Raw genomic sequence first — 62169 nt, 5'->3', positions numbered from 1 at the left:
CCAATATTTGCCACCACAAAGGAGTTACGTCACAGAGGAAATCACCAGAGGTTGCTATAATTAGACACTACAGCGTGGATCTACTTTTCAAATTAGTAACAACCGGCTCCAGTATTTTTCAGGGGAAAGCAAGATGGGATTCTCCCTCTCAAAGGTTGACTCCTGGCAGGAGAAGAAATCAGGAAAAAAGCAAGAGGTTGGGGCACATGACATTTCACAGGTGAAAAGTGGAACACATGTCGCCAAGGGACATCGGAGAGTGGTCTGAATGGCAAAAGTGATACATGTGGCAGGACACATAAGCAATTCATTTTACTTTATTTGTATGCTGCCTTTCTCCTAGGCCTAAACCCAAGGTGGCTTCCATATGAAAACACATAAAGGTTTATGCTGTCAGCCCTCCATAGCTGTAGATTTTTTATCCATGGATTCAAGCAGCCACAGCTTGAATATATATATATATAGTGTGATGCAGCAACTACAAAGGCCAATGCGATTTTAGGCTCCATCAATAGAAGTATAGTGTCTAGATCAAGGGAAGTAATAGTCCCACTCTCTTCTGCTCTGGAATACTGTGTCCAGTTCTGGGCAACACAATTAAAAAAGGACATTGAGAAACTGGAGCAGGTCCAAAGGAGGGTGACTAAAATGGTGAAGGGTCTGGAAACCATGTCCTATGAGGAATGACTTAGGAAGCTGGGGATGTTTAGCCTGGAGAAAAGACAATTAAGAGGTGATATGATAGCCCTGTTTAAGTAATTGAAGGGGTGTCACATTGAGGATCCTGGAACCAAACCCCAACAGATACCAAGAGCCCACTGTATATGATTCTGAAATATAACGAAAGGGTTCCATAGTTTAATATACCGAGGGCCCACTGTAAAAAGTTTAAAAACCAATTTTAAAAATGTCACCTTGAAAAGACTGTACAACTGATTAAACATCATACCAAAGTTGAAAACAGGTTAAACAAAGCAGCCTCTCCTAGCTTTATTTATTTTATATATATAAATAAAGCTAGGAGAGGCTGCAGCAGTTTGCTTTTGCCTTGAGCCTACTGGGAAGGACAATATGGTGCCCCCTCTTCTCCTCTCTCTCCTGCTTCCATTCAGATTTAACTCCTTTTGAGCATTTAACTCAGTTTGCAGTGATTGAAATAAACTTAGGGCAAAGAAGGGATATGGGAAGTGGAGAAAGAAACTGGGGCATTGTAAAAGGAACTGATAAAGTAGGAGGACAGAGGCTTAATCAGGACTCTGGCTGCAACTGCATGGTAAAAATAATGCTCCTTGACACTGCTTTAACTGCCATGGCTCAGGGCTATGGAATCCTTGGATTTGTAGTTTGCTTTGACATCAGAGCCCTCACAAAACTACAGAACCTAGAATTCCATGTCATTTGACCCATGGAAGTTAAAGTGGTGTCAAACTATATTATTTTTGCAATGCAGATGCAGCCTGTCTCTGCCAAATGGGGGAAGTTGGAGGATATATGATGTGTGATAGTATTTACATGTCTATATTGCTTAATAGTGAACTCAGTACTCTAAGCGGTTTACAATCTGTACGTCAGTTGCACCCAACAAGCTGGGTACTCATTTTACCGACATCAGAATTTATCACATGGAGATCGGGAGTTTTTCCCAGGAATATCCTGGAAAAATCACATAATTATCTGAAACGATTTCATTTGACATTGCACAAAACCCACCATTAAAGTGGTCACAAAGAAGCATTAACGTGCATCTTTTTACTTTCGGCATTTCAGCAGCAGTGCATTTCCAATATCACTTTATTTGTGCAATTGCATGTGATAATCATCTCTGCAATTACTTGCCATTTTCTCTTTATTTGTGCTTTAATCTCTCTTTAATGCCAAAATTAGCCCCAATGTGATAAACTCTTTACAAAAGGATGGAAGGCTGGCTCAACCTTGGAGCCCTGGGATTGAACTCGCAACCTCACAAAACTTTGGCTGACCCAAATGTTCCTTCCCTGTTGCGTTAGCCAAAATGTCAACCTTTCAAAATTCTCAGCAAGGCAAAGCCATTACTGCTTGCAGCTGTGCCAAAACATTAGTTAAATAGGGCACAAATGCATCTCTTCTAGCCTCCATGCATACACAAAGTGCTAAGCAGTTGCAGAGCCAGACTCACCATTCCATAAAATTGCTGTAAGGCAAACACAGGTCCTGTTACTTATGGTAATACCCTTCTTTTCCCCACCCCTTCTTCTCTCTCAGTTTTTCAACAAAGGGTTTATCTCTTTGTAATCACAGATGGGATTTTTTTGGTGCCCTTATTGCAGAAACAACCTAGTTTGACACCACTTGAACTGCCATGGCTCAATGCTGTGACACCAGGGCACTCTGATAGAGAATGTATGCCCTCACCAGACTACAGTTCCCAGAATTCCATAGCAATGCACCATGGCAGTTCAAGTGGTGTCAAACCAGATTATTTCTGTAGTGTCACCGCAGCTCTTGTCATGCTCAAACTGGAGGACATTTTGGAATGCCTCCAGGACAGAAGGTTGAAATATAGGACATGTCCTGGAAAAGCAGGACCTTTGGTCCTCCTGCCTGGCTGTAAAAGCAGTGTCAAACGGCATTAATTCTGCAGTGCAGATGCAGCCTAGGAGTTATGATCAAAGTGTGAAAGCATTTTAGCAATATTACACCGATATTAGGATCCTAAAGTCCTAATATTGGGATCATTTTCTTTTATTGCTACCAGTCCTCCTCCTCCCGCTTGATCTCACACAATAGCTGTGTTATTTGGGGGTAGCCATCGTGGCTAGTTATGGTATAACCCAGACCACCATGGAGAGGTACATTTCATTTTGGGGAAATAGTGGGTTAATTTAAGATGATCTAGGGATTGAGAGGGATCTGGCTCCCCCTCTCCATGTGACTCTGGAGATCAGGGTTCAATTCTCTGCTCAGCCATGGAAACCCAGTGGTGACCCTGGGCAAGTCACACACTCTCAGCCCTGGAAAACCCTATGACAGGTTCACCTTTGGGTTGCCGTAAATCAGAAATGACTTGAAAGTCCACAACCACAAGAGATTGGGAATGAAAAATCCTTAGCCAGGCGTTCCCTGGGATTCCTTATAGGTAGGGAAAACATCATAGAGATCACCAAAAAAATGACCAAAAAGGTTTGTACAGGAGTAAAACCTGGGGCTTTCAGAGCCTTTTTGATTCTCTGAAGAGGCTCAGAGAAAGAGAGAGAAAGAGAGATAGAAAATGTGATCCTTTGGCCTGCACTTTAAATGCATCTCCCCCATTTCCAAATAATGGATGAGTTGCATCATTTTCTGCTTGGGAACTATAAAACGAAAGATAAACAATCATGGCATTGTCTAGGCAAAGACTTTGGTCACGAACTTCCTCAAAATATTCCCTCAGATTTTTTTAAATGATGCCTTCTACATCCATTTCTTCCATTTTTAAAAAAGCATATGGCCCACTTAAATACTCTTTTGCTATCCCTCTCACATTTATTCACACGGGTCAGTGGAATTCCCCACCTTCTTGATCTTCAACAATAAAACTTCAACCTTTATAAATCCCAAAAAGCAAACTGTGATTTTGCCATTTTATAGAAGGGACACCTTTTTACTCTGCCACTGTATTTAATGGGACTTGAGCATCCATGGATCTTGGTATGCTTGGGGGGTCTGGGACTGGGAACCAAACCCCAAGGGCCCACTTGTATTTGTCCAGAGGAGAGTGACCAGTATAGTAAAAGCTCTGGAAACTACAGTTGGCCATCCACATTTGCAGCTTTGACTTTTGCGGATTTGATTATTCACAGATTTGATTATTCTCTAGAAATGTCTAGGTCCTCCAGTGCAACTCTTCTGGAAAGTGACCTTAGAGTCATGCGGAAGAACCTAGAGATTCCTAAAGAAAACGCTTCTCTGGGGATTTGTAAGTAGTGCCACTGATTCTGCTTTGGACAGGCCCCACCTGGAATATTGTGTCCAGTTCTGGGCACCACAATTCAAAAAGGACATTGAGAAACTGGAGCCATGTGTCCAAAGGAGGGCAACTAAAATGGTGAAGGCCCTCCAGCACGTTTCTATGGTCACCTTCTGCCAGATGTTGACCATAGAGTTGTGCTGGAAGATCTAGAAATTCCTAAGTCTCTCCTCATAAGGCATGGTTTACAGACTTTTCACCATTTTGGTCGCACATCTTGAAATACGCAAGAGGGAGCCAGCTTGTTTTCTGTGCCTTCAGACGGTAGAGTCTGTTAACTTCTGACAATAAAATCCAGTGTATTCAAATTACAGTTGTCGGTCCCTCCACATTTGCGGCTTTGACATTTGTGGCTTTGACTTTTGAGGCTTTGATTATTCATGGACTTGATTAATATCCATGGGCTGGCCCCTCCTTACTTATCAGACCTTCTTTCTCCTCACCTTCCCACTCGGGCCCTCCGTTCTGGTAGTCTAGGTCTGCTGTCCCAGCCCAGGATTTCCTCTGCCCCATCTCAGATTCACCCCTTCTCACTCGCTGCCCCTCACTCCTGGAACCTTCTTCCCCCACGAACAAGAGCCATCACTTCTTTAACCAGCTTCAAAACGGAGTTGAAGACTGTCCTGTTCAGAGAAGTGTTCCCAGGCCTTGCATAATTCTCGCTTGCCTCCCTGGATGAAGATTAACCATCCATTATGAAGCCAAGCCCTCCCTCCAGTCCACCTGCCTTGGTCCAGGCCTTGGAAGTAGAGAAGAACTGCTGGACCTCATCCCCTTCCCCACCACTACTCCCTTCTCCTTTTGTGTGGTGTCTTTTTAGATTGTAAGCCTGAGGGCAGGGATCCGTCTAATTAAAAAGACTGTATGTACAGCACTGTGTAAATTTACAGCGCTTTATAAATAAAGGTTAATAATAATAATAATAATAATAATAATAATGTTATCTCTAGGATTCTCTAGATCTTTTGGCATGATTCTGCCAGAGGTTAACCATAAAGTCACACCGGAGGACTTAGAGATTCCTAGAAATTCTTAGAGATTCCTATTTCTCTAGGTATTTGTATGTCCTTCAGCACAATTCTATGGTCAACCTCTACTGTTCAAATCTTTGCTCAGGTATGGACACCCACTGGGTGACCGTGGGCAAATCACACACCCTCAGCTTCAGAGGAAGGTGAAGGAAAACCCGGATAGATTTGCCTTAGGGTCACCATAAGCCGGAAACAACTTGAAGGCACACAACAACAAAACATTTTGACCATGCTCTCGTGTTACTTGGCCCCAGTTTTCAACTGTGAAATGTTGGGCAGCATGAAGAAGTGGGTTTATATCCACACAAGGTCATGCAAAAATAAAAATTGGTTAGTCCTAAAGGTGAGCCTTCGTGGTGTAGTGGTTTGAGCGTTGCACTAGGACTCTGGAGACCAGGATTCGAATACCGGCTTTGCCATGTAAACCCACTGGGTGAACTTGGGCAAGTCACACTCTCTCAGCCTCAGAGGATGGCAATGGCAAGCCCCCTCTGAAGAAACTTGACAAGAAATCCCCATGATAAGTCGGGAACAACTTGAATGCACACAACAACATCAACTTAAAGATGCTACTATGTTTCTCTCTTTTTCTCCTCTCCCTACCTTCCTCCTTTTTATGTTGCAAGAGGCTTAAGAAAGAGATAGACAGGAATAGTATCATATCTTATCTTGGTTTTTTCCAGCAGGGGTAGTGGTATTTAGACTTGGAAAGACACTTGGAAGAAAAAGCTTGCATCTTAACTTGTTGTCCTGCATCCCCGTCTTCAAAATGTTTCCATCTGGCTGTTAAACTAGTCAAATAAAATATGAGCCCCGTACCAGATTCTAATCTAGGGTCTCCTATGTCATTCCCTTTCCTTTGGCCCTTTCTCTTGAATAAACTTGTAGACTCAGTCAATTCATATTAGAAGAGGAGGGGGAAATGTCTGTGTTTTATTTCTTGCCCTTTGAAAAGGCTTAATTTTTCCAAGCTGATTATTTATCCTTTTTGAGCTCTTGCCCAAATAGCACTTCGTTGCTTATTTGCAAAGCATTTACATCTGGGAGACTTTTATTCCCTCCGCCCCCGGCTGTTCTGTTTGGAAAAAGTGATGCAAACCATGCTTCTTTTTTAAAAAATAAAACAAATAAAAACCTTTAAAATAGCTGTCAGTGTTGGGTTGGAGAAGTAGATTTGGGTGTTGGGTTGATTCAGATAATGGGAAACTCCCGAGGAAACCTTTTGCAGGTAAGTGTATGGATATCTGACATGACACTTGGCTGGTGCCATGCAAAGTTGGCAATGAAAGCCACAGCCATTGAAGGGGGCATTTTATGCTGGATGGTGAAAAGGGAGGCTCACGTGGGAGAAACAAATGGCTTGCATTTAGAGGGAGTCTAAACAACCCTATTGGGTTGATTGGTTCTTTTTTTCTAGGTTTTGCAGCCTGCAAGCTTCAAATGGGATTGGAAGAGAAAGCAGTTCAATGTGAAGTCGAAGGCTTTCATGGTCGGTATCAATAGTTTTTTGTGGATTTTTCGGGCTATGTGGTCATGTTCAGGAAGAGTTTATTCCTGATGTTTCACAGCATTTGTGGCTGACATCTTCTCTGGCAAAATGTTAGGAATAAACTCTTCCAGAACATGACCACATAGCCTGAAAAACTGACAAAAAACTAAGAAAGCAGTTCCTTTAATGGGGTGGCCATGTGTCCTTATTTTACAGAGGAAGGCCCTCTGTTTGGAGGGTTACCAGATGAGAGTTCATTTTGTGAAGGTCTCCCCTATTTGAAGAGCTCGTTTCCAGTTGTGATTGGAATTGATGTGAAAGTACCCCAAGGATGGAGATCAGAGACTGTGGGGTGAAATACACGGGCTGAATGAAACGGCTTCTGGCTGCTTTGGAGGCCTGGCGATCAGATGGCGCATACCCCAAAGTGTCCGAAAGCCACACTGAAGCCATGCTAGGACCAGAGCAAAAAAGGATCCAAGATAAACCAACTCCTGCATGCATGGCCTGCCTTGAGAGTGGGCCATGCGGTCAACAGGGTTCTGACCCACTTCCAGCCGGAATGGACTCAGGCTGCTCTTTTGTGCCTATCTGTTCTGGCTCTACAGGCCAAAACATACTGCAGAAATAATCCAGTTTGAGATTGCTTTAACTGCCCTGGCTCAGTGCTAAGGAATCCTGGAAACTATACTTTGTTGTGGCCACAGAACTTTCTGACAGAGAAGGCTGCATGTCTCACAAAACTAGCAGATCACATTTCAAACGGGCATCACTAGGAGGATGCAGGGAGTGACACCCTAAATGGGGGGGATTGACACCATTGCTCCCCAAACATCTGTCTTTTGCAGCATTGGAATGTAGGAGTATGACCGTCATTCCCATTTGAAACCAGTTCTGATCCTACTTTGATCAATTTCTGTCGTGATGAAGCAAGGCAAATGCAAAAAAACTCCACCATTTTTTCCAGACACTAGCCATTCTTTTGAAAAGAATAGATTCTGAAGCGTGTTCAACAAGTGGGAATGACAGATCTGAATCGCATCATTCTGGAGGGGAGGGACTAATGGCAGAAGGGTATTTACCATCCCTCCTCAGTTTTTGGTAGCTCCACATTTTCTCCCCCTCTCAGCGCTGCCTTTGTGCTTCTGGTGTGACCTACGGGTGTATGATCTTTTAAAAAAGATAAAATTGATAGAAGATTCGATTCATTGATTTTGCAACTATTTGCACTTACCAAGGTGATCTGACAGCAGCTCATAGTGAGGCAAGTAGTTTCAAAACCACTGAATCAAATCTTCTATCAATTTATTTTATATATATATATATATATATATATATATATATATATATATATGACTATATAGCTCCCAAGCTGGGCTGCCCAGGATGTTGCTTCCATCACTGATGACACACAGATTATTGACATGCATTTTGAAGCAGTGCAAACTAGTGGGGATGACAGTCGTGCCAAAAAAGAAGTGATTACAAGGGGATAATGAAAAGATCCGTTTTCATAGTAGGAATAACAGACCTTTTGGAATTGATTTACCAAGACAAAGCAAAGGCGAATCAGAAACCAGTTTAAATGTAAGTGGAAATGAGCCCTCAGTTTGATGGGACTTGTCCTTCTGGTTGAAGAATACAGTCAACATAGATTGTATAAATAGCTCCAGGAACCCAGCCATGATCATAAATCTGAAACCAAGAATAAATGTGACTTCATGGCTTCAAAACGGATGGCAAACATCACCCTAGGAAGCTGAATTCCTGTTCCGATGTCTTGTTTCCCAGGCTTATTGTGTTTATTTTGAGAAATGTTTGCTTTGCTCAGATCTTGCATTTCCAAAAGGGAAGATTTCCTCCTGCTTTTCCACACATACAAATATATACTGGATACAATCCATGCCGTTTTTGAAATGATAACTCTTGCTTAATCTTTTCAAGAAGGTGTCAAGATAGTACCATCCCAGGCCCTGAGATTTCAGCAGCAAAGCCTGAGACCAAGGGACGTTCCCTGTTGAGTTTCCAGATTTCAGTGCCTCAGGATGAGGGGAGGAATCTCAGGGTGAGAGCACTGCCTTGGGAAGTGGAAATAATTGTACATATTATATTCCTTTTTTTAAAACACTTAGTGTTATTTCTTTGAACTGCATACTTTGTGCAATTGTGTTAGATGCTTAAGGTATCATTCTTAATTATAGGTGCTCCCTGTAATATCCCTGAGGCCTGTTCCATGTAACACCACAAGAGCTATGAAACAGTCCTGAAGTGGTAACCCTAGATGTCATTTAACATAAGCATCAACTTAAGAGTGTGTCATTCATTTTTGTTTTAAAAAAAGAGTCTAACATAGGACAACAGACACACACAAAGGACAACACACATACCTTTCAAGACAGTGATCTTACCCTGAGATTCATCCTCATGTCCTTGAAGATCAAAGAAGACATTAGTGGTGCTGAGATCTGGGGACCCTAGTTGTGATGATGGCCTTTTAAAAAGTTTCTTAAAATGTAATATTAATACACAATTATTGCATATGCAACCCCACCCCACAAGCTGTATAAACTCAGCACAGAAAGAAAGGCACAGAACAGAACATCCATCAGCATCCTCCAGATTAATTATAGCATTATGTGGATGAAGTATGATAGCATTTAGTCATCTTGGCTTCTTGGGAGATTTCTGGCTTGATCTGCTCTTGGACCCATTTGTTTGTCTTTTCGGGTATCCATGATGTCCTCAGCACTCTTCTCCAGCACCACATCTGAAATGAATGATTTTTTCCCTATCTACTTTCTTCACTTTCCAGCTCTCAGAGCCGTAAATGGTAATAAGGAATACAACAGCTTGAACTAACTTTAGTATTCAGCCGTATATCTTTATACCTTAGAATTCTGTGTAGCTATTTCATAGCTGCTCTTCCCATTCCTAATTTTCTGATTTTTTACAGCAGACTCCATTCTGATCAGTGTTTAATTATTTCAATTTCCTCGTTATCTACTGATTGCTATTATATAGTTACAGTAATTAACAAATGCAGCCCATACTATATAAAACTAAATGATATAGTTGGTCCTTACTTTCTGTTTATATCACTCACTCAGTTTTTGCAAACTGCCTCACCGTCGGCGTTCTGCCCTGTCTGCTGGTGATACGCATCATGAAATCAGTGGCATGATGCAGGCTGAGTCAATCTGTACATATGCGCATTTGCTGGGAAAATCTGACACAGCTGGATTTTAATTCTGGATTTAACAGTTCCAGATATATATTTTTTCCAGACCTGACTCAGGGATTGTATTGAGATCATTAAAACTTCCCAAATGTGGCTTAAAACATAAAAAAGGACTGGGATACTCCCAAAGGCTTTTTGCAGTGTAATCTTTTTTTTTTTAATCCTTGAGTGTTTAAAAATATAAATGCTAAGAAAAGGGGAAGAGGAAAGAAAGAAAAATATAATATGATATGATATGATATATGCAGTCCAACGACATTAATCCCATCACTGCTATAGATACAATCAGCTGTAGAAATCCATCTGGTGACTTTGGGAAAGTCACATCCTCTCAGCCTTGCAAAGGCAACCCCCTCTCTGAACAAATCTTGCCGAGGAAACCCAATGATAGGTTCACCTTGGAGTCACCATAAGTAAGAAAGGATTTGAAGGCACACAGTAACAGCATCAAAATTTTCTATAACACTAAAAACATCCACTAGGAAAAAAATAATTTTAAAATGGTACAACAATCTGTTAAAAGTCCTTTATTTGGAAACAGACAGTTGCTCAAAGCCTTTCTTTTGTCACAACATGGGACAATAAATACTTTAAACAGTAACTCCCAGTGGGCTGGCTGGAGGATTCTAGATGGTATAAGTGCAAACAAAAGTAACTTTCCCAAACTCTGTCCAGTCTGCAGTTCTTATCATCAATCCCCACTGGCTAAGACTCATGCTTTTTTAATGCTTGAGCAAGGAATCAAACCTTGATCTCCAGAGTCATCGTCCAACATTCAGATGGCACTACCGAATTATAGAGCTATGATTCCACTTGAACCATCCTATGGAATCCTGGGATCTGTAGTCTGGTGAGGCATGAGCATTCTTTAGCTAAGAACTCCAAATAGCCGTTGAAACTACAAACTCCAGAATTCGATAGGATGGAACCGTGACAGCTGAAGTGGAATCATAGCTCTATAATTGCTCACTAGGAAAGTCTTATACGGCTCATGTCCGTTCTTTGGAAATGCCCTGGGCCAGATCAATGGTCATCCAAGCCCAAGGCAACCAGATGCCCTCACCGCAAAGGGGTACAAGGTGCTGCAAAATGGAGGACATTCAAGAAAAATGGAGGGCATGATCATATGTTGATGTTTCCCACCAAGAGCTGGAGACACATAGCAACTTCATCAGCTGATCTTTTACATTTTTCCTTTTTTTCAGATTGAGAGGAGAGTTCCTACTTCATTGCAAGAGTTCAGATGCAATCCAGGGAATGATATAAAGATGTTTATGAGCGGACAAGCTCAAAACACTCATGCAAACAGAGAGTCCTGCTTCTTAGTCCTGCTCAAAATGGAGGACCTTTTGGAATTCCTCCTGGACAGAAGGCTGAAATGTAGGACATGTCTGGGGAAAGGAGGATGAGTGGTCACCCTTTCGAAGCCTGGAGCAGCCTTGCTCTGTCTCCAGCTTCTCCCCATGTATAGTAGGCTGCTGACTCAATGGGCCATCCTTCTGAGTAGCCTTTCTTTCCATGACTAGAGCCTGATGTGGCCCCACAGGATGTGAACACTGTCTACCCCAAACCCCTCCTGCTCTGATGATGAGTTTCAGCACTACAGAGGCACGACCTCTGCTTGCTCCAGGGCTGCTGAAAGTCTGGAAAGTGCAAAGGATCATGTTGTCGGACTGTTTGTTTTAACAACACATCCCTGGGGAGTAGAGGAACACATCTGAGAAAGGGAGGGATGCAGCCTGGTCACTGAGCACACATTTCCTACAGACTCATGTGCAGCCCTTGGGGAAAAGATTAAAAAGCAGAGAAAGAGAGAGAAATAGAACCTTTTTTTCTGTTTTAAAAAATCTGACCAGGCCAGGGTGGGTGGATCCTGGACTTGGCAATGGTTGCCCACGTTTCCTGACCCGTTGCCTTTGGAGATGGATGGGGGCCCAAGCCATGTGTTTATTGCTCTTCTGAGAGTGTGGACTGTTCTCTCCTGTGAGTTAAAGCTGGAAAGGGGCAGAAGAATTCCCAGTCATTTCCATGGAACTAAGGGACTTGACAGAGAGTGCCAAAGGAGTGGCACCCCTTTTCTTACTGGATCAGAGCCGCAGCAACCACATGCTTTGCTGGCATTAAAAAGAACAGCAAAATGCCACTCCTTTAAGGGCTGATTATATCTCACAAAACTATAAGCACCACAGTTCCATAGCAATTAAAACAACGTCAAACTGCAGTGTAGACACAGCCTTAGCCTCACTGGTTTCCTTTATGTAAAATAGTAGGGAAGGTAGATCCATTTTGCTAGTGAATGACTTTCTATCAGGTTCTGGGGAGGTCAGGCCAGGAGAGGCAATTGATACAGAGTACTGGCCCATATTTTTCAAACCCATTGAATCAATTACATTTACCTAAGTGTAGATCAGTGGTTCTCAAATGTTAGTCCTCCAGGCATTTTGGACTTCAACTCCCAGAATTCCTGACCATTGACAAGTTGTTTGGGGTTTCTGGGAGCTGACTTCCAAAAATAGTTGGAGGACCAAAGTTTGGGAACGACTGGGGTGGACTGAATATTGAACAGTTGATTCAATAGGTCTACTCCAGTTGAGCTAATACTAGATATCAGCCCTTTGGATTCCTTCAAGGATGTGTTGTTAATGAAAGCTAGTGTGTCATAGTGGTTTGAGTGTTGGACTACAACTTTGGAGACCAGGGTTCAATTTCATACTCAACCATGAAACCCACTGGGTGACCTTGGGCAAGTCACATTCTCTCAGCCTCAGGGAAAGGCAATGGCAAAACTCCTCTGAACTAATCTCGCCAAGAAAACCCCATATAGGCTCACCTTAGGGTAACCATAAGTCAGAAACAACTTGAAACCATGATTTCCAAAAATGACTTAAAGGCACAATAACAACAATAAAGGATGAACCAAACCAAAGGTACAGAAACGCTAAGACTACATGCCAAGATGTATCAGAGATTGAGTCATGAATATTGGGTTAGTGTCAATAAATTTCTTGTTCATTTTTCCAAGCAAATCCTCACGTTGGATGTGTACAGGAATACCTCAGATTCTAGCTGGCTTAAAGGTGAAAAGGAATGGCATAGTTGTTAGACCACCGCTCAGCTCATAAACATCTTTATATAATTCACTGGATTCCACCTAAACACCTTCAATGAAGTAGGAACTCTCTTCCCAATCTGAAAAAAAAGGAAAAATGTAAAAGATTGGCCACTGTTAATGCTATGTGTCTCCAGTTCTTAGGGGGAAACATCCACTTGTATGTAATTCATGGAGAAACCCAGCAGCCTAATCCAATCTAATGCCTCCCAGTTCTTTTTAATTTGCAACTCCCATTATCCCTAGCCAGTAAGGCCTGTGCTTAGGGATGATGGGACTAGACACCCACAAGATCCCAGGATGCAACGCTGAGAGAAGGCAACACAACTCTCCATAGCTAACAGTAGCTTTGGACATATGATTTTTGTAGCAGAACCCCACAATGTCAAAACCTATGCTCCACGCTGAACAGACCTCCATAACTTGATGCAGACCTCCATAACTTGTTGCAGCTGATGCCTATTGAGATGAGGTGGACAGGATATGATCAAGACTACACTGCAGAAACAATGCAGTTTGATGCCACTAACTGCTGTGGTTCAATGCAATGGTATTATGGAGTTTGTAGTTTCACAAAGTCTTTAGGCTCTAATGCTACAACAAACTACAAAACCCAGGATTACATAGCACTGAGCCATGACAGTAAAAGTTGTATCAAACTACTTTATTTCTGCAGTGCAGACTGAGCCTAAGTTACACATTCATAGCTAAATGATGCAGGATATCGGTGAGCATATTTATTTATATCCTACATTTCCCCCAGTTTGGAGCTCAAGACTACTTACAACAGTTGAAACAAGCAGCTGGCTTTGGGAGAAGGTTGGCAGCCGTGATCACTTCTCTGACCTTCCTCCCAGAAGATGGCATTTTGGCAGTGCCAAAAACAGATCATGCAACCATGGATCACCAAAGTGTTGTCATGGGGAAAAGACTGAAATGATGCCACACTGGTATGCTTCCATTTTAAAACTAGAACAATTGTACTGAGACAGCAAGCTGGTGTAATAAAATCCTAGGATTCCAGAAGATCAGGGTTTAGATCCCCATTCAGCCATGGAAATCCATTAGATGATCCTAGTCAAGTTACACTCAGCATTAGAGAACGGCTAAGACAAACTCCTCTGAACAAATCTGGCCCCAAAAAACCTTAGATAGTTGGAGTCAGCCTCTAGCACAAAGCAACCATTTGAATTTGAACCTCAGCAGCTTGAATGACTCCCTGTGCAGCAAAGAGGTCTCAGGGTTCAAGTGACTGTCTCTTGCGACAGAGTCATGAAATCATAAAACAAATAGCAATAGCAAACCTAAACCCAAGGAACTTATAAACTTTCCTGAAAGTTAGCATCCCACTCTCCACTCTTGTCTCATTCAGGGCAGCCTTGTCATTGCTTTTGATATATATGCATATACAGTATACATTTAATCACTGAACCTCTAGAGATCAAAATACATGCATAGCTGCCTTGACCACAGGATTGTTTGCCTCCACACATGACCAGACCACAATTCTAGCCCACACTGGTTTAATGAACGTACAAGGAGATAACCTCAGAACCTGGCTTTTAAACAGGCAAAAGAGGCTTTGTGCTGCAATTGTTTCGGGAGGGAGTATCATTTGGCCAGGACTATAAAATATCCCTTTCTTGTTAAACTGATCTGTCCTTTCATTTCCACACCGGGTGGGATGAGTCTAGACAGACCATATTTAGGGGAGGCATCCATGTTGGTGATGTGGTGGGAAGTGGCGATGAGGATCTGCTCTGAGGATGCATCTACACTGTAGAAATAATGCAGTTTGACCTCACAATAAGTGTGGTAGATCCATCCTATGGGATCCTGGGATTTGTACTTTTAGAAGGTCTTTTGACTTCTTTACCAAAGAGTGCTGGTGCTTCACCAAACTACAAATTCTAGGATTCTGTAGGATGGAAACATGGCAGTTAAAGTGGTGCCACACTGCATTATTCCTACAATGCAGATGCACTCTGAACTTTAAAGGAGCTGTCCAAAGTACTGAACCTATTTAGGAGATCTTTGCTGAACTGACCAAAAGAATGCATAGGACCTTATCACACTAGAATCCCGCTCAGAAATGAGATTTAAAATAGATTTAAAGTAGAAAAAACCTGCAAATGCAAGAGGTTTTCCACACGACATTTCTGCAAAACAGAAATAATGAGATAATAAAGTGAATGTAAAAGGGACAAAAACGACAACTTTTAGTTTCGGGAAGTTCCGAAAGTAAAAAGTTGTCATTTTTGTTCCCTTTACCTTTGCTTTATTTCTTCGCTATTTCTGTTTTGCAGAAACACTTGTGAAAAACCTCCCACATTTGCAGTTTTTTTTCTACTTCTAAAATCCCATTTATGAGCGGGGTTTATCTAATGTGATAAAGTCCATAGAAACATTGAGTTCGAAGAGTTACCTAGTCCAACCCCCTGCAATGCAAGAATACGCAATTAAAGAAGCTGTGAGAGCTGCCCATCCAAACTCTTTTTAAAGGCCCAATTGAAATGAACGACTTCCAGCAGAAGCTGGCCATAGAGTCATGCTGGAAAACTTAGCGATTTCTAGAGAAAACATTTCTCTAGGTATTTCTAGGTCCTCCCACTCTACTCTATGATCAACCATAGCATCCTATGCAGGAAGCATACCATAGAATCACACTGGAGGACCTAAAAATGCCTAGAGAGAATTTTCCCCCCTAACATGGGTAAGTGAAACTGCAGGCACCAGTCCCATGGATACGAGGGTTGTACTGTCTTTGTAAAATCGGAGAATGGGCATTGAAGGGTATTTGCTGGAGACAGCTTCTCTAAATGTAGAGAGATCTGGTAGCACATTTGAGACAAACTGAAAGAAAGAAGTTGGCAGCTTGAGCTTTCATTGACTTACTGTATATACATGTATAAGTCTAGAAATTTGGGTAAAAACATTGACCAAACAAAACCTCAGTTGACTTATCCACAGGTCAATGTAAGTACTGTATCTTAACTCTTATTTAAAAGAAGGCACCATCTCCTGGTGAAAAGCAAGAGTATAATCTGTCCTGGAAGCACCGACCCCTCTAGTCTCTCATCCATCCAGCCTTAAGAGTGAGCACAAAGAGTTATGGCTGCTGGGAATTTGTAAGTTCTTTGCCATTGTTTTGCTTTGCTTCATCCTTTAGATTCTTTGCTATACGCTCCTAGGTTTTACCCTTGACTTATCTGTGCATCATATCAAAATCCATATTTTTGGCCCCAAAACTTGCCCTTGATTTATACATGAGGTCGACTTATAGTTGAGTTTATATGGTAAGTTTACTTCTTCAGAAGCTTTTGGTGGTGTGGAAGGCCAGGGACAGATCCATATAGGCCCTTGGTATGTGAGAATGTCTGCCCAGATATCTGTTGCTGTAAGCCAGCCTTCCCCAAGCAAATGTACCTCAGATGTTCCCAATGTTTCCCAGATGTTTTAGAATGCAACACTCATCATCCTCATCCAGCATAGATGCTGGTAGACCAACATATCTGGAGAATGCCAGCTTGGAGAAAGCTATGGGCTGTGGGCAGAAGAAACAGAGGTATTTCCCCTCTGGACTTGCTACCAGCAAAGCAGTCTGGGGAAAAACCTCAGTGAAACAGAAAGGAGAACCAGAAGCACATGAAATGCTTTGAATGCACACACCTGAGTCACAGAGGGCAGGAGAGGCATGACAGGAAACGGAATATGGGACTGGCTGGAGGAGGAGGAGAGAAACCACATCAACCACTTCGGTTTCACAAGGAAATGTGAAGCGCAGCGTATCAGAAAGAGGATCGACAGAAAAGACAGAAACTTCTAAAATGCTTGTGTGCATGAGGAGGGTGGGTGGAGAAACCAGACGGTGAAAGAGTGACTTTCTGGACTATAAAGTCCCCAAATCCCTAGCTAGCATAGTCATTGAATTTAATTGCCATTTGGAATTATTTTTTTGAAATTTAAATGAATGTGAAAAGCATCTCTTTTTTGGTCTGAATACTTTCCTATTCTACCTCTGAATGCATCATTTAGCCAATGGCGGTTAGTAGTTTCAATGTCAATGGGGTGGTGAAACCGCTTTGGGTTTTGGTCCAAACTGTAAACGACCTGCCCAAATAGACTCAGTACATCACTACATTTAAAATTCAGGCTCAAGCACAGAACAGCCCACCAGCTGCCATAGGACTTGTCAGTAGCAAAAGTAGGTCTCCGCTGCCTCCATTCTGGCCCATTATGACTCCATTCCTGGCTTCACCCTTTAGACCTTGTCAGCCCGGGACCCAACAGCCAGTTCAACCTATGACTTTGGTCTCTGACCCATTTGTCCCTCACCTTCCAACTCTATGGGGATTATCACACGGAGGCACTTACGTGGGTGAAACATTGCAGAATTGTTTCAGAAGCTCGAAGGTGTGATTGTCCATTGCGTTTCTAAAACGTAACTGAGGTTCCCTGCTTTCCTTCCGTCGACAAAGCGTTTACGAAAAAGCCAGGAGAATCCATTTTTGAATAACGGGATATCCTTCGCTATGAATGCTTCATTGACAGAAGGAAAGTGGGAAGCCTCAATTATGTTTAGAAGTGCAATGGACGATCCCACCTTCATGCTTCTGCAACAGTTCTACAACGTTTTGCCCACTAAGTGCCTCCATATGATAAGGTCCTATGATTCAATACTCAGTGCTTACATATCGTTGCCAGAATCAGCCTTCACGTATGTGCTGCCACACAGCTAGGCTCCAGGCTTGGCAGTCTTTCATAGGAGATTATCATCAGCAAAAAAGATGGAAGCCTAGTGGTATGCTCCCATCAACATGAAGATTATCACACAACATTATGTGAAGTCACAATTATCCTGTGATAATCCTGTGAATAAAGAGGAATTCTAGTACCACTTTTTATTCACAGAAAATCCCAGTGAATAAAAAGCGGCACTAGAATTCCTCTTTATTCATGGGATATTCAAGGGATAATTGTACATCATGTGATAATCTTCACATTATCATGAGATATTGAAGGGAGCATACTATGCTCCCAACTTTTTTACTGGTGTGATAATCTCCATAGTCAAATATATAGTGATTTAGAACATGGAGGTTCCATTGAGCTATCATCATCACAGTAAACTGGGACTGTAACAAAATCATAGACTCACAGAATCCTAGAGTTGGAAGAGACCCCAAGGGTCATCCAGTCCAACCCCCGCCATGCAGGAACTCACAATCAAAGCATCCCCAACAGATGGCCATCCAGCCTCTGTTTAAAAACCTCCAAAGGAGACCCCACCACTCTCTGAAGGAGTGTGTTCCAATGTCAAACAGCCCTTACTGCTGGATGTTCTTCCTAAGGTAGAGGTGGAATCTCTTTTCCTGGAGTTGGCTGAAAGAGAAGGGAAATGTAGCTGCCTAATCCAAATTTTCTGCAAATAGCCTCCCTGTCACTTTTAAAAGTACATAGACAAGGTCCAGGGTTATGGAAAATCTGGAAAATTTGGGGTACCCTGGATTTTACTGCAGTGTAGACAAGCCGTCAGATACATAGCAAGAAAACACTGTGATAATGTCTCCATAAATCAGAAACAGCTTGAAAGCACACAACAACAAAGTGGAATCATAGGGCTTTATTTGTGCAGTGTGAAAGTGCCCCTGGTTTTAAAAAGGCCTCTCCTGGGCCTAAAACTTTCCAAGGGGGTGGGGGGACTGGTATCCAAAAGCACATTAAAATGCCCCCATCACTTTCTGAAATTCTCTTTTCTACACTACCATTAAAGGGGCAGGGGCCTTTTGTAAGCCCTGAGGAGGATGGGGGCATTTTTAGTTTGAAAACTTGGGAAAAAACAATGTACAAAATTGGGTGGGTGGGGTGGCAGAGCCCCCAAGGACCTTAAAATCCTGGTGGGCCATATAAGGCCTGCAGGCTTCACTCATAGAATCATAGAGTTGGAAGAGACCCCAAGGGCCACCCAGTCCAACCCCTTGCCATCCATTTAAGACTATGAATCGAGCATTAATGTGCATCTCTTGCTGCTAGCCAGTGGTCTGGGGATGGCCAGAGCAAGTTTACCTTGTCTGCGTCATTGTTTGTCTTGGTTTTAAAATAGCCCTATTGTGAAAAGGAGAATGGGAAGTCGGCACAGGGGTAAGTGTTTAAAATCCCGAAACTAGATAAAGATCTAACTTTCAGGGAAGCTTGTTTTGCTAAGTACAGCAAATAAGACCATACTTTTTATGGGATGCTTTTAATCCCGTAGCGAAGGCAGGTGAGCACTTGCGCTACAATGACGTCTTCTACAATACGGCAGTTCAATTAATTTGCTTTTTCAGATTAAACTCCCTTCTTTCTTTTCTCTTGGACAAGGAATACATATGCAGAAGTTGGAAAAGTTCCTTTCTTGACTATAACTTAACCAGCATTTATAATGCTGCGGGTTTCACCCCAAGAGCTGCCTTCTCTCATAACATTTCAGGGGTTGTGTTCCAGTGTTGGTGGTTGTATACCTTCCAACATTTTACAGATGAAAACCAGGATACATGTGCCCAAGTAACATCAGAGTGTGGTCAAGACTGCATAAGTTATTTATGAGGAAGAAAGACAAGCTAGGAAAAGCTACAGCAGTTTGTCTTGTCTGAGCCTACTGGGAAGGGCCTGATTTTACCTTCTCTTCTCCTTTTTTCTCCCTGGAGTTGAATACAAACCCCTTTTGCACTCTGAGCACACTTTGCAGGGTGGCTGCAGCAGTTTGCTTTTGCTTGAGTTTATAGGATGGGGCATGATTCGTCTGCCTCCTCTCACCTTGCCCAGAGCTGAATTAACTGAGTGCAAACTACTTTTAGGCCAACCAGCGTGAAGTGGTGGTTTGAGAGTTGGACTACGACTCTGGAGAGCTGAGCAGGGTTTGATTTCCACATGAAATCCACTGCATGACCTTGGGCAAGTCACATGCTCTCAGCCTCAGGGGAAGGCAAGGGCAAACCTTCTCTGAACAAATCTGACAGAGTTACCTTAGGGGTGCCATAACATGGAAACGACTTGAGAGGACACAACACACACACACAAACTACTTTTGATTTCTGTGATTCTATGTACTTTGAAGTCAGTTTGCAGTGAATGAAACATGCAAGGAATGAAAGGGGAAAGTGGGAGGAAGAGAGAGAAACTGGGACATTCTAAAAGCTGCTGCAAAAGTGGGATGACAGAGGATTAATTGGGGCTGTGAAACCAAGAGGTTGGAGGGTATGCCATCCCTTGGTCTCAAAATTCAGCCCTAAAATCTCGGGGTCTAGTATAATCTTGATGTGGCAACCCTTGTTGTTGTTGTATGCCTCCAAGTCATTTCTGACTTATGGCGACTCTCAGGCCATGGGTTTACTTGGCAAGATTTGTTCAGAGGTGGTTTGCCATGGCCTTCCTCTGTGGCTGAGACAGTGTGACTTGCCCAAGTTTACTCAGTGGGTTCCATCACCGAGCTGAGAATCAAACCTTGGTTTCCAGAGTTGTAGTCCAATGCTCAAACCACTGCACTTCAAGGACTTTAACTCTTAAAAATCTGTGTTTGAAGCCACATTTCTCAAATGGTTTGAATGAATGAGGACTGCTTTGTGTGATCCTAGCTTTCTGTTAGTATTTTAATCCCTAGGAATCTTGGCAGTTGCAATGGGTGGATGGAGAGTCCAAAGGGGTCTGGAAAGTCTGTCTGTTTAACATATCTCACCGTGATTCATGGCTATATAAAACTTCAGGGAATTTGGTGTTTGACATAAAGTTAATACCAACAGAGCGCATCACACGCAAGGACTTTTGCTCATGAGCAGCTCACTCTCTCCTCTTCTCAGGAGTGTGTTTGTGTGTGTAGGGGGCTGGGACAACACTGGCAAATCCCACAATCAGTTTGGAGAGCCATCTCCTGTATTCCCTGTCTAACATTACACTTTATCACTCATTTTTAGACACCTTTAGATATGCACATTTTTCTTGCAAGCAATGCTTGTCTTCCAGAGTCTGGAAACGTTCCTTTTGGGATTACACCCCCCCCCCCCCCCAAATCCTCTACCAGGCAGAACGGCATTATTTGCAAAAGCTGGAAAAGTTACTTTAGGGTGGGACATTTGGAGAGCCAGTGTGATCTAGCGGTTTGAGTGTAGGGCTCTGGAGAATAGCGTTTGAATCCCAACTTGGCCATGAAACCCACTGAGTGATCCTGGGTGAATGACACTCTCTCAGCCTCAGAGGATGGCAGTGGCAAACCCCCTTTCAAGAAACGTTCCAAGAAAACCCGGTGATAGGTTCGCTTTATGGTTGTCATAAAGTCGGAAATGACTTAGAGACACACAACACAACAACAACTTGCCCAGCTAGAATGGATTATCCTCCACGGGAGCACAGAAAATGTACTTTTGCCAACTATAACAAACAGAATCCCCTACACATTATGGCCAGAGGTTGGTGGATACTGAACTGCACTCCCCAGGAGCACTTTTCTAGGTTCTGTTCTTGTCTATTGCTACTTTCCTCAACTTGGTGCATTCCAGATGCCCTCTGGGTCCCATTAGCCAAGCACATCTGCCTCCACTCTGACTCTTTGTACGTTTTCCAAGGCTGGTAATTTATTTATTCTTTAAAAGGAACATAGAATTTGGAGTCATCCCTAAACTGGGCCTTAGTCATACAAGCTGCAGGAGGTTGCCACAAAAAATATATTTAAGAAATTCATAATTAGGAGTCATTTCCCAGAAGAGTTTCATCCAACAGAGTTCTCTGAAGAAGCCATTTTACTGGTTTTCGAAGGAAAAGATTAATTTGTAGTCTCAATTTCTTTTTAAAAAACCACTCTATTTTAAAGACACAGCTTGGGCGTCAAACTAAACTGCATATTTCTCTCCTATAGAAATGAATACGGGTAAAATTGGAGGGTATCTGTATTGTAGACTTGAGTCAATTGACTTGAACTTGACTTTTACAATCTGCATTGTAAAAATTTGTAGCAGTTTAATATCTCTCTTAATTCCCTGGCTCCATCCTACTGAACTCTGGAATTTGTAGTTTCTTGAGGTTTGGTACGTTGGCAGTTGGGTGTTATGTAAATTTAATGATTAGATAAAATAATAACATAAAAATAGAATTGCACTCTTAGGTCTAGCTTTCAGTGAAGAAATCAACCAATGTCCCAGACAGCAGAACCTCATGAGATAAAATGTGACTCTAAGAAACTGATATCTCTGCACATTAAAAACTAGATTGTTAGGGGCAAAGCATTAAAACTGGCCATGCTGGTTGGGGGATTCTGGGTGTTGTAGTTAAGAATTATCATTTTTCTGAGCTTCGGGGGACCAGGTTTATAATCTTCTTCCTAATACATTGGTTTTGTATGTGGAAGGATTTGATTTGATTAGAATTTGACATGGAGGGGAATTTATGTGTCTTGTAACAAATTAATGGTCTCTTAGCTTCACTGGCTGCCTTTTAAATAAAATACGCAGTGGCGTCACTAGGGTTGGTGTCACCCCAGTTCCATAACTCATGGTGTCACCTCTAGACTGGCAACTACTCTGAGTGGAAGCCACTGGTGGAGGGAGGGGTCCAGTCGTGGTTGTCTTCTTCTGCTCCAGGAGCAAAGACAGGGGTGAGAGGTTGCCTAGATCAGGGTACTAGGGATTTCCTTGTTCTGCAAAAGTGGGGAAGGGAAGGGCACAGAAAGGATAGATGAGGAGGAGAAGGGTGCCACTGCCATCCCTGCAACACTTGCACTTGGTCTCATGGCCCAAACCCCCATCCTTGGCAGAAAGTGCTAGATATTGAGCCTTCCCCTCCACAGTTGGGATGCACAACCCTGGGGACAGAGTTGTCACCACTGCCACCAACATCTTCCCTTTCCTGGCACAGCCAGCAGTCCTACCAGACCAGATGGTAGCAGAACCCAACTCCACCTGTAGTTGTAGCAATGATGTAGACTTGAGTCAATTGACTCAGACTTGTCTTGAACTCAGGTCATTCCAATGACTCGACTTGGGCTCGATTTGACAATAAATGACGCTGACTTGACTGAACTCAACACAAGACTTTTATATTTTCAGAGAGCGACTTGCTGGTCTAACTTCATCCAGAAATAGCAAAAGCGTTAGACAATGGGTTTGAGGAAATGGTTGAGGTCTGCCTGCCGGAAGAGATACAGCAGCTGAAAATGCTGACTGCATTTAAAACAACATTAAAGACACATCTCTTTTAAATTATGACTTTTTAATTGGTTTATTTTAAAGAATGTATTATGAATGTATTTTAATAGTTTTTATAGTACTGTATTTTATCTGTTGGTTTTATGTGTTTTCTTCTTTAATTGTGTTTTCTATTTTAATATTTTGTACCCTGCCTCAAGCCTTTATAAGAGGGAAAGAAATACAATTTGTTGTTGTTGTTGTTGTTGTTACTCAACCACCTTTTCAAAAGCTTTAGAAAGTTCTTTCCATCACAAGCCCATTGTCTAACATATTTGTTGTTCCTCTCTGAGAATTCCTCCCTAAGTTTGTACACTCTGTCTTGATTTCCTAGTTATTGAAACCTACCTCTCCTACACTACTATCAACTTCTTTCTTCTGTTAAAGTTGGCCCCCGGAAAGTACCTTGCAATGACCTGAGACGCGACTTGAGACTCAAAGTAAAAGACTTGAATACATCACTGGGTTGTAGTGGATGGAAAACAGAGGTGTCATGGTTGATAGAGGGGGGCATTTGGGGAGTTTTGAGATGGATGGTGAGCAGCCACCTCACCAGATGTCATCCCACTCTGCAAGTGTCACTGAGTGTGGTCAGCAGTCCACACTTCCCTATGATGCCACAGAAAATAAGTGTTCTAAGTCTGCGTTCTAAGTCTGCCCATAGCCTCTGCTAGCCATTTTGTGAAATGACATGGCACCATAGCAAACATTTTGTGGAATGACATGACACTACAGCAGCCCATTTGTAAACCCAAATGTGTTAATGATTAGTTCTGTGCTCTGTTTTGGACCAGTGTTGTAAGGATTATCAAGATAATGCATGCAACGTGTTTTGCATACCGTACAGTTCTAAGTGTAGTTATTATAATGAGGAAATAGTCTGGCTGGAACCATTTCCTTTAATTGGAACAAGAATCTTTTTCTGCTGTTTGTGGTCTATGTTTCCAAATTACAATTCATAACATATGCTATTTCCTATATCAGTCTGCATCCTGTTTTCTGAGAAACTATGGCTGGATACCAATCCTAAATATTACGTCTGCTTGGCACAGACAGAAAAGAAGTTCCACATCTCCAGTTAGGCTATGTTTTTGCTTTGTTGGAAGGACAGCTCTAATTATTCAATAACTGCTTTATTGTTTTCACAGCACCTCCTGAGAAATATTCAGGTCAAATCCTTGGAAATATTGAAGGAATAGTGTGTGCTGCTTATAATAAATGCCTTTGCAACTAGTTTACTTAATGTGGTTTAGACTTTGCACTCTTGAATGCTGGCATGTCCAGCTCACATTTACATTGTATGTTTAATTTACATAGAACTTTACCATCTTGATTGTGTTGGCCTTCATGACAAATGTGAAATGGCTCACAACACACCTGTAGACCTTTTTTTTTTTACCAGATTTTACTTATACACTGTTGTTGTTTGCCTTCAAGTTGTTTCTGACAGTAAGGCAAACCAATGGATTTGTAATTGGTTGAAAGACCAAACCCAAAGGATACTCAGCAATGGGTCCTCTTCATAAAATCATAGAATCATAGAATCTCAGAGTTGGAAGAGACCCCAAGGGCCATCCAGTCCAGTCACATTCTGCCATGCAGGAATTCTCAATCAAAGCATCCCTGACAGATGGCCATCCAGCCTCTGTTTAAAGACTTCCAAGGAGGATATTTGGGGGAGTCTAAATATGAAATTCATTTATGCTTCATATACATTTTTATGAAAATCTGAAGGTAGTTTTATACATAATATTTTAAATAGTTTTGTGCAGGAATCAAAGTTTGTGTACACTGAATGATAAGAAAGCACAGGTGTTACTATCTCAACCCCATGTGTGGACGATTTGGGAGTATTTTGGATTTTGGAAATATTTTGTCCAGTTCTGGGCACCACAATTTAAAAAGATGTTCAGAAACTGGAGCGTGTCCAAAGGAGGGCGACTAAAATGGTGAAAGGTCTGGAAAAAATGCCCTATGAGGAACGACTCAGGGAGCTGGGGATGTTTAGCCTGGAGAAAAGAAGGTTAAGAGGTGATATGATAGCCCTGTTTAAATATTTGAAGGGATGTCATATTGAGGAGGGAGCAAGCTTGTTCTCTGCTGCTCCAGAGAACAGGACCAGGAACAATGGATGCAAGTTGCAGGAAAAGAGATTCCACCTCAACATTAGGAGGAACTTCCTGACAATAAGGGCTGTTCGACTATGGAACACTCATCCCTCGGAGTGTAGTGGAGTCTCCCTCCTTGGAGGTCTTCAAACAGAGGCTGGATGGCCATCTGTCGGGGATGCTTTGATTGAAATTTCCTGCATGGCAGAATGGAGTTGGACTGGATGGCCCTTGCAGTCTCTTCCAATTCTATGATTCTAGATAATGGATGCCCAATCTGTATAACCCCAGCCTCCTTGGCAAAGGAGAGAGAGTTGGGTATCATCAGCATACTGATAATGCCCAACACGATGCCAAGGCTGGCATTATGGACCTCAATTTTGAATGTGTAATGGTGTCTTAACACAATGATTTCCAAATTTGGGAGATTATCGCACTTCTTTTTTCCTGTTCTGGGCACCAACTGAGACCGGACTGGAGCCATTTGTTCTCTCACAGCTCCATGCCCAGATCATCCCGTACTTGATTGGAATGTTTCCCATTACTTTGCTAAGAATGGAAAAGAAGATTTTTTTAGCTAAGTCCCAATCTGGCATGGGATGGTAACAATCTGGGCACAGAGCTGTGCAATAAGGCACAGTCCCAGCCCGGTCTCAGCCTGTGTCCAGATCGGAAAAAGACAGCCAGGGCAATAATCTCCTTGTAGGACAGCAGCCACAGCCAACATTGGCAATGGCGAGGGATTTTTGTAATTGTATTCCCACAAGACCTAGGGACCCTAAGCTTGACTGAACAGAGCATTGGTTTATTGAGACTATTGCAGACTGCTTTTTGAACCCCAAACCCTCTCTGTACCTCCATCTCCAAATGATCTTTCTTCTTCTATGCTTTTGCAAAATGACAGCTAAATAAACAAAAGAAATTGTAGATCCTTTTGGGATGCAAACATATGGAAACCATCAAGACCCTTCACACTTCATATCAAAACTTTGTGTCATGTCTCTCCACACAAGATCCATACTGACGCATGAAACCTAAGAAATTCTTTGTCTTTTATTACTACAAAGTATTAGTACCCAGCTCACCCCCTCTGAAAGAAATAAAACCTTCAACTGTTCTTCATTTGGAGGGATCACCAGGAATGTGCAAAAACTACCATCAGTGAAGATACTGAAGACAAACACAGGTCGATGTGACCTATGAGAATTTTGAGGTATCTATATTTGGTTTTCGGCATCCAAGATGAAGGACCAGTGCTGAGATATAAGAGTCCTGGCAGGATCAGGATCAAGCCCAGATGAGGTCCTCTTGCAGCAGTTCCCTTTGAAAGGTGCAAGGAGATCTGAAGAAACCAGAGCATGTGAAGATGGCTTCTGAGCTGGGGAGACTGACCACAGGGATTTTTAACAGTGATGGAGGAACAGCAGGGAGAATGGCAAGCAGGTAAGGAGAATGAATGAATGAATGAATGAATGAATGAATGAATGAATGAATGAGAGAAATGGGATCACAATGTGCTGAGGCTACAAGGTGGAGAAACCCAGCAAAAGACAAGGTCTCAATTGGCCTGTTGCCATGACAAAGGGTCCTAGGTCTAGTCTGCACTGCAGAATTTATGCAGTTTGACACCACTTTAACTGCCATGGCTCCATGTTATGGAATTCTGGAATTTGTAGTATTGTGAGATATTTATCCTACCAGTGGAAGTAACTTGGTCAAACCTCTGAAGTGTATTGGTGCCATGATTGGCAGGCAGAAACACATGTGGGTTAATAAGCCTTCCTTTCCTTTCTTCTGGACAACCAACCAGAAAGTAGAGCACATTTCTGGCTTGATGCCCACTGAACTGGCAGTAAATTGGTAATTCACACATGCCAGTGTATTGCAAGTGGGTTAGACTATGCTTCAAAAATTAAACCAGGCCTAAAATGAGGCAGTGCCCATGTGCGGGTCTCAATCCCTCCATCTCAAGGTATGAAATAATGGAGAATTGGGATGCACTACAATGTTGCACTATTGCACATAAGTATGGAGGAATCCTAGAAGCCTCATTCTTGCTCAAAGAAACAACAGTTCGGGGCTTCACTGAGCAAAGGGGAGGATGGGAAAACAGGGAACAGCATTAATAAAAATACCCTGTAGTCAGTGCAAGGAAAGTGCCCATGTTATAGGAACGGATGTATGTATGTATGTATGTATATGGGGAGGGGCAGTGGGAATTGGTGTGGGGTGGGGTTTGGGGGGAAATGTAAGAGTGAGTGGTGTGCTGTCCATTTTAATGCACCGAACACAGGGAGCTCTGAGTATACGTTCAGAAAACACTGCCATGGATTCTTCTTGGTTTAGCTTCATGAGCTTCAGAGGGATCCCTGGAGGACAAGCTTAGAGCAGTTTCTCCCAAACGTGGCAATTCAGTGATGACTTGCCCACATGAAGGACTCATCATGGATCCTGAACAACCGACAAAAGTTTCATATCATGTTGTATGCACTTCAGTTGAGTCTGTTCATGCAACTGACCATGAATTGTCCAGTGGAGAGTGGTTGAATAACATCAATGTGCCTGGGACCCTTACAAAGGCAATGCACCATCTATGCCTTATAGTGACGTCCAAATATATGCCGACGATAGCAACAAAACACACCTACTCCAATGGCCACCAGTGACAGAACCAGGACCACTGCTAGTAGAATCAGCACACTCATCTTCTTGAGGTCCTCTTTTTCACAGTCCTCTGGCCTGATATTGACCACATGCATCTCTTCTTCTTCATATCCAAAACTCTTGACATGCTGGCATTTGACAAGGTCTAGATTGGGGATCTCCACAGTGGTTTTGTGGATCATGTGAGAGAGCCAAATGTTTCCACAGCAACTGAGTGGGTTTCCAGCTAAGTACAGATTCCGCAGGTTTTTTTCCAGAGCTGGGATCTTGCTGCTTTTCAGACTGCTGAAGCTGTTGTTTTGCAGATCCAGAACTTCCAAGGCACAGCAGCCCTCAGTCCATGGAGACAACCAGCTGAGCTGATTGTCAGATAGGTTGAGATATTTCAGGTTCGAGAAAAGGGGGAAATTTAGATTCAGAGTTGTCATGCCGTTACCGTGTAAATCCAAATATTCAAGAGAGTGTTCCAAGCCAGTCAGTGATTTGGCATCTATGTGAAGTCCCCAGTTCATAGAGAGATCTAAAACTACAAGTTGAGTCCGGTAGAAACCATACACTGGGATGTTCTTCAACTTATTGTCTGATAGATATAAATGCTGAAGCTCAGGAAGGTCAACAAAGGAGACACAACCATCTTCTTCAGCTGCAAGCCTTTTTCTGGCTAATCCTGAATACAAGCTGCAAAGACTCAGGTTGTTGCTTCGGAGGTTAAGCAGCCAGAGGCGTGGAAGGCTTGTAAAGATATCTGACCATAGCGCTTGCAGACTGTTCTCTTGAAGATAGAGTTCTTGTAACTCGTCCAGGGCACTGGCATCCAGTTCCAGATCCTGTAAAGAGTTAGAACTGATGTCAAGAATGGCCAGAGAGATGAGCTCAGAACTTGCCACAAAAGTCCGAAGGCAATTTTTGCTAAGGTTAAGAAACCGAAGGGCTGACATAGAAGCAAAGAAGTCACTCGGGATGGATTTGATCTCATTGTAGCTCAGATCCAAATGTAACAGCTCAGGCAAGTGTAGAGAACTTGCATTGCTCTTTTGATCCTGATCCAAAAGATGAAGAGGTCCATCTCCCCAACTGTAGTCCACATCCTCAGTAGCAGATTCCATCATAACAAACTGTATTATATTTTTCGTTAGATTCAGATAGGCCAGTCTGTTGACCTGTGGGAGAACAGGGAACCGAAGCAATTTGTTCTCACTCAAGTCCAGCCATATCAGGTTGAATTCTTCCTTGGATTCAGTGGAATAGAAGATCTCGATACTATTCCGGCTGAGGTCAAGAATTTGCAGCTGCTTCAAGTTGAAACCAGCAATACAGGTGAGTGAGTTCATAGAGAGGTTGAGTTTGGAGAGTTGTGATAAATTTTCAAAAGCTCCCTCTTCTATCTCCATGATCATATTACTGTGTAGGTTCACGTCAACCAAAGCTGGAGACCCCTGAAATGTTCTTTGTGATATTTCTATAATGCTGTTCTCTGCCAGTGAAAGATACTGAAGGGATGGTGCTTTGTGGAGGAAATGTTCAGCCATCCCATTATAGAGTCTATTGCGAGACAAGTCTAGCGTCCTGACTTGGGGTAGTAGCCCAATCCACAGGTTACTCTGAGCCATCCGATAGAGTTGGTTGTTGGCTAAACTGATCCCCTCCAAACTCCTCAAGCTGCTGAAGATCCCTGGCTTGATGAAGCCAATGTGGTTGGAGCTTAAGTCCAAGTGTCTGAGGGAACTGTAAAAAGTCAGGGGTATCTCTGTGATATTTTGAAGCTTGTTCTCAGAAAGGACAATTTTGTTTACATTGGGATGAAGCTCTGAGGGTATCTGGTGAAGGTTTCTGTTGTAACATAAAGCATCCATGTTTCTCTGCAGAAAAAAGGAGAGAGAGAAAAAGTTAACAGTAGCTGGAGCAACCACCTTGGAGACAAATATCACAAAGTCAGTGATAGGATCTAACTAATTAAAACCTATTCAGTTAGAAGTGTTCAAAGAACACTTTCCATAAGAAAAAACTCAATTAATTTATTGGTAACTTTATTGATTGTCTTAACTTAATTTCAGAATTATTAACTAAGGCTGATATTCAGTTTTGCAGTTACAAATTCATAACCTAGACTTATGGATCCATAGAGCGTGGTGTAATGGTTTGAGTGTTGGCACTCTGGAGACTACAGTTCGATTCCCAGCTTGGTCATGAAACCCATGGGGTGACCCTGGGCAAGTCGCATGCTTTCAGCCTCAGGGGAAGGCAATGGCAAACCTCCTCTAAAGAAATCTTTCCAAGAATACCCCATGATTGAAATACCTCTGTTTTCCTTCAGAACCAATTTCAAAATGGTGGCTAGAAGTGGCTCCATTTTGAGAGGGACTCCAACACAAGCTAAGGTATTTGGAAGTGGGACATTCTTGGCCAAGCCTTAGGGTTGCCATAAATTGGAAATGACTTGAAGGCACACCACCACCACCACCACCACCACAACAAGAAGTCTGCATTCAGTAAGACTACATTGTCTTAGGTAAATCTATATAAATGTCACCCCAATCCACCTTAAAACCCAGCAGCCAGATTGGGCAAAGAAGATCTGTTCAGCTTCCAATCAGATTGCAAGGGATATCATGTTTCTTCTACCTTCCTGCCAGTCAGTAAGACTGCATCAATCAGATGTCACAAATCTTTGTCGCAACTGCACTCCCTCCTTGAGCTCTATTCCAAAATTGAATTAACTAAGGATCTCCTTTGCCTGATGCAGTTGCTGGCTCTTATGATGGGCTGGAGGAGTCAGGCAGGCCAGGTGATATTACTTATGTCTCCCTAACTAAATAGATGATTTGGGATATTGGTGATAGCTAACAAATGAGAGACCAACAAATCTTACATTTCTTGGCTGGTTCTTTAATAAATGCATTGGCAGTGTGATAAGGCACCTGAAGGTAGCAGGGCTAAGAAGAAAAGCCTATGGAAACACCAGTGGGGAGGAAAGGAATAGAAAGGAGGTGATAGCATTGGCAGGAGAAGACAAATGGCTCTGTACTAGTTTCTTGAATGCTTGGCTTCCAGGTTGGAGCAAAGGTACTGGTTTAGACAAATGCCTGTCACATGGCGCAAGCAATTGTCTAAGCCAGAAATGGGTGAGAAGTAGCCCTTGGACTCTGTTTTTCCAGTTTCACAATGTCCTTCAATCCTCTTTTTTTTAAAGCATGATTTTCAGATACTTTCCACCCCAAACCCATATAGAAAGTCCTCCCAAAATGTGAAAGCATCCCCACCCACCCCATGAATGTTCCTCCTTCATATACCTTGGTTTGTGTTGCAATCCCTCTCAAAAGCAAAACAAAAAATTCCACAGAGGTTTTATGCACACACACACACACACACACACACTACATGAATTTTGCAAAAGTACAAAAGTGCCTAAAATTGTATAACCTAGTCGAAATGACACATTTGATTTGGGGGAAGTCTTTGAACAGTTTTTTAAGAGAATAAGACTTAGTACTTGACTTCATAAGAAAATAAATGGGGATAATAGCAATTTTAAGTTTTGCAGAATAGTAGAATGGAATAGTTCAAGACTTTCCATCCTTGGCCTTAGACATCGATCGGAGCAAAGACTGCAGTCAAGAAATCAGAGGAAGACTAGGACTTGGAAGGACAGCTGTGAAGGAACTAGATAAGATCCTGAAGTGAAAAGATATATCACTAAATACTAAAGTTAGGATTGTCAGTTCAATGATATTTTCCATTTCTATGAAGTTTATCACACTGGGGTTAATTTCAGCATTAAAGAGAGATTAAAGTGCATTTAAAGCATCTCACAAATAAAGTGAAAATGGCGAGTAACTGTGCAAATGATTGTCACACACAATTGCACAAATGAAGTGATATCGGAAATGCATTGTCACTGAAATCTGGAAAGTAAAAAGATGCATATTAATGCTTCTTTGTGACCACTTTAATGGCGGGTTTTGTGCGACATCATGTGAAATCATTTTGCATAATTATGCGATTTCCCCGGACAAACTCCGATCTCCTTCATGTGATAAACTGCTATGTATGGTTGTAAAAGCTGAACAGTGAAGAAAGCTGACATGGGAAAAATGAACTTATTTGAGATGTAGTGCTGGAGGAGTGTTCTCAGAATGCTCTGGACCACTAAAAAGACCAATGGATGGATCCTAGAGCAGATGAGGCCCAACTCTCCTTCGAAGCAAAGATAACTAAACCCAGGTTGTTCTGTTTTGGCCATATCATGAGAAGAAAGGATTCAATAGAAAATACAATAACGTTTGATAAAGTAAAGGCAGTAGGAAAAGAGGAAGATCACATCTCAGATGGCTAAATTCAACCAGAGATGTCATGGCTATGAATCTGCCAGAGTTGAGTAGGGCATTTGAGGATAAGGGGCCTTGAAGGTTTCTCACTCATAGGTTGCCATGGGTCAAAATCGACTTGAGGGCAGTTAACAACAAACATACAAGAATGGAATAATACGTAGAAGTGTGTCTTATATACCTTTAGAGGAAGTAAAATACTTTGATAATCATAACAAGCAGCTAGTAAACTGGAAGTTATATGTCTCTCACTTTTTCTTTTTTCTTTTTCTTAGTTATCTTGTTGCTTGCGGAGTTTGTTAGGTTTGTTGATAGGATGTATGTTTTCCCTCTTTCTTTCTAATAGTTTTACCTTGTGTGTTGTTTTTATTTTATCAAAACAAATGTGTGCATTAAAAAAATCAGTGCAAAAAGTAGTCAAAAACTACCCAGAAACTCTCATAATCTCATGCCTCAAGAAGAAAGCTTTTGAGAGTCTTCATTCTTGTATAGAGGAAGGAATGAAAGAAGAAAAGAGTCACATCCTTTGTTAGCAAAAGTAATATTATTAGTATCAGAACTTGCTCTGTATCTGCTCCTCATTCTCTCCTTGTTGCATTTCTTATTAAAGGCTCTTATGAGCCATTAACTCCTAATCATTCCTAAGAAACCATTTCCAGACTGCCCCAAATTCTGTGTCACAAGCGGAGGTCTCTGCCCCCCTTTTCCTTCTGAGCTCCTTTTGAACTCCTTCCAACTTTGTCTGGGCCTCTCTTCCTCTGCTTTTGCTCTTACAAAACAAACATAATTCTGCTTTTTTTCCTCTTCCCTTTTTGGCACGAGGGCCACAATCTATTATGGGTATTCCCATATGGAATAAGAAAGAATGCAAAAGGAAAACAGGATGTATGGCACTCATAGGGAAGGCAGATTTCACAGAAACAAGCTTGGGGCTCTGCAACCCTCCGCTAGGTCTGTTATCCTCTGACTTATTCATGTTCATTTGATGGGTTGGCTTGAGTCAACCTCAGTGAAGTGGGGAATTTCAGGAATTGGGAAAGAAAAGGGACAGATAGGCAAGCAAGTTTCTGGAGCTGAGAGACAGCATAGACCACAAGGGCCATGCAGGAATACACAATCAAAGCACTCCTAACAGTTGGCCATCCAGCCTCTGTTTAAAGACCTCCAAAGAAGGAGACTCCACCACTCTCCAAGAAGCCTATTCCACTGTCAAACAGCTCTTACTGTTAGGAAGTTCCTTCTAATGTTGAGGTGGAATCTCTTTTTCTGTAGCTTGCACCCATTATTTTGTGTCTTAGGGCCTGAACAGACAGGCCAAAATAAAGCTGTTTTAGGTCACTTTGGAGGTATGCTGTTTAAATGACACATGCACCTTGACCTTGGGCATGTCATATGCTCTCAGCCTCAGAGATAGGCAATGGCAACCCTCCTCTAAAGAAATCTAGTCTCCAGAGTCATAGGAGTTTATCACATGGGAGGAATTTCTTTTAATTTCGAATGAAAAGAAAGTGGGCCAGAACACATTCACGTGAATTCACTAGTTGAGTGAATTTACATGAATTCGAATTGCATTCAAACTGACTTCCCATTGCCCGAAAATAGCATGCCATTGCCCGAAATTGCATGTGATCACCTCTCATGCAATAATGTGAAACCCCATGATTGTGCTCGGACTGACTTCCCATTGCCCAAAATTTCGTGTGGTAGTCTATCACGCAATAACGTGAAACCCCATGATTGCGTTTGGACTGCCATTGGATTATACAGTGCGCCCGTGCCATACGCGGGCGTGCCTTACGCTGCCTTGAGCACACGCGTTCAAGCCGCGGGGCGCGCGCAGGGCGGAAGGGCGGCGCATCCCATTCAATTGAATGGGCGCGTGCGCCGCCGCACTGCCGCACACGAGCCCCATTGTTTCCAATGGGGCTCGAGCATAGGCGGAACTCTCCTTACGCGGAGGGATCCGGAACGGATCCCCTGCGTAAGGCGGGGACGGACTGTACTTCCAATTTCCCGTGTCTGATAAACCCCATAGTCCAACACTCAAATGACTACGCCACACTGGCTTTCTTAATGCAGCTGTTGTCTTATTCATTGCTGCTTCCTATAAATCCTGTGAGACTTCCTCAAGCCCTCCCTTTGTTGTCTTCATTTGGTGACTGTAGGTAGGGGTAAGTTGTCTTCTGCATCTGAATGGGCAGGACTCTCTGCCTGAGCAGTATCGCACCCTGGTCTGTCTCTGAGATGTGTGGCTCAGGAACCTCTTCCTGCTCTGGTTCAGCAGCAGGTCCCACCAGGTCCATGGCTTGTATCTTCGAGTCAATATCCATGTTCTGAAAGCAGGGCATGATAGGAAAATCTGAGCTGGTCCATGTTGAAGCCAAGCAGCTGACTGCATATGCATCCCCCGCTGCCACCAGTCACTTGCTCTAGAGAAACTGGAGCGTGTCCAAAGGAGGGCAACTAAAATGGTGAAGGGCCAGGAAACCATGCCCTATGAGGAAAGACTTAGGGATCTGGGGATGTTTAGCCTAGAGAAGAGAAAGTTAAGAGGTGATATGATAGCTCTGTTTAAATATTTGAAGGGATGTCATATTGAGCTTGTTTTCTGCTGCTCCAGAGAACAGGACATGGAGCAATGGACTCAAGCTACAGGAAAAGAGATTCCAGCTCAACATTAGGAGGAACTTCCTGACAATAAGAGCTGTTTGACAGTGGAACACACTCCCTCAGAATGAGGTGGAGTCTCCTTCCTCGGAGAACTTTAAGCAGAGGCTGGATAACCTGTTGGGGATGCTTTGATTGAGAGTCCTTGCATGGCAGAATGGGGTTGGACTGAATGGCTCTTGGGGTCTCTTCCAACTCCACAAGTCTATGATACTAGATGGTGGTGCTACAGCCATGGTACCATTGCAAGACTCCTCATGCTGACCTTAAAGCAAAGTGACCCATGGCAGCACTGGACACGCCAGGGGGCTCAGTGAGATGAGCATGCGGTAACCCACCTGGCTATAGAATAAAGGACTTTGCAATGGGGCCAGGATAATCCAGGCTGCCCCACTCCAGTGCAAACAGGGCCATAATGACTGCCATGGCAACATCCCATGCAATGCTCGGAGTTGCAGTTTAGGGAGGTTTAAAATTCTTAGACAGAGAGCTCTACTGCCTCCCTAAACTACAAATCCCAGGATTCCATAGGGCGGAAGGTTAGCAGTTAAAGTGTACCATTGATGTTGTTGTTGTGTGACTCCAAGTCATTTCTGACTTAAAGTGACCGTATGACAAACGTATCATGGGGTTTTCTTGGCAACTTTCTTCAGAGAGGGTTTGCCATTGCAACCCTCTGAGAGAGTGTGACTTGCCCACGGTTATCCAGTGGGTTTTCATGGCTGAGCCAGGATTTGAACCTTAGTCTCCAGAGTCCTATAGTCGAATGCTCAAACCACTACACCATGCTGGCTCCATAGTGCTCTAATTTTGTAGTGTGAACAGGCCCTAAGTTACTGCAATGCTAGAAATTTGGAAACTGAAGGAAAATTTTATGAGTGAGGCAGAATTTTTATTTGGGGGCAGTTCACACACACTCACATGTACGTAGTTCTTGAAAGCGCCCATATGCTTGTCCTTACAGGGAAACCAACCTTAGAAGTGCCTTGCTGCTTGGAGTACAGTGTAAAATTTCTGAATATATTACCAGCCTTTTTGACAACTCCAAGAGTATTTGTTATTTGAGAAGCAGGGAGGAGAGAGGAGGCCATGTGGAAGTCCTGATTCCTGTGAATTGTGCAGTTCTTTCTTCAGAATGCTTGTTTTTCGGGAAGCCCTTCCCCAAACCATCTGTAGAAAAACAGGCCATGCAGCGAGGATGGAAGCTGGGAAAGCCGTCTTGTAGAAAGTGAGCATTGGTTGGCTCACTTGTGAGTAATGAGAGATGTGCGTACGTATGTCTTTCCAGACAAATGGCATGGCTTTAGCATGCCAGAAGAAGGCAATCCCGTAGCCAAAATGGCAAGTTTCCAAACAACACGGCTCGCTGAGCATGAAGGACGGGAGGAATGTATATCTTTGAGTTCCTTGCTCTCAAATGCATGAAGAGATAATGCCCTCACCATTTTCAACAAATATGAAGATTTTTGTACAATCTTTGGGATTATCCAGAAAAAATGAAAAAGTCCACGGAAGTATCAAGACTTTCCCGTTTCTTTTTGTTTTGATTTTACCTGCATATTCATGGTTTTGCATCCTAACGTTCTTGAAATAGGATAGAGTTTCCCTCCATCCCTTCCTCCCTTGCGTCCTTCCTTCTCCTGTTCTGAATGATCAAGCATCATATCTAGATTCAGACTAAGTTGCAGAAACTGACTTTCACTGGTTTTCACTGAGCCCATTTTATTATTATAATTATATTTATAATTTAATAGTGCTCAGTGGAAACTGGTGAGAGTCAGTTTCTGCATGTTGTCTGAGTCCAGATGTGACACGTGATCAGGAAAAGTGGGGAGAAGGAAGGCCTGTAAAACTGGTGGTCATGAGGCTATTTTTAAAATTATGCTGATTTTATAGGAATTTGACATTCTAAATCCAGAAAATGAGCTCAAGCAGCTGCAAACCCATGCCTGTGACTCCCCAACTGAGTCCATCTATCTGGCATGCGGTCTTCCTCTCCTTCTTTTACCCTCTACCTTTCCTAGCATTATTGTTTTTAATAGTGATCCGTGCCTTCTCCTTATGTGGCCAAAGAACGACAGACTCAATTTGATCATCTTGGCTTCCAAGAAGAGTTCTGATTTGATTTGTTCAAGGACCCATTTGTTTGACTTTTTAGGTGTCCATGGTATCCTCCAGCACCACATCTCAAATGGGTTGATTTTCTTTCCATCTGCTTTCTTTACTGTCCAGCTCTCATGTCTGTTCATGGAGAAGAGAAATACAGTGGCCTGGATGATTCTGACTTGAGTATTATTATTATTATTATTATTATTATTATTAAACTTTATTTCTATAGCGCTGTAATTATACAATTGTATAATTGTGCTCAATTGTATATCTTTGCTGCTCTTTAGAAGCCTTTCCAGCAATTTGCCTATCCACAGCAGACTTAATGGCATTAAATTCATACCTGCCAACATTTGTCAGATGAAAACAAGGACATGTTTGGTCAAACAATATCACAGCATGGGCAAGATGGCAAAATCTATTAATGAGGAAAAACACACAAGCTAGGAGAGGCTGCAGCAGTTTGCTTTTGCCTGAGCCTACTGGAAAAGGCAAGACTCCTCTCCTTTCCATGCTGCTGAGTTGATTGACTTCAAACAACTTTTGCATTTTAAAACTCAGCTTGCAGCAACTGAAGTAAGCTGAGGACAAAGGGAGGATGAGAGAGGTCTAACCCACACTGCAGAAATAACACAGTTTGACATTGCCTTAACTGCCATGGTTATGGAATTTAGTGATTTGTAGTGTTTGAGATATCTGGCCTTCTCTGTCAGAGAGCTCTAGTGCCACAAACTACAAATCACAAGATTCCATAGCATTGAGCCATGGTCATTAAAGTGGTGTCAAACTGTGTTATTTCTGTAGTGCAGATTAGACCAGAGAAACCAAGATATTTTAACAGCAGTTGAAAAAGTGAAGGACGAAGGATTAATTGTCACTGTCTCAGCTGGATCAGGACAGTAGGAGGGTATGTAGATTTTGCATTTTATAGCCTCTTCCAAACTGCTCCTTTCCTGGCGAGGAAAAGAAAAAGTTGGGGATAAGATAGTAAACACTGGAATGCAATGATTTGGCAACAGCACCCTTTGGATTTCTTCTCCAAAGGCAGCAAACAGAAGATGGGAATTCCAGAGCACAGGTCTGGCTCACGCAGATCCCTGGAAGAAGAGTTGATCTAAGATAACTTTAGGGATGGAATGAATATTCTGTTATTCATTTTCTGGCCCATGGTTGGGTTTCCTGGCACCCAGGAAACCCAATTGGGAAGAATAACACAGTAACAAGGATAATGTACAATTTTCACCCAGTATTCATACATCATAATTTCTGCCCCGGGAAACTATTCTGCAGAGAAATACACCTGTATGAAAAGTACATTTCCATAAAAACATTATTTCCAGATATCCACTTTGTATGATGTATGTACAAAATTACAATTTTAGTGCAAGGGTTTTTTTAAGTGCAAAATTACTGCGTTTTGGCAGATTATAGCAACCATATACAACAAAACTCCACACGCGAATCTCTGGAAACAGCACTTTTTTGTGCAAAACATGACAACTCTCATACACACACACACAAACAACATGTACATTTCTGCACAGAATATTTTCCCAGAACACTTCAGGGTGTTATATGTACCAGGCAAGAAATGGTCAGAAATATTCTTTTTTTCCCTCCACACCAGGGAGAAAAAAATTGGAATTTATGTACCCCCCAACTGTCCAAATTTGACAAGGACAATCCTGATTGTCATCCCACTTTTTCAGCCGCTTTAAAAATGTTCCAATTTCTCTCTCTTCCACCCACTTGCCTTCTTTGTCCTCACTTTATTTCAGTTGCTGCAAACTGAATTTAAAGTGGAAAAGTAGCTCGCACTCACTTAACTCAGCCAGGAAACAGGAGGAGAAGAAGGGGCTGCATCTCACTCTTCCCAGTGGGCTCAGGCAAAAGCAAACTGCTGCAGCTGCGCCTAGTTTGTCTGTACTTCCTCATTAATGACTTTTGCATTCTTGACACATTGTGTTCTTGCTTGGCTACACGTATTCTGGTTTTCCTCCGTAAAATGTCGGAAGGGAGAAATTACTTGTTTGTGAGAACAAAACAAGTCAGATTTTTACATCGCTACAACTAGTTGTACCCACACCCCAGTCTTATGCAGCTGGGTCCCAATTCTCCAGGAAGTGCTCTTGCATGGTCATGGGTGTGTATGTGTGCCTTCAAGCTGCCTGTTGATTTGTGGTGACTCCCTACATTTCATAGAGTTTCCTCAAAGCTTGGTTGCAGTAAAATGCAAAAGCATTTCACATGATTTCAAGATCCATTAACAGAAACGATTGCCTCTTCTGGCCTCCTATTCCAGCCGCCTTTCTGGCTCAGAAGACAATCTAGTTTAACAATCTGGTTTAACGAAACTTGAATCTCTTAACCTCCCTTTGTCCTCCCAATGTTCTGTAATCATAATAAGAGGGGAGAGAGGGAACAGACTTAGAATACACTGCCTATGCCCTGCCTTTCATTTTTCCCTAGAAAGAGATGTGAGATCATTTTGGCCAGGAAAGAAACTTTAACTGTGCAGAATGGGCCCCAAGGCCCAAAGAATCTGGTGGGTCTGGGAATCTGGGAATCTTTTATTCAAGGCTGATGACAGGCAGGAGGGAAGCATCAGAATTAGATGTCCATGGATGGGAATGGCACAAGGGTTGGCTTTTGAGCATGATTTGCTAAGTGTGTGTGCTTTTCCTGGTGCAAAAAGTATATACAGTACTGAAAATTAAAGAGTTGTGAGTTCAGGAATGTGTTTTGGGGACCATAAGTGAATCAAACACACTTTTCTTCCATTGCTAGTTAGCTCCAAACATCCATCCTTTTATCAACAGAGCGTGGAAAAGTTCTTTTTCTGGAGGAGCAGGAGGACTCCAGTACCCAGTATTGTACATCCCGAATGGCCAGATGCTGGGAAATGTAGTCCAAAAAAGAGAGCTTTTCTAAGTTCGTTCAATGTGTGTAAGTGTCTATGAAATGACTGGATTGTTGAATAGCAGATAGCAAGAAATCCTAGCTGATCTATACCCGAGTCACCCAACCTACAGCAGATAACATCAAACCTGGGATGACTGCAGACATAACACTTAAGAGCCAAACTACATGGGATGACGTTCATGGTGGTGCCGGATTTCCTTTCCAAAAAAAGCATGCTTAAACTATCCACTATTTAGAGGCGTCATTAATCAAAACATTTTCCTGCACAGTTGCACAACAGTCCCAGTAATGGGTTGATTTTAAAATGAATCAGCCAAACCAAGCTATTACCATTTCACAGAGTGGTGCTGCCATGGGCCGGTAGGTTGAGATGCCACCATTCAGCACTGCCAGGAAGAAGTAGAAGTGGAATTGCATGGCTCTGTAGAGTAGAGGAAAAGGAATGGTTAGAGAGCAGTGGAGTCCAGGAGGAATTGAAGAAGGGGGGGGGGGGCTCATATCAGTGGGGTGGATAGTCCATTCTGGGTTTTCAAATTTAGTACAAATTTTAGGTGCTTCTCATGTTTGCAAATTGGCCAAGGATGCAGTTGCCCTGTGGCATCAGCGACATTTTTAATGCCATAATTCCCAACTGCATCCCATAAGTAAATGTATCCTGTCAGGGGTAAGTCACTCTTTTTTGCCATGCAATAAGGTCCTAAGCAGTGTACACAACAGTTACCTAGATTTACTGATCTATAATGGCTTCACATTCATGATGGTGACTTAGGGACTCAATAGGCCACTTCTTTACTAGCCAGATTGGGGCCACGGCAACCTCACACCGTGGCCCCAATCTGGCCTTTCAAGGGTGCAAACAGGAGCTGCAAAAAGTGGAGGAGTGTCATAACGCTGCACGCCATGTGGAGAGGCACATGGAGTTATGGTGCCCTGGGACGGGGTCAGGGCATGCGTCATCTGGACGCGCTGCCCTGACTCCATCCCCAGGCCAGCTTTTTAGATACTATTGCCATGATTGCAATGCCCCCCCCCCCTGCAACTTTTACTTTACTACTTTATCATTTGCATGTAGAGAAGGAGGTCCATTCTGACAGGAACTGGAGTGCAAGTTTAGGAATCTCATTTCTTCAGGCTGCCATGGTTCAGCAGGCAGTAATATTCACTGTTCAAGAAAGGAGAACTAAGAATGGATTTGAGTACAGTGGAGACAGGCTAGTGGTCTGATCCACTAACTTGGGGATGTTGGGGGGAGTGCAAAGAGACTTGTGGAAGCTTAAAGACTAACCAGTTCTATCAGGCATAAGCTTTTGTGGACAGCAGCCTATTTGCATCTGATGATGGGAAACCATGGAAGCTTATACCCAATAAATCTTGCTTGCAGGTGTGGAGGGAGTAGCATCTGGTTCCTGGGCCACTTTTTGTGGACTTTTTCATAAAATATGGACATTTTCAAGGGCAGTTTTGTGGCTCCCAAACTCAACCCCTTAAAAAAAAATCAAGAGATATCCCCCTCTAAAATAGTCCCAACTGCAGCAAAATGGCCTGTTACCAAGGGATTATTCACACTGCAAAAATAATCCAGGATGAATCCGGGTTAAATCTCAGTTGTTCACATGCATCCTGAATGCACCTGATTAAGTTGGCTGCCATGGCTGAACTGGGATTTGATTCTTGATTTCCTAGTCCAACACTCAAACCACTACACCACCGTGGCTGCTAAGTAGGGTCAGCCCTGGTTAATAGTTGGATGAGGGACCTCATAGGCTATATTTCAGAGGAAGGAACTGGCAAAATCACTTCTGAGTGTTCCTTGCCTAGGAAAACTCTATGAAATTCATGGGACTGCTCTAAGGCAACTTAAAGGAGAGGTGGGAAATATAAATAAAAATTATTATTATTATTATTATTATTATTATTATTATTAGAGGCACATGAACACATGCAGCAAATCAAACCTGAACTCTTCCTAGGATCCAAGATGACTAAAGTAGAAAAGACAAAATGAGGCAAAGGTAGAAAGCAGTAGGAGAAAAGGAAGATCCGATTTCAGCTAGATAGATTTAATCATGGTAGCCATGGCCCTGAGTTTGCAAAATCTGAGCAGGGCTGTTGATCACAGGGAGACCTAGAGATCTTTTATTCATAGGGTTGCCATAAATTGAAGTCTACTTGATGGCACATAACAATAACAAAGTATAACCTTGCATATAGTTTATTATTATCTATTAAAATATTTAGATCCCACCCTTTATCCAAAGATCTCAGGGTGGTATACATTCAAACCATTCTTACAAATTTTAAATAGTATAAACAAAGTATTTTTTTTAAAAGCTGAAATCATATTAAACAATTAACAAAATTAAAAGGTTGATTTAAAGGGTTTAAATAGTTTTAAATGGTTTAAAGTGAATTGTAAGCATGTGCATTGGAGAATTTTTAAAAACTACATCTTGGTTGCACTACGCCACCTAATTGTGAAAATGTTCAACTCAAAAGCTCAGTGTTCAGTGGCGGACATTTGTGCACAAAGCACAAGGATATGCATTGATGTGTAATGCCTGCTTATGCACATCTCTGAGCAATGCAACTGCACTGGATCCAGGAGGGCAATTTACATCCCCTGTGACCGTGATGTTGTTGTGTGGCTTCAAGTTGTTTCCAACTTATGGTGACCCTGAGGCAAACCTATCATGGGGTTTCCTTGGCAAGATTTGTTCAGAGGAGGTTTGCCATTGCCTTCCCCTGAGGCTGAGAGGGTGTGACTTGCCCAAGATCACCCAGTGGGTTTCGTGGCCAAGCTGGGAACCGAACTCTGGTCTCCAGAGTCATAGTCCAGCACTCAAACCACTATGCCACACTGGCTCTGTAGGCTGCCAAAAATCCCCCAAAGCGTAACAAAAGGAAACAAAACTAGAAGTACTGGTTTTGAAAAAGAAAATAGGGAAGTTTTTAAAACAAGGCCAGAGTGCCCTGCAACCTATTTAAGTCTAGCGGCTTTTAGACTTCTAAGAACTTCATTCTGAGGTGAGCAAAGGATACAGTGTGGTGAGGTCATCTATTGCCCCATGGCTGCCCACTGCTAACATGCAACAAAATGCCAAAGTGGCCAGTTTTTTCCTTGCCTTCCAACAGACTTTGAGCCACTCCTGTGCCTACACAGATCTATCTAATGTGTGACTGTGGTTTTTTCTGTTCCTGAGAAGAGGCTGGAAGGACATGCAAAGACTGTGGCCAAGTTAAGATTCAAATCCACATCTTTGACATACTCTCAGAAACTTTCAATTCTCCCTTACGTCTCAACAATATTAAGGCAATAGATTTCACGGGGAGAATAAGATGAGCCTGAATGGCAAAGACATATCTTCTAGTCCAGCATCCTGCTGCCCCTAGTAGTCAACTAAATGCTTCCAGGAAACGGATAGCCAGAACCTTAGGGCAAATTTTTTTGCTCATGATGACTTGTAAGTAACTGGTATCTCATGACATGATATAGGATTGATGAACCTGCAGGCTTCAGGCCAAATGTGACCTATGGAGGTCGATGATAGTCTCTCCCTCTTGTACAGAAAAGTTCCCAAACATATTAGGTGGCTTATCAGTTAGGAAGGTGAGCAGAGTTGGTGGCAGCAGGGGGGATACCACTGTTATTACCCATCAATGATCACAAATAACAGCAGTATTCCCAGTGCCAGCTTAATTCTGCCACTCCCATTCCTTTTTCAATCCAGAAGGGCTAGAATAATAGAATCATAGAACTGGAAGAGACCCCAAGGAGTCATCCAGTGTAATCCCCTACCATGGAGGAATACACAGTCAAAGCACTCCCTACAGATGGCCATTCAGCCTCTTTCCGAAAAACTCCAAAGGAGACTCCAAAACAGCCTATTCTACTATTGAACAGCTCTTACCATTAGGAGGTTCTTCCTAATGTTTACATTGAGGTCATTCCCACTTACAGAAAAATCCAAATCTCGATTTGGCTCTGCTCCGCTATGCCAAATCAATTCCAAAAGGCCCCTCATCCACATATGAATGGGGACCTTTTGGAATTGCTGTTTTTTGACATGGACCTTCATCCCCGTTTGTTGGCCCCTCTCCCGGCCTCTGCGCTCTTGACTTGGCTCTTTCCCCAGTTGGGTCTGAGGCTGAGAGAGTGTGACTTGCCCAAGGGAGGGAGGTGGCTCAGTGAAGATTTGAGGAGGAGGAGGTGCCCGCCACTGTCTCCCCCAGTCCCTTCCCCCATCCCCCCCCGCCTGAATCACCACTGGATGGAGAGAAGGAGTAGGAGGAGGATGGAGGCGAGGCCGGGTGGAAGGAGCGCGGACACCGGGGAATGGAGACAGGAGGAGGAGGGGGGAGACTGTTTTTTGCTCCAGAGAATAGGGTCACACCCAGTGCCACCTTTTTGGGTCCTTTTAAAAAAAACAAAAAAACTAATAGCAAAATCGTTAGAATGGCTAAGCAGCTATATGTTTCTACAAATAATTGCTTTGCCAATCTATTGCTTTTGCGCTTAGTTTTATTTGTTTTTTTTAAAAGGACCCAAAAAGGTGGCACTGAGTGTGTGTGTGACATTTCTGGGGATGGACAACACACACCCCCCTGCCATTTGTCCCTCCCCTTTTAAAAAGATAGATTCTGATTTGGAGTTCCCACTCTTAGGGATCACATCAGAATTGATTTTTTCCAAAAGAACCACCAAAAACCGGCTACCAAAATACCTCAGGCTTTTGGCATTTGCTCCACATTTTTTCCATTGGAATTGATCCAGTGAGGATTGGGATGAATTTCCAGTGGGAACTAGGGGCACATACATTGAATCAGGATTCGAGGCTTATGGAATCTCTTTTCCAGTAGCTTGATTCCATTGTTCCAGGTCCTAAGAGATTATCAGACGGGGGACGGGATGTCCTTGTCCTGTCCTTTTCTCATCCTTAAAGTGTGATCATGAAAATAATTTCATATGATGTGATGCTTATCCTGTCAGTGTCCCAGCATTAAACTGTGATTGACCACGATCTCGTGAAAGACTTTCACATGACGTTGCACTTATCCAGTCATTGTCCCGTCTTTGAAGTCGAATGGTCCTGTCCTTGCCCTTCATTTTGTATTAACGGATGAACTTGTTAATGCAGTTCTGCTTCACTGACAGTTTAATGACAGGATCATTGCGAACATGTGAATGTCTTTTACGCAATCACTGTCACAGATGGGATATGGATGGGCTTTGCTCCCATCCCCCGTCTGATAATCTCCCTATTCTCTGGAGCAGAAAACAAGCTTGCTCCATCCTCAGCATGGCATCCCTTCAAATATTTAAACATGAGTATCATGTCTCCACTTAATCTTCTCTTCCCCAGGCTAAGCATACTTCGAAGATTCTTGGAAGTGTTAGGAAGACAACATGCTCTCTCGATACCTGCCCCTCATGGCTGGCTGCTCAGTGGGGAACTGCGGTAGCATCTATGTTGCACCGCATAATAAATACATCTCTTAGCGAGGGGTGGCTTCCATCTAGCCTGAAAGTAGCAGTTGTTAAACCTCTGCTAAAAAAGCCCTCTTTAGACCGCCTGATACATAACAACTATCGGCCTGTCACTGCTGCCTTTTTTGGGTAAGGTGATCGAGAGAGCGGTTGCCTTCCAGCTTCAAGCAATCTTGGATGAAACGGATTTTCTAGACCCATTTCAAACCGGCTTCCGGGCGGGCTATGGAGTTGAGACTGCCATGGTCGCCTTAGTTGATGACCTCCGTCTGAGCATGGACAGGGGAAGCGTGTCCCTGTTAGTGCTTTTGGATATCTCAGCGACTTTCGATACCATCGACCATGGTATCCTTCTGGAACACCTGAGGGAGTTAGGTATCGGGGCCACTGCGCTCCAGTGGTTCCGTTCCTACCTCTTGGGTAGATTCCAGATGGTGCAGCTGGGGGACGTCTGCTCCGATAAGAGGAAACTTACATCTGGTGTCCCTCAAGGAGCTATTCTGTCCCCCATGCTATTTAACATTTACATGAAACCGCTGGGCGAGATCATCCGTAGACACGGGCGCAGTGTTATCAGTATGCTGATGACACCCATATCTGTGTCTCCGACTGATGAAGTGACTAAGGATGGCATCTCTCCTCTAAATGCCTGCTTGGAGTCAGTAATGGGCTGGATGAGGAAAAACAGACTCAGCTTGAATCCAGAGAAAATGGAAGTACTAGTGATAGGTTCCCCAGGCCCGGGTACTGTAATTTCGCCACCTGTCCTGAACGGGGTCACACTCCCCCTGAAGGACTCTGTTTGCAGTCTGGGAGTGCTTCTGGACTCGTCGCTCCAACTGACATCTCAGGTGGGTGTGACGGTCAGAAGCGCTTGTTATCAGCTTTGGCTGATACGCCAGCTGCGACCCTACCTGGACTGAAGGGACCTTGAAACTATAGTACACGCTCTGGTAACCTCTCGATTGGATTTCTGTAATGCGCTCTACATGGGGCAACCCTTGTACCAAACTCGGAAGCTTCAATTAGTGCAGAACATGGCAGCGAGACTGGTCACTGGATGCTCCAGGGCTGACCATATAACACCAATTTTGAAAGATCTTCATTGGCTGCCTATTCGCTTCCGGGCGCAATACAAGGTGTTGGTAATTACCTACAAAGCCCTAAATGGCTTGGGCCCAGGGTACTTGGAGGACCGCCTCTCCCCATATAATCCGCCCCGCACACTCAGATCTGTCGGGAAGAAATTGCTGAAGATCCCAACTGTGCATTATGCGGCGACCTCGCAAAGGGCCTTTTCCATCTTGGCCCCAAAAATGTGGAATAACCTTCCCAACGAGTTCCGTTCCACCACCTCCCTGGATCTCTTCAAAAAGAACCTTAAGACCTATTTTTTTCACCAAGCTTTCCCCCCATGAGATGTGATATTATACACTCTCCCCCCATTTGTTATGACCTTGGCTATGTTCTCGGACTTTCAACTCAGCTGGCTGTGTAATTAGTTTATTTTTTTAATATGATATTTTAAATCATTTTATTGACATGTCTGTATTTTAATTGCATACTGTACGCCGCTTTGATCACCATGGAAAAGCAGGATAGAAATAAAAAATTTATTACTATTATATTATTATTATTAAGCATACCCAGCTCCCTAAGATGCCCCTCATAAAAGCATGGTTTTCAGACTTCCCCTCCTTTTTGTCACCCTCCTCTGGACACGTTCCACCTTGTTAACATCTTCTTGAATTGTGGTGCCCAGAACTGGATGCAGTACTCCAGGTGAGGTCTGACCAAACCAGAATAAAGTGGCACTATTATTTCCCTCAATCCAGACATTATATTCCTATCGATGCATCTTAGAATTGCATTGGCTTTCTTAGCTGCTGAATCACATTGCTGACTCAGGTTCATCCTGTGGTCCACTAACACTCCTAGATCATGTACTGTTATCAAGCCAGGCATCACCCATCTTATATCTGTGCATTTCATTTTTACTGCCCAAATGTAGTATCCAACATTTTTCCCTGCTGAAATCCATTATTTGACTCTCCCACCCAGTTTTGGTTCCTCACCCCAGCATGGTACCTCTGAACACAGCAGTTCCATTCAGATATCCAGACCTCATTGATAGACCTTTTCCTCTGCCTCCATAATCTAGTCTTCTTTTGAAGCCATTAAGCTATCAACTGTCTTCGCCACATCTCATGACATTGATTGGGATCATATTGGTCATGCAATTGTACTTCTTTGGCCCTTGTGCAACAGGCCTATTCCTTTCATGGTTGCGTAAGCAGAATTCCATGAGTGTAAACATTTGACATGGGCCTAATCTTATCATTAGTCTTGTCTAGAGCAGAGCCACCAAATCAACTGATTTATGTACACTTCGACTCACCCTCCAACACTTGATTGAATGGGTCTACTCTAGTTGGGATGAGCCTCCAGGATTCCAGGCATGCAGTTGTGCATTTTTGGATGGGGTGGTAACCATTTGTCACTGCCTTCAATGAGATTCACTGGGATGGGAGAAACCCTGGCTGTACATTCCCCCTTGCGCAAGGGGACAATAAAAAGGCACATGGAATCATCACACTGGTATTCATCACACTGGTATTCAGCAGGAGGGTGGTGTACTGCAACCACCATGTAAGTACATCACTGTGGATTTGCACCATGTAAGCATGATGTTGGCTAATTTTGCTATGTGTGAAAATGTACTTTCTTTGCAACCTGCTAACAATCATTTTCACCAGATGACTGCAACTCCCAGCAGCCTTGGATAGCATGAGGAATGGGTGTTGTGATCCATAAACATTTGGAATGCTGCATAGTTGCTATCCCTTTCCTCAAGCAACCAGTTGGCAACTGCTCCAGTCCTTGTCATGTAACATGTGGAATGAGGTAAAAGCACCTGTTACAGACAAGTCCATTTGCTCTGATGACGTCCCATCTGGTTATATTCAGAATCATGTTTCAATTTTAATCCTACCTCCATTACATTAATAGAATGCAGAGAGAGAGAGAGAGTACAATCTGGCCAAATTTCCCAAACTTAACCAAAATGCATGTTTATTCCAGAGAAAGTCCCACTGGCTTCAATGGGGCTTACTTCTGTTCATTTTATTTCTCCACTTCTATCCTGTCTTTCCTCCAATGATCTCAAGATGATGTAAATGCTCTCCTGCCTCCGTTTGATGCTCACAACAACCCTGTGAGGTGGGTTAGGTTCAGAAATAGTGAGGGTGACTGATCCAGGGTCACTGAGTGAGTCTCATGACCCATCAGGGATTAGAATCTGAGGGTGCATCTACACTATAGAAATAATGATGTTTGTCACCGTTTTAAGTGCTGTAGGTCCATCTTATGGAATCCTGGAATCTGTAGTTTTACAAGGTCTTTAGCCTTTTCTGCCAAAGGGTGCTGGGGCTTTCACAATACTACAAATCCTAGGATTCTGTAGGATGAAGCCATGGCAGTAGGTTGCTGAAGAGAGTCTTGGGAGTCTTAGGTTGCCTCTACACTATAGAAATAATGCAGTTTGACACCATTTTAAGTGCTACAGCTCCATCCTATGGAATTGTGGGATTTATCATTTTACAAGGTGTTTAGCTCTCTCCGCTAAAGGATTCTGGTATTTCACAAAACTACAAATCCCAGGATTCTGTAGGGTCTTGGGGGTCTTAAGATGCCTCTGCACTGTAGAAATAATGCAGTTTGGCCCCACTTTAACTGCTGTGGCTCCATCCAACAGAATTCTGAGATTTGTAGCACTTTTTGGCAGAGAAGGCTAGAGACCCCAGGATCCCATAGGATGGAGCTGCAGCACTTAAAGTGGAGTCAAACTGTGTTATTTCTACAGTGTAGATGCACCCTAAGGCTCCCAGGACCCACTTCAGCAATCTGACCATTACTCCATACTGCCTCTGGGTAAGCACATACATAGAGTTGCACTCTCCAGCCTTCTCACATGTCTATGAATGGGACATATGGTACAAACAGGAGCATATTTACTCAAAAGCAAGCACCAATGAGTGGAGCAGTAGAACTCAAACATTGTCCTTCCTTTTCCTCTGTGGGATGTGAGCATCGCACATTGCTTTCATTGCAACCACTCTCCAATTAATCTTTCCTTTCCTAAAACAGCAAACAGGCCAATAAAGAGCAGATGTTCTGTTTTAACCCGATGAAATCAGAGTCTCCCAAAGTAGTCCAAGAATCCAGACAGATCCCTTAATTTATCTGTTTTGTGATCAGAACAAACATCTGCTTAGATTTTCTCCCACCCACTTCTCAGCAAGACATTTAATACAAAATAAAAATAAAGGGGTACCCACCTAAGGTTGTGGTGGCAATGTGGGCCCTGGGTATCCTTTGGGGATTCTTTTCCAGAGAGGTGCCCTCTGCAATGGGAATGTCAAGGCTGATTCTTTCTACTGGAGCAACACAGAGGCGCATGCATGCGCCGTCCAGAGGCATCTGAGCTGAGTGAGAGCAAGCCGAGAGAAAAAGTTAAGTCACCCAAGAAGGGGAGTGGGTGAACAGAGATTGCTTCTCACAGATTACTCCTTGGCTCTTCATGCGCTCTTCAGGTCTCATCCTGGTTTCCTTCAGAGCATCAGCCTGGCTAATGATTTGCAGAAGAGCATGTGATGCTCGCTTTATGTTCCAAACCACTCTAATATTTATTTTAAAACACACACACATCTCAGCTGGTTTCCTGGAGTTCTCGGTTTGTGTGTGGGTTGCATGCTGACTTCTTCTCTCAGTCGAACATTCCTAAGAAGTGTCGGCCCCCAAAATCGCCTTTTATTGAGTGACTCTGGAGACCAGGGTTCGAATCTCAGTTCAGCCATGGGGGGGAGAGGGATAATCCATTCAGGCTGGGGACTTTCTAGGATCTGTCTCCTCCAAAGTAACTTTACCAGCCTTTGCCAATAATGCAATTCTGCCCGGTAGAGGATTTTTGGGGTGGCAGGAGCCAGTGTGGTGCAGTGGTTTGAGTGCCGGACTATGGAGACGAAGGTTTGAATCCTGGGTTGACCATATAAATCCATTGGGTGACCTTAGGCAAGTCACACTCTCTCAGCCCCAGAGGAAGGCCATATCAAACCACCTCTGATCAAATCTTGCCAAGAAAACTCTATGATAGGTGTGAAGTCGAAGGCTTTCATGGCCAGCATCCATAGTTTTTTGTGTTTTTTTCCGGACTATGTGGCCATGTTCTAGAAGAGTTTATTCCTGATGTTTCACAATCATCTGTGCCAGCCACAAATGCTGGTGAAACATCAGGAATAAACCCTTCTAGCACATGGCCACATAGTCCAGAAAAGCCCACAAAAAACTATCCATGATAGGTCTTCCTTAGGGTCGCCTTAAGTCAGAAACAACTTGAAGGCACATAACAATAACAGCAGCCCACCAACTAGCAAGTCTGCAACAACCAGAAATTCTCCTTTTGGACTGTAACACCCAGAATCCCCAATTCTGGGATGACAATGGGAAATCTCCTCTGGAGAAACTTGCCAAGAAAACCCCATAATAGGTTTGCCTCAGGGTCACCCAAAGTCAGAAACAACTTAAAGGCACACAACAACAACCCCACATTAGTTAGTTTTTTCTTTGTCTCTCAAGATAGGGACAGTTCACCTACATTGTAGATGTGTGCATCTGGTTCGAATTGTGTCAATGATCATCAAGAAGCTGTAGGGCCAAGCTGTTTCTTTTGGAGCGACCCACAATACTGCTCTGCATAAGTAAGTGTTGAAAAGTCAAATGGGAAACAGCAGGGTTTCTTGTGTGTTTGCCAGCACAATGTGGAAAGAAGGGAAGTATAACTCCTCAAAATGTTTTAGTCCCTTTTTAATTTTTTGTTTTTTTTTTTTAAAAAAAACACTAATAAATTATTTGATCACAGTTTAGTCAATGGGAGACTAATATCTGCACTGCAGAATTAATGCAGCAGGACACCACTTGAATGGCCAAGGTTCAATGCTATAGAATCCTGGGATTTGTAGTTTTGTGCAATATTTAGCCTTCTTTCTCAAAGAACTCTGGTGTCAGAACTACAAATCCCATAGCATGAAGCCATGACAGTTAAAGCAGTGTCAAACTGCATTATTTGGGTCCCTGACACATTATTGGGGTCACAACTCTGCAGGCACAGGGGCTACCTTTGATGGCCTCCATGTGATGGAGACCAAAGGCTTTTGCAACCAGTGCAATACGTCTTGTCATAATGGGGGGGGGGGGGCAGAGTCACAGGCATTATAACGTCCCTTGCAAACTCTATGTTCCTTGAAAACTCTGCAGCACAAGAGATGGCAGAGGGCATCAACAGAAGTATAGTGTGTAGATCAAGGGAAGTGATATTGCCACTCTATTCTGCTTTGGTCAGGCTTCACCTGGAATACTGTGTCCAGTTCTGGGCACCACAATTCAAGAAGGATATTGACAAGCTGGAGTGTGTGCAGAGGATGGCAACAAAAATGATGAAAGGGCCTGGAAACCATCAAGCCCTATGAGGACTGACTTAGGGAGCTATACATGTTTAGTCTGCAGAAGACCTCAAGGGCCATCCAACACCATTCTGCCATGCAGGAATGCACAATCAAAACATCCCATATGGATGGCCAACTGTCACGGCTCCATGCTATGGAATTTATAGTTTGTTGTGGCACCAGAGTTGCCCAACAAAGAAGGCTAAACATTGCACAAAACTACATATCCCAGGATTCCATAGCATTGAGCCATGGCAGTTCAAGCAGTGTCCAACTTCATTAATTCTGCAGTGCAGATACAGTCTCCCACTGACTATACTGGGATTATGGGATAGGAGTACATGACCTTACTAGTACAAGCATATGTACTAGGTAGGTCATGTACTGCTATGCCATAATGACCCCTTGTCATTATGCATCTGAAAAAATAGATTGAAGTCTACAAAAGCTCATGCTGTTAACATCTTTCATCCAATAAGTCTCAAAGGTGCTGCAAGATCTCTCTACTTACCAGGCTCTAGTTTCAGCACAAAGTCTACCTTTACAAGCAACATACAAGTTTTGCATATTCATGAATAATTCTTTTCTCCTCCGCTAAACCCAGTGAAGAGGCCAAAGCAGGCAGCTTTAAACAAAATGTAGCAATGTAAATTTCACACTTAAGAGACTGAGTTGGAAATGGAAACTCAAATTTTCACTACACATTTTTTTTAGGGCTAGAAAAACACACTGTAAATAAGTTCCCACAATTTGAATGTTTGCAACAATTGAGAAGCTATCTTTGGGGATTTCAAATATTTTCCAGAGTTCATCATTTGGGAAATTCATTTAAGCAAAAGAAAGAAAGAAAGAAAGAAAGAAAGAAAGAAAGAAAGAAAGAAAAGGCGATGATTCTGCCAGGGCCACACACACTCCAGTCCCACTCAGAGCAACGTCAGTATTATTATTAGCCTGACATTAAATCTCTATGGCCTAAAAACCCTAAAGACACTAGATCCTATCTGATCTTGGAAAAGCAGGGTCAGCCATGGTTAGAACTTGGATGGGAGATCACCAATAAATGCCAGGTGCTGTAGGAATTTCAGAGGAAGAAACTGGCAAAACCGCCTCTGATTATTGTTTGCCTAAGAAAACGTTATGAAATTAATGGGTCACCATAAGTCAACAGGAGACTTGAAGACACAGAGAAACACACACAATCCCATTCAGGATTCTAACCAGCCATGACCAACCCTGCTGACTAAGGGATTAAGGAAGTTTCAGTGCCAAAAAGGGGAATTGTTTGTTAGCCATATTCTCCTCCTGGATCTTCTCCATAGTAAGTGGCTTGAAATAGCCAATCCCTTCTTGATTTTCTGGATTTCTTTTTGACTAATATTTAGGGTTGCCAGGTCAGGAGCATCCCAAACCCAGCACTTTCAGGACCAAAGCCTGAGACTTTTGGAGAACCCACTGCAATGTCACAAGGGGCCATCCCTAGTGATGCAGTTCAGCACAATTCCTTAGGCATCTACCACCGGTGTACCAAGAATGCCATTCAAATAAGAAACACTAAACACTTTTCAAGGCACTGCTGTCACCCTAAGATCCATCGCCTCTCACACTGAGGACTGGGGAGATGGTCCTGGCCTTGACATCTAGGAACCCTATGGATGTTCAGCATTTTTAAAAACATAGCTGGCATTTTGTTGGGTACCAGCATAATGCCAATGTATTTCCCTTTTTTTTGGCTGTTGCAGCAGGAGAATGAATTCACTCCAGGTTTTAATTCATGCTTTGAAGCAGTGGTTCCCAACTTTTTCTATGCCCCATACTATTAGGAAATGTTTGATTAATGTTTGGGCTCCCTACAAAAGTAATATCACATTTGAAGATGAAGAAGTCTTATTTCTGATTTTTGAACCCCTAAGTGGATCACATACGATATTGCGGGTGAACAAATTGAGCTTTTAAAAATAATAAACTTTTAACTCAGTGCATGAAATGAGCTAAATAGGTCCAGCACCTTGGACAGTTCCTTTAAACCTAGGAAAACCTGAGATGGATTCTCTGCCCCACTGACATGTGGGCCACCCACCATCACTGGCATATTGATGGTCCCATATGTTGCAGATCCCACTGTGAAGAAAGGTAACATATCAGTCCTCACAATTTTGTTGCTGTGAAGAGAAGTTAATTTATTGCAAAGCCTAATGCAGCCCTCAGACTCTGCATTTAATGGAGTTACCTGGGTTTGTGTTTTCCACTGGATCGTATTCTCTCTCCCACTTTGTAAAATTGGTGGGATTTGCTAGCTCCTTTCTTCTGATCCTTTCGGCTCCCAGACTCGAACCTTTGACAAGTATCCCTTGCCTGACCCTCCACTTTTGTCCTGTCCTCTGCTGTGAACTCCAGCTATGGCCTGCTTCCAAGTCATATTCCTAGCAGACTTGACTGTATTACACCTTCCTGTCCAAATCCATGATTAATTATACAATGAGCAATTCTCTTTCTCCCCCAACCCAGATGTTTCCTGCTGTAATGCAAAAGACTATTTTTCATCTTTGTACTCCAGTCTGACACTCTGTTGTGAGTGCAAAAGTTATGCTATATATATGTTGTGTGCCTTGAAGTCATTTCCAACTCATGGTGACCCTATCATAGGGTTTCTTGGCCAGTTTTGTTCAGAGGAGTTTTGCCATTGCCTTCCCCTGAGGCTGAGAGCATGTGGCTTGCCCAAGATCACCCTGTTGGGTTTTATGGCCAAGCTAGGAATCAAATCCTGGTCTCCAGAGTCATAGTCCAATACACAAACCACTACACCAAGCTGTACACTTCTCATATTCATAATGGTGTCTTCACTTAATTTTGTGAAAGAAGCAATGTGTAACATTAGACAATATATTTAGCACCACTGGCGGGGTGCTGTTTTTTAAAAGGTGTTCCTCCAAAGTCATCTGTTTGTGATTTTCCTCAATTATGTATCACTGAAAACCAAAGGCAGACTCATCCATGCCATCCTGTTTCCAATTTCTATGTACAGTTGTGAAATCTGGACAAGGAAAAATGCATACAGGAAGAAAATCAACGCATCTGAAATGTTGTACTGGAGGAGTTTTATGGTATTGGAACTCAAAGTGGCCAATAAATGGGTCCTAGAGCAAATCAAGCCTGAATTCACTCCAGAGATCCAAATGGCTAAACAGAGGCTGCAATATTTTGGCCATATCATGAGATGACGTAAAAGAGGAAAGAGGAAAACTACATTACAGTTGGATATACAAAATCAAGGAAGCCACAGCACTGAGCCTGCAGGTCATGAACAGGGCTGCTGAAGACTGGGGCTCTTGGAGGCCTCCCTTTCATAGGATCTCTATAGGGTGAAGCCAACTTGACAGTGAATAACCACAACAAATGTATCTTGCATTTAGCTTGCTTTTCTTTCTGACTGATCATTGGAACTTAAGTGCTGGCTTTTTTTGTTATTGTTGCAAATTTGAGTGCTGATTGTTTATGTTCACACACGCACACACACACACACAAATGTGATTGTCAGTGTGGCATAGTTAGAGTGTTGTACTATGACTCTGGAGACCAGACTTTGATTCCCAGTTTGACCATGAAATCCTCTGGGTGATCCTGGGCAAGTCAACTCTCTCAGCTGCAAGGGAAGGCAATGGCAAACCTCCTCTGAACAAATCTTGCCTAGAAAACACCATGATAGGGTCACCTTAGGGTCACCATAAATCGGAAATGACTCAAAGGCACCCAACAACAACAATATAAATACAAGAAATCATATATTAAATTTGGCACAAATGTACTGTCCCCAGTTTTCCCAGCATGCAGTGAGGGGCTAGTGCAGGATTTGATTGCCAGACCCTTCTGGCTCTGCTGTAGCACTGCAACATCTGGATGCAAATCTTAAAGCCTTAAATAAAAGATGCAACAGAGGTAAAAATACACAACAGAAATTCCACTATAAAGAATTGTTGTTGGATCTTCTGTGTTTGTTTCTGATTGTGTATCTTCTGGTGCTGTAGGCTATATTGCAGAGGAAGGAGCTGGCAAACTACTGCTGAGTATTTCTTGCCTAAGAAAACCCCATGAAATTCATGGGGTTGCCATAAGTTGACAGGTAACCTGAAGGCACGCACATGCGCACACGCACATGCACACAGGGTTAAAAATTTTGCTTTCTTTTTCAAAGTGAAAAGAGATTAATCCCTATCCCTGGCAACTGGCAAATCCATAACAGTTTTGGCCCTTCCTCTCTTTCTAAATGCACCTAGTAAAAGCAGCTCTTTCTTTAGGGTTTCTCCAGCTATCACACCAAACCAATAATTTACAGGGACTACTGGCCTGAGCTGATGGGAGTTGCAGCCCAACAAGATCTGGAAGGTGTCATAAATCCCATAGAAACCAAAAATGGTTAGTGGCAGATGAAATCTGGGCAAAGCTCAGGGAAGTTCCCCTTTTGGACTACAACTCCCCAAATCCCCCATTGGGGATTCTGTTAACTGTAGTCCAAAAGGGGAGTTTGCCTGAGCTCTGGATTGGGTGTGTACTTCTACAGGCTGAGTCAAGTAAATATATTTAAGTGTTCATCCGAAACCAGCCAATGACCAAGTGTTCCTCAAGTTGGACTTGTCCAAATTGTCAGCGAGTCTCCCAGACTTCAGATGCATTTTTCCTTGGTACCAGATGTCTTCCAGCTTGGAGAGGAATTTCTCATTGGGAAGAAATGTAAAGTATTCCTAAATAGGATTTTTTTTTCCTGCCCTAAAAGAGTCCAGCCTGTGTTACTCAGCAGTGCAAAGTGAGTGAAAGTCTGGGTGATGGGATGAGAAAGTCAGTTGGGTGAGTGGGTGGGGGAAGACGGGGGGGGGGGGGAATCTGGAAAGGAAAAGGCTTGGCGGCTGTTTCCCCTAGTAGGCCAATTGCAGATGTGAACCTTTCCAAATGTACAGGCAACCTAGAAAAAGCATTGGTTTGATTCAATGCATCTTGCCTGCCCTCTAATGGCAGGAGACATAAGTGCCTTTGCTATGATTTGTTATTACTATGTAAACCCACTGGGTGACCTTGGGCAAGTCACACTCTCTCAGCCTCAGAGAATGGCAATGGCAAACACCCTCTGAAGAAACTTGTCAAGAAACACTTTGGCTTGTCAACATCCTTTTTTGAATTGTGCCCAGAACTGGACATGGTATTCCAGGTGTGACCTGACCAAAGCAGAATATAGTGGGCACTATCTCTTCCCTTGATCTAGACACTATACTTCTATTGATGCAGCCTAGAATTGCATTGGTCTTTTTAGCTGCCGCATCACACTGTTGACTCATGTTCAACTTGTGGTCTACTAGGACTCCTAGATCCCTTTCACACGATGTCTTGTTAAGCCAGGTCTCCCGCATTTTATATCTATACATTTCATTTTTTCTACTTAAGTGAAGTGCCTTACATTTTTCCATGTTGAAATTCATTTTGTTAGTTTTGGCCCAGCTTTCTAATCTATTACGGTTGTTTTGAATTGTGATCCTCTCCTCTGAGGTATTAGCTACTCCTTCTAATTTGGTGTCATCTGCAAATTTGATAAGCATGCATTTTATTCCTTCAGCCAAGTCATTAATAAAGATGTTGAATAGCCCTGGTCCCAGGAGAGAACCAAGATGAAGAGGAGCCGTTGCTGGGCACCTTTTGGGTTCAGCTGGTTAACTGATTACAGTCGTCTCATTCTGGACCCCATGGATAAAAAATAACGTGGGACCCCAAGTTCCATTGCTTTCTATGGCAAACATTACAAACAGCCAGGCTTGCCATCCGCAGAAGCTCAAATCAGATAAGAAAACTCCACTGTACAAATCCACCTAAGAGTCACATTGTCTAGTCCACATTTTACTACCTTGTTTGCCAGAATATTGTGGCCATCGAGTTAGCCATCAAGTTGGCTGGCACATGTTGGCTCAGTCATCATCAGCCCTGTTCATATCTTGCAAACTCAGGGCTGTGGCTTCCTTCATTGAATCTATCCACCAGTAATGTGGTCTCCTTCTTTTCCTATTGCCTTGTACTTTTTATTTTATTTTTTATTTATTCCTGGTATTTATACCCCGCCCTTCAGCCCAAATGGCTATCATTTTTTTGTTGTTGTTTTGTGCCTTCAAGTTGTCTCAAACTTACGAAGACCCTATCATGGGGTTTTCTTGGCAAGGTTTGTTCAGAAGAGGTTTGCTGTTGCCTTTCCCTAAGTCTACCAAGCATTATTGTTTTTTATAGCTAAGGGCTTTATCACACCAGTTGGCTGTCTTGTCACAATGGTGCTAATTTAAGAATGGAAGCATATCAGTTTGGCATCATTTCTTATCATACTTTCCACCACAATAGCACTTTGGTGATCCATAGGGCATGCTGGATCCATAGGGCTGCGAGGTGCATTCCAATGATATGGGAAGGGACATACACTGGTGCCTCGGGATACGAAATACCCAGGTTACGAAATTTTCGGGATACGAAAAACGTGGATTGGAAAAAACTGTTTCGGGTTACGAAATGTTTTTCGGGTTACGAAATTCATTTCGGCGCGAAATTCAAATGATGCAAAGTGCAGCTACAGGCTTTCCAGGGATTTCCAGGGCTAACGGAAACCTAAGGGGGCTGGGTTAGGGGTTAGCTTTGGCGCGAATTTTGAATTTCGTTAGCAGCAGTGATTGGCTTGCGAAATCAAGCTGATCAACTGTATTGGCTAACGAAATTGGGGGGGTGGCTTGCCTTGAGATACAAAAGCCGCCTTCCATTGATCTGCTCCTTTGTCTGGCCCTGTGGACTGTGTGAGGAAGAGTTGATATTCTGAGCTCTGACTCTTTGGTTCCACTTGAGGTTCGGACTTTTCCTGGCCTTTGGACTTTTTCTGCCTTTGCCAGGTGTATCTTCGGATCAAGACCGGCCATCAGGAATTTCTCTACAGGTAGGTTGATGGATTTTTACCTTCTTCTTGTGGGGTGGGGTGGGGTGAGACAGTGTGACCATGCTTTTGCTGTGGGGTGCTGGGTTTTTTTTTTTTTCAAAGTGTGGATTGTGGGTTTTGCTACTGGCATGTTCAGATTTGTGGATTATGGGCTTGAGGTGCTGGGTTGCTTTTTTTGGGTTTTTTTCCTTTTAGGGTGGCATGTTCAGATGTGTGGATTATGGGCTTGACGTGCTGGGTTGCTTTTTTTGGGTTTTTTTCCTTTTAGGGTGGCATGTTCAGATGTGTGGATTATGGGCTTGACGTGCTGGGTTGCTTTTTTTGGGTTTTTTTCCTTTTAGGGTGGCATGTTCAGATGTGTGGATTATGGGCTTGACATGCTGGCTTGCCTTTTTTGGGTTTTTTTCCTTTTAGGGTGGCATGTTCAGATGTGTGGATTATGGGCTTGACATGCTGGCTTGCCTTTTTTGGCTTTTTTTCCTTTTAGGGTGGCATGTTCAGATGTGTGGATTATGGGCTTGACATGCTGGCTTGCCTTTTTTGGCTTTTTTTCCTTTTAGGGTGGCATGTTCAGATGTGTGGATTATGGGCTTGGGGTGCTGGCTTGCCTTTTTTGGCTTTTTTTCCTTTTAGGGTGGCATGTTCAGATGTGTGGATTATGGGCTTGACATGCTGGCTTGCCTTTTTTGGCTTTTTTTCCTTTTAGGGTGGCATGTTCAGATGTGTGGATTATGGGCTTGACGTGCTGGCTTGCCTTTTTTGGCTTTTTTCCTTTTAGGGTGGCATGTTCAGATGTGTGGATTATGGGCTTGACGTGCTGGCTTGCCTTTTTTGGCTTTTTTTCCTTTTAGGGTGGCATGTTCAGATGTGTGGATTATGGGCTTGACGTGCTGGCTTGCCTTTTTTGGCTTTTTTTCCTTTTAGGGTGGCATGTTCAGATGTGTGGATTAAGGGGTTGACGTGCTGGCTTGCCTTTTTTGGCTTTTTTTCCTTTTAGGGTGGCATGTTCAGATGTGTGGATTATGGGCTTGACGTGCTGGCTTGCCTTTTTTGGCTTTTTTTCCTTTTAGGGTGGCATGTTCAGATGTGTGGATTATGGGCTTGACATGCTGGCTTGCCTTTTTTGGCTTTTTTTCCTTTTAGGGTGGCATGTTCAGATGTGTGGATTATGGGCTTGACGTGCTGGCTTGCCTTTTTTGGCTTTTTTTCCTTTTAGGGTGGCATGTTCAGATGTGTGGATTATGGGCTTGACGTGCTGGCTTGCCTTTTTTGGCTTTTTTTCCTTTTAGGGTGGCATGTTCAGATGTGTGGATTATGGGCTTGACGTGCTGGCTTGCCTTTTTTGGCTTTTTTTCCTTTTAGGGTGGCATGTTCAGATGTGTGGATTATGGGCTTGACATGCTGGCTTGCCTTTTTTGGCTTTTTTTCCTTTTAGGGTGGCATGTTCAGATGTGTGGATTATGGGCTTGACATGCTGGGTTTTTTTTTCTGTTTTCAAAGTGTGGAGTGTGGGTTTTGAAACTTTGGCCATGGTCCCATGTGGGCCAGAGAGTCCCACCATAGGGTGGCATTTTCAGATTTTGGGTTTCTGGCCTATGGGCTTGTGTTCTTGTGTGCTTTGGCCATGGCTGTGATGATTTGAGAGTGTGGGGTGGGACTTTTGCAAGTTTGGGCCAGAGAGTGTGACCATGGGGGTGGGGGTGGTTTCCAATTGTGGCTTTTGCTCAGTGCCTGTGCCTTTTGTCCTTTTTAGGCTTGAGCTATGGCTCCCAAGCCAAGCGGTGAGAAAAAGAAGAGGGCTCCCTTGTCCTTGGAGGACAAGAAGGACATCATCGCCAAGCACGAGAGGGGCGTGCGCTTGGTGGACATTGCCAAGGAGTATGGACGAAACCCTTCGACAATTGGCACTGTCCTCAAGCAGAAGGAGGCCATCAGAGCTGTTGTGGCTCCAGCGAAAGGCGTGACGACGATTGCCAAGCAGAGGACACCGAAGCACGAGGAGATGGAGCGCCTGCTTCTCCTCTGGATCAAGGAAAAGGAGCGAGTCGGGGACACTGTGACCACCTCGGTCATCTGCGAGAAGGCCGTCACCATTTTCGAAGACCTGGCCAGCAGGGAGGCAGATGAAGGAACTTCTTCGCAGGAGGAGCCAGCCACCCCGGACTTCAAAGCATCACGTGGCTGGTTCGAGAAGTTCAAGAGGAGGACCGGGATCCACTCTGTCGTCCGTCACGGCGAGGCGTCCAGCGCAGACCACCAGGCCGCCGAAGCATTCGTCGTCGAGTTCAAGGCCATGGTGGAGGAGGAAGGCTACGTCCCGCAGCAAGTCTTCAACTGCGACGAGACGGGCCTCTTCTGGAAGAAGATGCCTCGCCGCACCTACATCACCCAGGAGGAGAGGAGACAGCCAGGCCACAAGCCTATGAAGGACCGCTTCACACTTGCGTTGTGTGCCAATGCCAGCGGGGACTGTAAGGTCAAGCCCCTGTTGGTGTACCACTCCGAAAATCCAAGGGCCTTCAAGGCACACAACATCCAGAAGGACAGGTTGCCAGTGATGTGGCGCTCCAATGGCCGCGCATGGGTCACACGCCTCCTTTTCGTCGAGTGGATCAACAGTGTCTTCGCCCCGACAGTGAAGCGGTACCTGGAGGAAGAAGATTTGCCCTTGAAGTGCCTCCTCCTCTTGGACAATGCTCCTGCGCACCCGCATGGCCTGGAGAAGGACATCCTTGATGAGTTCTCCTTCATCAAGGTCCAGTTTCTGCCACCCAACACGACCTCCCTCTTGCAACCCATGGACCAGCAGGTGATCGCCAACTTCAAGAAGATCTACACCAAGCACATGTTCAAGCGTTGCTTCGATGTGACGGAGAGCACACAGCTGACCCTTCGAGAGTTCTGGAAGCAGCATTTTGATATCGTGGTGTGCTTGAAGATGGTGGACTTGGCCTGGCAGGAGATCACCAGGCGCAACCTGATTGCTGCGTGGAGGAAGCTGTGGCCTGATGCTTCTTCCTTGGAAGGGTCACAGTCCGAGGGTGCTGAGCCAGGTGAAGAGGAAGAGGTGCACGAGATCGTCTCCATCGCAAGGTCCCTGGGACTCGACGTGGACAACGAGGACGTGGAGGAACTCATCGAGGAGCACAACGAGGACCTGACAACAGAGGACCTGAAGGCCTTGGCGGCGATGCAACACTCGGCCGTGGATGAGGACGTGCTCCATTTCGACAGGGGCCAGGAGGAGGAGGCTGCGGGGGCATCTTTGCCAACGGCAGAAATTAAAGACATTTTGCGGCAATTCCACAATGTGTCTTCATATGTGGAGAAGCACCACCCTGAGAAGGTGCTCACCAGCCATGCCATTGCCCATTTTGATA

The 62169-nt window shown here is 43.3% G+C and overlaps 1 protein-coding gene across 1 annotated transcript; it reads right to left on the bottom strand.

The window, feature by feature from the left end:
• Positions 1–27762: 27762 nt before the first annotated feature.
• LRRC32 (leucine rich repeat containing 32) lies at positions 27763–49710 on the bottom strand. The gene is made up of 3 exons (XM_089508280.1): positions 49681–49710; positions 40189–40279; positions 27763–29694 (listed from the first exon to the last, which is right to left on the bottom strand). Exons 2-3 carry the CDS (start codon positions 40273–40275, stop codon positions 27763–27765), a joined length of 2019 nt encoding a protein of 672 aa, XP_089364406.1. The 5' UTR covers positions 40276–40279; positions 49681–49710.
• Positions 49711–62169: the final 12459 nt, after the last annotated feature.

Source organism: Sceloporus occidentalis, unplaced genomic scaffold (assembly GCF_023333645.1).
Source record: "Sceloporus occidentalis isolate IW3139 unplaced genomic scaffold, rSceOcc1.0.p SCAF_2, whole genome shotgun sequence".
Lineage (NCBI taxonomy): Eukaryota > Metazoa > Chordata > Lepidosauria > Squamata > Phrynosomatidae > Sceloporus > Sceloporus occidentalis.
Note: the sequence above shows the minus strand (reverse complement) of the source record. Positions and strands in the feature narration are given on the sequence as shown.

What these genes read in the sequence shown, in the direction of transcription:
- LRRC32 (XM_089508280.1), bottom strand. Translation starts at nt 40,275, where the DNA reads ATGCAATTCCACTTCTACTTCTTCCTGGCAGTGCTGAATGGTGGCATC. An exon ending in CAGCACCACTCTGTGAAATG is followed by an intron (nt 29,695 to 40,188) that starts GTAATAGCTTGG and finishes TTTTTTCTGCAG; the next exon opens with AGAAACATGGATGCTTTATG.